This window comes from Amblyomma mixtum, chromosome 2 (assembly GCF_055824585.1).
Source record: "Amblyomma mixtum isolate Tamu chromosome 2, ASM5582458v1, whole genome shotgun sequence".
In the NCBI taxonomy this organism is placed as follows: Eukaryota; Metazoa; Arthropoda; class Arachnida; order Ixodida; family Ixodidae; genus Amblyomma; species Amblyomma mixtum.
Genome location: NC_143013.1, coordinates 249275717 through 249347565, shown reverse-complemented (window position 1 = coordinate 249347565; position 71849 = coordinate 249275717). Strand labels below are relative to the sequence as shown.

The window sequence follows — 71849 nt, the reverse complement described above, 5'->3', positions numbered from 1 at the left end:
CACAACACAAAACGCCCGAAAACTACATAAATAACACAAAACCCCTAACAAATTTACAACACTACGCAAGTCGCTACCCCGCGAACATTCCGCCTGACCCGCTCCTTAACCCTATCGGTCCGGCGTGGCCCTGAACAAAGAGGGCCTGCCACGAGTCTGGCTGCACGTCCCGAAATCGGCAGAGAAATCGTCCACAAGGTGTTAATTAAGGCCGCACGTTGGGCGCCATTATTTGTGGGCAATTCCTCTGCGCGGGGACGCACAGGCAGTCACTCGAGGCAGGACTTCGTACAAACGTTTATTCTCACATGGCAGGGGGGCCGGTCGTCGTCGTGGCAGCTGGGTCAGGTGGTCCTTTTGGCAGGGCTGGTCCAGGAGCAAGAGAGCGCGAGCCTGCCCGGTCTCGCCTTATAAAGGCTTTCTCCTCGCCTCTCTCCCCCCGCCCCACCACTCGGGAAGAAGGGGTCCGAGAGTACCCGCGGTGAACGGCGCGAGATTTGAGTGGCCCGCGAGCAGACCCTACAGCCTGAATGCCGTCTTCGTGTTATTGTTCCTGAAAACGGCACTTGGCAGAACACGGTTTCCTTGTACTTGAAGAACCATCTGAAAATGCTTGAAGTGGAAGACTCATTTCTCATTAAAAGTTCCTTTGAAGTTATAGATTTCCTTAAAGTTGAGAAGTGTCGTGGATTACAGGCTTTCTCCATAGATATTAAGTATCTTTATTATTCAATTCCGCAAGACAAATTACTTCAGTCCGCCGAAGACTGCACAGATCACCAAGGAGGCATTGCTTTCCAGAAAGCTTCGGGCATATCAGCAGCAGGCTTCCTTGAATTATTGTCTTTCTACCTCTCCTCTACGTTTTGCACATGGGAAGAACATATTTACTTACAAAAATCAGGAATTCCTATATGTTCATGCATCGCGCCAATGCTCGGCGACATTTTTCTCGCGTCTATAGACAGGACTTTAGCCTCCACTCTGCCTTCCTCTTCCGTTATGAGGACGTTTCGTTACGTTGATGATTACCTGGTTTTGATATATAGTCAGAGCCCGTCTTTGCACTCAGGCGTACAGGAAGTTTTGCAGGATTTTACTTCGACCATCTCCTCTCTAATTTTGACACATGAGTTGCCTAAAGATAACTGTATCCGTTTTCTGGATATCAAGCTGCAATTCCAGGCGGACCACACCTGTTGGACCTACGAACCAGGCAATAAGAAACCTGTGGTTCCATATCACTCCACACATTCCAAAGTGGTCAAGCGAGCCATAGCCAGCCTGTGTTTTTCTTTTTCCCAACGTCCTCAAAAAATCCTGTCCGCACAGCATGAATGCTAGCTTTGAAAAGCAATATCTTCAGTTGTCAGAAGCACGTTACCCTTCACACCTCCTAACATCAGTTGGCTAGAAGTTACAAAAGCGAACAAAAATTCAAGGTAATAAAATTAGCCTGGCCCAGCAACGAGAAAAGAGCAAACAAAAAGTAGCCGTTATCCTGTATTGACGCACTCTCTCTCATAATCTTAAAAAGATTATGAATCGTGCAAAAGTGAAGGTGGTCTTCTCCGCTCCTAAAAAGCTGTCCAAGATATGCACCCGTGTCAACCCTGCAACCAAAAAAGCCCGAACTTGCAAAACTAAACATCAAAAACAGTTTGTTCCATGTGAAAAAGAAGTCATCTACTCCATTCCATTGAAATGCGGCCAAAAGTACATAGGGCAGACTGGCAGAAGCCTGAATGACCAGTTGCGCGAGCACAATAATGATACGAAAACGGGTTCAAAAGGACACCTCACCGCATATTGCAAAACATGCAGCGCATCGCACCGAGAATCGGAAAATGTGAGGTTGAATTAGAGCACTGCATCATCTTAGCCCAGGACGCAGAAAAACTCGCCAGGGAATTGATTGCGGCGTTTCACATAGCATCTAATAGAGACACGTGTGTCAGTGCGCCATCAGTGCTTTTTTCTGACAAGGAATTTTTGAAAATCACAAATGTTTTTTGAAAAATTGTAACCCTACGAGATTTGCAGCTCAAAAAAATTTCTTGCTTCCCCAAGATTTTACTAATTATGGAAAACGTCATTCTCATTTTGCACGCATTTCCCTGCGGAATAATTCACCTCTGGGTTTAAAATCGCCTATGTATTTGTGTATGTTTACATCGAATTTAAAAGTCTTCTTTTGCAGCAAAATGTGGAGTGAACTGCTTCTATTCACTTCAGAAAATTCTTGTCCTTAATTATGTGCTAGAAATTTCTATTTTGTTTTTTTTTTGTGGTTTGACAACTGTATTCTTGTATTCTCAATTGTTTCTTTATATGTCTTTTCACAACTCTGCATTTTGTACAATATTATTTATAGTGGGTTATTATTCTTGCTTTCCTTGTCAGTGTGTTTTTCGCTCTACTAATATATTTCATTCTCACTATATAAATATTACTTATTTAAATTACCACTGTTATTGCTCCTAATTGTACCTGTCTGTGATGCTGCTTGCTTTTTATTCCAGTTAGTATTAATCTACCGGGGGTCCCGAGACAGTCGCTTGACTTTGGGACCCTCGCCTGTATACTGAATTTATGTAACCAATATGTACGTTTTCTTATCTTATATATATACATATATATATATATATATATATATATATATATATATATATAAGAATTGATGTATCTTTCTGCCAATATGTGAAACCTTTGACGACAAGTATGCTTTGATTATTTCACTTTCTCTCCTTTCGTGTCTTTCGCACTATATTCAGGTTTATTGCGCGCCCACATTATATAAGGTGGTGTTTCTGCAATAACATCCTAGTTTTGAGTCCGCGCCTGTTAGTACGTCTCTTGCTCTGGTCTGTGTCTTTTTCGCGTTGTTTTAGAATGAACAACTGCCAACTCAGCCCAGCTGCTACCTTAGCTTCTTACTCGCTAAAGCGCTGCAAACTGCAAACCATACCACAACTGCGCAATGCTCAGCCTTTTACTGGAGCGGCGATTACTGTTCGAAATATATTGTCCTAGCAATGACAACTCAACTTTCAAGCCCTGTTTCGACAGCTAAAACACGTTTCCGTGCAGACACTCCTGACAAGGCGCGTTCGTTGGCAAAGCCCGCTGCGTTCGAGGTAGACGTGAACTTGTCCTTGAAGAAGTCAAGGACGCAATACACTCTAGACAAGGAAAGACGTTTCTACTACGGCTTGTCATGAATTTCTACAAAAGGAACTACAACGTGGCTGGCGGTAGTGACGGATGGAATTTCTACGCATATTTCGCGCACAACTACAATTAAAGCCGCCGCGCCGCACTGAGATGAACCAGCGTGTACTCTGCGTTCTAGCTGACCAAGACGCGGGACCGTGGCACGTTTGGCTATGCGTTCCGCAACGTGAAATGCGTCATCTTAAAAGTCAACATTGCCTGCCGAAATATTCGACGGTGTCGGCAAACGTGTCCAAGCCGCAACCAGCAACTACGTGGCGCCGTCTAGCGGCATAGATCTTGTGCTGTGAGCTGCGCCATTTACGAGCTCGGTTTCGGCAGTACTTAGCACTGCGAGAGGCCGAAGCGAAAGCAATGAGTAAAAGAGGCGAAAAACCAAATTTGCGAGCAGCTTAATAGGGAGAAAGGAATGCGGGGCACAACCGGACGTATTCTTTGCATGATCGCCGGGCAATTTTTTTTAAAATTCAACACTCGTCACCTCAGCAAGTTGACATTTCATTCATTGTTTTGAAATTTATCGAGCTTTCTCTAATCTGCAGCTGCAAAGTTTCGTTTGGTTTAACTTCCAAAAGCGACTCAGGCTATGAGGGACGCCGAAGGGCTCCGGAAGTTTGACCACAACTCTAGAATTCCGCCTCCAACAAAATTTAGCCATCGCGGCTGGGATCAAACCAGCGTTGGTTGGTGGGTAAACATTTATTAAAACAGTCAAGGAGCCGAAGGCCCAGATCTAGGTGTCTGCCAAGACTCCTTGGAATCTGGCAGCCTCTAGAGCGACACCGATGAGCGCTCGTTGGTCGTCCAGGGTCGAGCGGCGTAGACGAGCCTCCCAGGAATGTTGTGTGGGTGTTTGCATGTGTTGTGGACAAATCATGACCATATGCGGGAGGTCTGCTGGAATATTGCAGTGTTTACACATCGGAATATACTGTTCAGGAAATATATTATGGAATCTTTTGGAATTGGGGAAAGTGTCCGTCTGGAGTTGGCACCATATGACGGCCCCTGTCTTTGTAAGTGCTTGGTGCGGACCTGGATAGAGTTGGCGAGAAAGACGATAGTGTTGGAGCAGGTCGCGTGAAGCGGTTATGGTGTCCTTCCTGACCAAGGCGGGCATGCTGGGAGCGGGATGATAAGCTGCTCTGAAAGTGAACCTTCGAGCTAGCTCATGTGCTCCCTCATTGCCCTTTAGACCCATATGGGCTGGAGCCCACATCAGACGGGTCAGGGGTGGTATTCTCCCGGTGTCGCCTTTTGCGACATGTCGCATTCGCTCTTCGCTGATTGGCTCTAGCCGCGGTGACGGCGGCGTGACGACACGGACCCGCCTTCCTGCTACGTCATCGTGCCGTCGCCCCAATTTACTACGCTTAGTCGAACAACGGAATGCGCAGAAGCGATTCGCGCGGGCGACGGGCTACCGTTAGCGTACGAACGCAATCGGCAGTTGCGGCTTTTGTGCCCTTGGCGTGAAAACATGGCGACGTCCTTTCAAGCGAGAGCCGCCCGCTTCAGCCAATTCAGCAGTCCTTGCGATTCCGGTCGGCATGTTTACCGGCAACTACTGGTGTTGTTACTTTTCGCTATGACGTACCTTGCTTCGACGATAAAGTTTAAGCTGCAATTCAGCCTAGTTTTTTAGAAACGCTCTGGATTCTGGAGCGCGCAAGCCTAATGGGACCTCCAGCTACACTGCTACCGTCTGCAACTGCCCGAAACGCAGCCGACACCTAGCACAACCGTCCGGAACGAAAGAAAAATAGATTTGGAGCTTTTTCGCGGTGTTTTATAGACTTAAATGAAGTAAAGCGAGTTTATATTAAATTTGCAAATGTTTTTTTGAACATTAGGCGTCATGTGATGGCAAATATTCTTGCTATGAAAGATACGAAACTACTGCTGCTACTGAATCAGCAGTGGTAAATTGTCGCTTCTCGGAGTGATTGAATGCACCGCAGACGAAAGTGTCGGCGGCTTTTTCCGTTTCTTCGAGCATCTGTAAGCACTTTTTTAGGCCCCGCCCATATGCGACATGTCGCAAAAGGCGACACCGGCAGAATACCACCCCAGGTGTTTAGGAGGATTTGATATGAGTACGCGAAACGCTTCGACTGAAATACGGGCATGAGTAAACTTAATAATGGCGCGCTGTGAGTCACTTATGACTACTTTCGCTTTAGAAGTGGAGAGCGCGAGAGAAATAGCTACGTCCTTTGCTGTTGTGATATGTGAAGTGCGTACGGAGCAGGAGGCATGAAGTGTCATGTTCTCATCTGTTGCAGCAGTCCGAGCAGAATGGTCGGCCGCGTCTGTGTAAAGTTCGTCACGTAGCCAGCATATCGCTGCTGGAATAACGCGGCCCGAGCTTCTCAGCGATTTTGATGATGAGTGGGATGCATGTTGCGGGGGAGAGGGAGAGTCTTGGTGTTGGCCCTGATGGCAGATTTACCGCCGAGGATGGAGGACGGACGGGAGCGATGCGATGTTGTTCGAGGATTCGAACCCGCGTCTTTGGGAGCTACAAAGTGCGTCTGATGATCCGGCAGACACACAGCACGGCCAGTTGTGGTGTCTACTACAGGGAATTAATCCACCCCCCCGCCACGGTGGCTCAGTGGTTATGGCGCTCGGCTGCTGACCCGAAAGACACGGGTTCGATCCCGGGCGCGGCGGTCGAATTTCGCTGGCGGCAAATTTCTATAAGTCCGTGTACTCTGATATTGTCACTGCACGTTGAAGAACACCAGTTGGTCGAAATTTCCAGAGTCCTTAACTACGGCGTCTCTCATAGCCTGAGTCGCTTTGGGAAGTTAAGCCCCCATAAATCTCTCAACCCCCCCCCCCCCCCCCACCCCCACATAGAAAAAAGAAAGAGAGCACATTGGTTCTGCTAGCTATACCAAGCAGTCTTCAGTGGGTATAGCCTGCTACACGGTGGCGCCTGCCGCCACTGGCAGAACCGGACGCATTCCGGCAAAGGGGTCCTTTGTGTACGTCCAGTGCCGGCAACCTAGCCACCACCGCTGAGCTCCAAGGTCACAGCGCCCACTGCTGCTGCCACGTCCGCGAACGCACCGAATACCCCGCCAGCCCTTTCAAACGCTCACGTGCGCTGCTCATACAAGATTACGTGCTCCGATTCACGCGCACGCGGCCACGTGCACTAAAACGTTATCCATTTCGAAGAAGAAGGCGAAAACAGAATGTGGATGATTTTGCCAGTCCTTCGTCCGTGTGGCATGTTTTGCCTAATTTTGGCTCTGGTACTTCCGTTTCTCCTCTGGACCTTCGTTTATCGTCCACAAGATAAGGCGCCATACAGCAACAGCACATCGCCGTACAGCAACAGCACATTTGTATTTGATACGCCCGGCTGCAAAGTTCCGAACTATGGCCCATTCCACTGGATGACACTTCCCTTCTACCAAAACAACTCCAAGCACGACAGCTATTGCCGCATGGAGGACACGGTCGTCCACTTCAGCGGGTACAACGTACCGGTGCTCGACGAAGCGCTCTTGGCAAGCATGTATAAGTTGAAGCCCGAAGACATTGTGTGTTTCTACGCCGAAGTGCTGAGGGACGAAAGCGCTCCCTTTCCCGACGACACAAGCATTCTGGGGCCTCAGCACCGCGTCGCTTTCGGCGAGCCACTAACCGAGGCCGAGTACATCTCCCTATGGTGCAATAAGACGTCTTCCGGCGGCCACCCCTTTTTAAGCATGAAATGCTTTTAGACACCGTTGTCGGCAGTATGGTGACGTCACGCCGAGACCTAGAGCCATCATCCGGGCACTGAAATCCACTCATCCGGGCACTGAATTCCCGTCATCCGGGCACTGAAATCCACTCATCCGGGCACTGAAATCCACTCATCCGGGCACTGAAATCCACTCATCCGGGCACTGAATTCCAGTCATCCGGCCTCTGAAACGAGAACATCCGGGCACCGTACGAGACTTAACGAGATTTAACGAGACTCTCTAAGCCCTCCTACGCGACCGGCATGCAAGCACCGGTTGGTCTCCAAACGAGACAAAAAATAACTGCTGCCAGTGCCTTCTCAATGTTTATCAAGATATCAGTGGAGCTGTGGGTTTGATAATGCACGGAATTATAATTTCCGATTTCTAATAAGGCTTGCAAAAAGCACATAAATGCCACGTTACACTTCGTTGTCATACGTGATCCGGGGGAGAAGCGCTGCGTTCAAAGGGCAAGGCATCGCGCCGAACGGGTGGTGGCGTTCCTCCCTTCCTTTACGGTGCGGTTCGGGTGTCCACCGAGATGGCAGAGAATTACTGCGCCATTTCCTTTCCTCAAAAAACCTTGCGTTCAAATGGCAAGGCATCGCGCTGAACGGGTGGTGGCGTTCCTCCCTTTCTGTACGGTGCGGTTCGGGTATCCACCGAGATGACATTAGGCCCGTAAACATTTCATGCTTACTCTACTCTCGTTTACGGGAGAGGCAGAGATTTTTTGACGAAAGGAAACGGCGCAGCAATTCTCTGCCATCTCGGTGGACACCCGAACCGCACTGTAAAGGAAGGGAGGAACGCCACCACCCGTTCGGCGCGATGCCTTGCCCTTTGAACGCAGCGCTTCTCCCCCGGATCACGTATGACAACGAAGAGTAACGTGGCATTTATTTGCTTTTTGCACGCGTTATTTTAAGCATGAAATGCTTTTAGCTCCCGTTGTCGGCAGTGTGGTGACGTCACGCCGAGACCGAGAGCCATCATCCGGGCACTGAAATCCACTCAACCGGGCACTGAATTCCAGTCATCCGGGCACTGAAATCCAGTCATCCAGGCACTGAATTCCAGTCATCCGGGCACTGAAATCCACTCATCCGGGCACTGAAACGAGAACATCCGGGCACCGTACGAGACTTCACGAGATTTAACGAGACACTCTAAGCCCTCCTACGCGACCGGCATGCAAGCGCCGGTTGGTCTCCAAATGAGACAAAAAATAACTGCTGCCAGTGCCTTCTCAATGTTTATCAAGATATCAGTGGAGGTTTGGGTTTGATAATGCACGGAATTATAATTTCCGATTTCTAATAACGCGTGCAAAAAGCACATAAATGCCACGTTACACTTCGTTGTCATACGTGATCCGGGGGAGAAGCGCTGCGCTCAAAGGGCAAGGCATCGCGCCGAACGGGTGGTGGCGTTCCTCCCTTCCTTTACGGTGCGGTTCGGGTGTCCACCGAGATGGCAGAGAATTACTGCGCCATTTCCTTTCCTCAAAAAACCTTGCGTTCAAATGGCAAGGCATTGCGCCGAACGGGTGGTGGCGTTCCTCCCTTCCTTTACGGTGCGGTTCGGGTGTCCATCGAGATGGCAGAGAATTACTGCGCCATTTCCTTTCCTCAAAAAACCTTGCGTTCAAATGGCAAGGCATTGCGCCGAACGGGTGGTGGCGTTCCTCCCTTCCTTTACGGTGCGGTTCGGGTGTCCACCGAGATGGCAGAGAATTACTGCGCCATTTCCTTTCCTCAAAAAACCTTGCGTTCAAATGGCAAGGCATTGCGCCGAACGGGTGGTGGCGTTCCTCCCTTCCTGTTCGGCGCGGTTCAGGTGTCCGCCGAGATATGTGAGATAGATACTGTGCCATTTCCTTTCCTCAAAAACCAATTGAATTTCCCAATTGAGTTAATGGTTGATTGCAAGAGTTCGCTCACCGTTGTTAGCGCTCACGCTCGCAATGAAGGCAGTGGCTCTTTAGACTCAGCCGAAAGAAGCGACCCGAACTTGATTTTGAGAGGTGGTATTCAATGGAATGTTTGGAATATACTAAGGTGGGGTTGCGGGGCTGCTGTTATAAAAAAAAAAAGGCATGTTGGCGAATTGCTCCTGCGTGCTTTTTTTTTCATATTGGGCGATTGCGAGGGCGGTAGTGGTGGTGGTGAAACTTTATTTCCAGCGGATGTAGAGGAGCGACACGAGGTCGCCCCCACGCTTAAACGGTGGCCGCTATCCCTTGGGCAGCGGCGGCGTCTTCAGCCAGCTGGAGGAGCTTGATCTGTGTCCCCGGGGCGGGGCTGAGCAATAGAGCCTCCCAGTGAGCAGAGTCGGTAATGAACTGACTCGCGGGTAGGGACTGAGGGCAGTTCCAGATCATATGATTCAGATCGGCTTTGCTATCACAACTTTGTCTGAGTAGAATCCTTCCGAATAGAAGCTACATAATTTTGGGGATTTGGATAGGTGTTAGTTTGAAGTTTCCGCCAGGCTTTGGCCTGTTGCTTGGAGAGCGTTTTATCTGCTGGGGGGAATCTGAGTCTTGCAAGCCTGTAGTGCTGCAGGATTTCTCTCTAAGAAAATAACCTGTCCTTGCGGAGTATAGGGTGGGTGGGCTGCACGACCCAGCTCGGCGGGACAGTTCTCGAGCTAGGTTATGAGCTGCCTCATTACCAGCAAGGGAGGCATGAGCAGGAGTGGCCTTGAAATCCGGGTAATACGCTGAGGGTGTCCTTTGCGCGTGTTGTTTGCGGATTTTCCGGGTGAGCGCGCTTTGCCACTTTCAGTGCGTCATTGATACTTGTCTTTTTTGTAACCTTGATTATAGTGCCTAGAATATTCTAGGCACTATACCTTGATGTATGACTGGCCGCCATCTTGCTGTTTGCCGACTAGTAAGGGGTCGGGACCTCGTCAAGCTCTCCGAGCTTATTGTCCCGGGCTCCTCCTTCTCAAAGGAAATAAAGGTGATTGATTGATTGATTGATTGATTGATTGATTGATTGATTGATTGATTGATTGATTGATTGATTGATTGATTGATTGATTGATTGATTGATTGATTGATTGATTGATTGATTGATTGATTGATTGATTGATTGATTGATTGATTCTTGACCACGCACTGGCTGCTTGTGTCTGATAGTCGGGGCCTTAACTGCTTTAGACTCCCTTGCGCCACCGCCTCACTTCACATGGGCCCGCTTGCAGGAAGTAGATTAGGCTAGTTCGCAGCCTTTTCTCATTCGCAGTCTAAAATTTCCCGCAGTTTTATGGAAAGGAAGAACGCATAACTGTACCCTTCTTTAGGAGGACACCGCCAGCAAGCCTCTAGAAAAAAATTCAGAGGGCACTTTGGCTCTCTAAAGTGTTGCAAGGGGAAAGCGTTTCCTGGCGCACTGTTTGTTTTTATTTACTTTTTATTTTTCATTTTTTTATTTTTTATTTTGCTCCTTTCCTTATTTTGTTGTGTTTTAATTTTAGTTTCATATCTTATTTTTGTTCTTTATTTTTGTTTGTTTTCTTAATTCTTATTTTTACTTTTCTTGACTTTATTCGTTTTATTTTATTTATGAAACCCATGCATTCACTAGATGCGCCTTTATTCGTGCTCAAACCTTGAGCCTTCGTGGGGAGTGGTAGCGTCTCCGCTTCAAATTCCAAAGGCCTTGGTTCGATTCCCAACCTCGGCGCGGTTTCTTTTTAAGCAGTGACGCCGAAAAGCGGACAAATCTGCCGACGCGTCTGCTAAAGACAGTGTGAGGCATTAAAGGCTTTGGCCTTAAAATTGGCAATGGCTTAGCTAAGGTTAAGCCTGGATATCTCGAAGCGAAAAGCTGCGGCGATGCTCGTGGCTTAGCTTAAGGTTATACTTACGGATACACTTAGGGCTTTACCCTAAGTGTATCCGTAAGTATAACCTTAAGCTAAGCCACGTAAAGCACCCCGCCGCGGTGGCTCAGTGGTTACGGCACTCGGCTGCTGACCCGAAAGACGCGGGTTCGATCCCGGCCGCGGCGGCTGAATTTCTTGAAGGCGAAATTCTAGAGGCCCGTGTGCTGTGCGATGTCAGTGCACGTTAAAGAACCCCAGGTGGTCGAAATTTCTGGAGCCCTTCACTACGGCGTCTCTCATAGCCTCAGTCGCTTTGGGACGTTAAACCCCAATAAACCAACCAACCAACTTAGGGTAAAGCTTTGTGGCTTTTCCAAAACGTATTGTCTTAGCAATACAAAGTTTGTACGGAGGCGGAGGAGGAGAGCGCGTGTAGTGAATACGATACTGTCTCAGAAGGTTGCTCAGGGTAGTCAATGGTACAGGGGAAATGACCTCCTGCGCTTCAGTGGGAGTGTCGGGGATAGCGGAGGCCGAAGAGATTGCCGTCGCGCTGGCGGTAGCCGAAGGCTATAGAAGAGGCCGCTCCCTGAACATTCTAACGGACTCGAAAGAAACATGCAAGAGTTATACGAAGGGCAACATTAGCGGCATCGCCCTTAGGATCATCGGCGAGGCGGCAGCTTCCGCTGGAAAAACGCCTATACAGCATATCATCTGGGTGCCAGCTCACGCAGGCGTAGCAGGAAACGAAAGGGCGGACAGCCTGGCTCGAGGGCTCACTTACCGAGCAGGCTTATCGGACGCCCCGGAGTTACGGCTACTCGCGTGCGAGGGAGGCTACGCAGAGACCCTACAACTTTATAGGGGAACTAGATTGAGGTATCCACCACCACACAGAGCACTGACTAGGGAAGAGGCTGTAGGATGGCGTAGGCTACAGACGAACACTTTTCCTAACCTGTACATATACAGCAAAATGTCACCAACGCAATTCAGATCAGACTGTCCCTGGTGCGGCGGTACACCTACACTCTATCACATTACCTGGGAGTGCGAAAGAAACATAGCATTCCACAATTATCAAACACCGAGTGAGGAGCAATGGGAGAGCTGTCTCTCCAGCAGCGAGCTCGAGGTCCAGAGGGCCTTGGTACAGCACGCTGTTGAAGCGGCACGACTCAGTGGAGCCCTGGACTGAGGGCCCACCCTTGCTCGAAGACTCACGTCGCCAGCGCCCAAGCAGGACGACCAAGAAGTCTTCATCTCCGCGAATCTCTTGAAAGAGCAATAAAAGTTTTCTCTCTCTCTCTCTCTCTCAGGAGACATGTACGGTGGTGTGCATTCCTTTAGGGTGTACCCCGAGATATGAAAGCCAGACATTTGCTTTTCTTAAAAGCACTTTTCATTTCATTTTCCTTAAGGCACTTACGGCGCGGATCGGGTATCAACCGAGATATGAGAGAGAGAGGCGTCGTTCCCTTTCCTTAAAACCAATTTTCATTTTCTTTCCCTTACGGCGCCGTTCGGGCGTCCACCGAGATATGTGTGTTTCCTGGCGCACTATTTATGATTTATTTTTTTTTATTTCTGATATTTTATTTCTGTCATGTCTTTTTTTTGTGTCAGGGGTGGCGGCGGCGATGGCGGCCACTTGCGCCATGCGTGACGTCACTCGGTTTCACGCATACGCAGAACAGAGACAGGCGTCGTTTCCTTTCCTTAAAACCAATTTTCTTTTTGCATCCCTCACGGCGCAGTTCGGGCGTAATACGCAATGCTTTTGAGGTTGTCTTCATCGGGAAGCCATGCTCATACTGAGCAGTCCCTTTCCTGAAAACTAGCCAGCGGCTCTCTTGCCGTTACTTTCCCGTTTACTCAACAGAGTAAAAATTGGCGGGTGCTTGGCTTTGGTTAAGCCTGGTAGGTTGCGAAAGCAAAAGCGCAGCGCCTCCCCTGAATTCCTTTGTAAATAAAGTTTTTTTCTCTCTCTCCCCTTTCCCTACTTAGCGGACCGATACCCGAACACGAGGAGATCCGGGTACTGGGGCTTTTCATTCATCATAGGCGCAAGATAGACACTACCCTAAACAAGCGACGTAAGGTGGGGGACCAGGTGGGTCGGATGCTCCGCCGGATATCCAATAAAAGGGGGGGACTACGATGCAAAGATGCCCTGCGGCTGACCAATGCATTCGTAACCAGCCGGATTTTATATTCGGCTCCCTACCTCCACCTACGCAAATGCGATGAGAATGCCTTAGAAGTAGTTGGTTGGTAACAACTTTATTCATAGTCCTGCAGAGCTTTCGCCGACGGGGCCTTAGGTCTCCCACGTAGTTCTCCGCAAGATTTATGAGAGAGCGCTCGACCTCCCCATAACGACGTCCAATAAGCGTCTCCTCGGTCTGGGGATGACCAACACCTTTGGGGAGTTACGAGAAGCTCATCTTAACAATCAATACTTGCGCCTGAGCAAAACACCTCCGGTAAGCCGCCTTCTGACCAGAGAGGACTGGGAGGCGGCCCTGCTCGGCTGTCAGGACCTGAAGACCCAAAAGGCCTTGGTTCACCGGACGCGGGCGGCGTTGCTTGCCAATGGGGCCCCGGAATAGGGGCTCCACCTAGTATTGTTAGGGGAAAGGGCCAATAGGGCCTACCCCAATCACCTCTCTGTAAATATTTATTGCGTTATAAATGTTTTTCACCACCACCCGCTTACACATATCCTAGGCAACACACAGAAGAACGGGTCCGCACCCCTGAAGCCTGGCGCTTTCCACTCCAGGTCCGACCCCTTCCGAAGAACATGACTGCAGACACCCATGATGAAGCTATTTCTCAACAATATGGCCATAAGCCAGATGTCTTCTATGTGGATGCGGCCGGCCGACACCATGGGGGTTGGTACACGGCGGCCGTCATCCACCAAAACACTACAGTTCAGGGCCTTACTTCCCGTGTCCCAAACATCACATTTGCGGAAGAGATCGCCATTGCAGTGGCCGCCGCAGATCCAGAGTTCCGAGTCATTATCACGGACACCAGGGGCGCCTGCCGCAATATTGAGCAAGGGTATATCCCAGACCCTGCTTTAAAAATTCTCCACGCATGCGAATACACAGGGTTTCCGACCCATCGTACTATCGTGTGGGCTCCGGCTCATGCGGGTCTTGAGGGGAACGAGGCCGCCGACGCTGCCGCCCGCCCGCTTACTCACCGGGGATCGCCTCATCCGCATCCTGATCCGGAATTCAATTTGAATCCAGCCATCTCCTTTAAAGAGATCACCTCTATTTATCAAAACTTTGATGATCTCTGTCCCCCTCCCTGTAAAGACCTCACCAAGGTGGAGGAGCGCTGGCTTCTCCGCCTCTATACCAATACTGTACTGTGCCCGGCAGTACTTAAGCACTTCTTCTTTCTCGGGTGCGAGCCCACACTGTGAGGTGGAGTTTTCGGACACCTACCACATGGTGTGGGCATGCCCTTCCAAACCTGCCAACCCACCCCACTCGAGACGACTGGGAAGCTGTCCTGCGCGGCTGCTCCGAACTCCATGCCCAACAGGCATTGGTAGCTAGAGCCCGGGCCGCTGCGGAAGCTGCAGGGATCCCGGACTAGGGATCCTTCCTAGTGTTCGTAAGGGGCGGGCCCTTCCGGCTCGCCCCATCGACCTCTCACTGTAAATATAAATAAAAGTTTTCCTCCTCCTCCTCCACCTGAAGGAACGCAGTGCGCCGCGTCCACAGGTCACGCGTGGCTACCGGCCGTCGCTGCGCGACCACTCAAAGCGTCTTCGGTAATTTTTTTTATTTTGTGTTTTTGATGATGTTGCGACTGAGAGAACGAAAAAATTACGAGGAACTTTAGCGGCTAAAGTGCTGAAAGGCGAAAGCCTGAGTGCTGCATTCTGCTACGCGATTGTTCACTTCACATTTTGTTGGTGCATTAATTAACTGCCAATTAATGACGCTTAAGCTTCGCCTTTAGGAGTGGAACGCGACAGCGTGTTGTAGCGCTGCCACGGAGTTCAAGGAACGCCACCAGCCGTTCGGCGCAATGCGTTGCACTTTGAACGCAACGTTCTTTGAGGAAAGTAAATGGCGCAGTAATTCTCTCTCATCTCGGTGGACACCTGAGCCGCACTGTACAGGAAGGGAGGAAGTGGAGTGAAAGAAGAAAGAGGGGCCGTAATGAAGAAAATGAAAATTGTATTTGAGGAAAGGAAATTACGCATTAACTGTCTCGCATATCTCAGTAGACACTAGTCGAAAATTGTATTTGACGAAAGAAAGTTGCGCAGTAACTGTCTCACATATTTCGGTGGACACCCGTCAAAATTCGCGCGTGGTGACATCACGACAATTTGGACCAATCTGAAACGCGGACAAATACGCCTTGCTCGTCAGTAAATTGTTTTTTGAGGAAAGGAAATGTATCTGTCTCGCATATCTCGGTGCACACCTGAACCTCGCCGTAACGGGAAGGGAGGAAGATGGGAGTGAACGAAGACACCGTATTCACTAGACGCACCTTTGTTCATTCCAAACCATCGAGCTGGCATAGCGAAGTGGTAGCGTGCTCGACTCGCACTCCGGAGACCGGGGTTCGATTCCCAAGCTCGGCCAATTTCTTACTGGGTTTTATTTATTTATCTGCTCTGACTAGAAAGGTTAATTGGACAAATTGGTTAAGTAAGCAATTAACTAAACTCAAACTTACTTAGAGAATCACTGTACGATCCCTTTAATTTATTGCATGGTTAGTAGTCAAAGTACAATTGGCCCCGTTTGAAATTCGCGCACTGTGACGTTACGACCGTTTCGACCAACTAAAAAACGTGACATTTCTTGTCGACAGCTCCTGCTTACAACGATGAGGCATTAAAGGCTTCCGCCTTAAAACATAATCTACAGCTGGTATGACGTCACAGTGGCAATAGCGCCACAGGTGCGCGGCGCGGTGTAACTGCAGCCGGGCTATCTGTAGGAGCGAGTTGGTCGCCCATATTCACTCCGCTAAAGGTCAAACGTAACTGCCACTGGCTCACGGGATGGCTTGAAAGTGCGAGTAGTAGTGCTTTCGCAATAAAAGTATACGCGCGCCATTCTCCTCCATCGAAATGCGGCCGCCGCGGTCAGGTTTTATCCCGGGTTTTCCAGTTCAGTAGCCGAGCGCCTTAACCACTGAGCCACCGCGGCAGGCGGAGCCCCAATAGTAGTATGTTCCTTCCATAGAGCGGCGGGCTTCCAAAGCCTCAGGGCTTTCCTCAACGGCTCGCCTCTTGCGCGGTGGGGACAGACATGCGTTTACGTTGGCAACGTTGTAGCAGACACGCGGAACTGAAGGAATGGGCTGCTGGCGTCCACGGGATTCATTGGCGTTCGCAGTTACGAAGTTGCTTGCGGGGAAAAGATAGGCGCATGACTAGGTTTCGGGGTCAGTGGACGCCTCAATCGCGCCTTCAAGTACGTGGTGGTGGTCCACCTGTAAAACTGCTTTCGCACATTCCGTGCTTATCAATGCTAAACAGCCTGCCTTTTCGCTCAAGGGACATCTGTCGGAGCGCACGTTGTGTAACCTCGCGCATTCACGGTTTCTGTGTCCGCACATTTTGTATTTCCGCGCATGCGCGATTTGTAGCGGAGTGCGGGCCAGTACCTAAAGTGTCGGACGGCATCATTCACGGAGTAGTCGCTTCAGCAGCTGCAGCAGTAAAAATGTACATTTGTACAGCCGCCCACAGACAACACAGATGACGGAACGCATGGCCTGGACTGCCGTCAGCGCCACGAAACGATAGCCATCGGGTTCGAGATAATGCACTCGGTATGTTTACGGTGGCTGACGATAGCTGGTGAGAACCGCGGCAGATTAGCGCGCAATTTCTGGTTCATGCGATAACAAAACTGCAAAGCGTGTTTCGGGGGGGCGTGGAGGCCGCTGCGGCGAGAAAAATGCGCAGGAACGCCACCGCGACGAACGCGCTGTCCACGCGGCGATCAGGCAGAAGCGAAAAAATTAGCAGAGGCTTAGTTTGGTTAAGCGTATAGTGGATTGCGAAAGCAAGCACCCAGATCAAGAGATGTTGAACGCATTCGCCTTGCTGCATAATATTCACGCCGTTTAGCTAAACGTTGTTCTCTCTCTTCATCCGTTTCTTCCGCACGCCGCTGCTTCTTAGCTGCAGGACATCGTTGCAGCTTCACCTTATACACATCATCCGGCATATCGTGGAGGAGTCGCTGGGACAACTGCGACGAGCCGAGTTGGGGGGCCGCTTTTCAACAGCTGGCATGACGTCACGTAGAGCGAGCGCCTCCCCCACGGCAGCGGCGCGTGGAGGATTCGCTGGGACGATCGCGACGAGCCGAGTTGGGGGTGGTGGTGGTGGTGAAACTTTATTTCAAGCGGATGTATTTTTCCAGCGGATGTAGAGGAGCGACACGAAGTCGCCCCCCGCTTAAACGGCGGCTGCTATCCCTTGGGCAGCGGCGGCGTCTTCAGCCAGCTGGAGGAGCTTGATCTGTGTTCCCGGGTCGGGGCTGAGCAATAGAGCCTCGCATTGAGCAGAGTCTGTAATGAACTGACTCGCGCGTAGGGACTGAGGAATGTTCCAGATCATATGATTTAGATCGGCTTTGCTATCACAATTTTTGCATTTGGCTGAGTAGAGTCCTTCCGAATAGAAGCTACACAATTGGGGATTTGGATAGGTGTTAGTTTGAAGTTTACGCCAGGCTTTGACCTATTGCTTGGAGAGCGTTTTATCTGTTGGGGGAATCTGAGTATTGCAAGCCTGTAGTGCTGCAGGATTTCTCTGTAAGAAAATAACCTGTCCTTGCCGGAGTATATGGTGGGTGGGCTGCACGACCCAGCTCGGCGGGACATTTCTCGAGCTAGGTTATGAGCCGCCTCATTACCAGCAAGGGAGGCATGAGCAGGCGACCATATTAAGCGAATGCGCCGCGTGGGCTGATAATGTAGCAGAATCCGTGCTGCTTGTGAGGAGATTCTTCCAAACGTGTAGTTACATATCGCCAATTTTGAGTCGCTTACAATGGTTTCTGGCGAGGATCCCGCAATGGCTAGAGCAATGGCTGTTTCTTCTCCAACATGTGTGTGCTTAGTGCGTATAGTGCCCCCAGTTATGAGAGTACCACATTCTGTGGTCACCACAGCTACCATCTTGTCAGCCGAAGAATCTGCTGCATCTACATATACCGCAGAGGTATCATTCTTAAAGCTTTTGCCTAATGATTTCACTCTCCCAGCACGACGTTCAGCGTGGAAATCTTGGTGCATGTTCCGAGGTAGTGGAGGAATGACCAGAAGCTGGCGTATATGTTTGGGAAGGTCACGTGTTGGTCCGCCTTGTGGTTCGTATGTTATGCCTAGTGTGGACAGAATGTGTCTGCCAGTTGGTGTGGCCGATAGTCGTTCGTACTGCGAGACGGTTACCGCTTCAATAATCTCACTTAGGGTGTTATGAAGACCGAGACCTAACACTTTCTCAGTCGCTGTGTGCATGGGTAGCCCAACTGCCTGTGTGACGCATTTTCTGATTATGGCCTCCACTTTCTCTTTTTCAGCTTACTTGAGATGTCGGTAAGGGCATATGTAAGCTATGCTGCTGATCACAAAGGCTTTTACTAAACGGAGGGTATTGCTTTCCTTCAAGCCAGAGGGGCGGTTACTAATTCGGCGAATGAGTCGCATAATTTGCTGCGAGGTTCCCTGAAGCTTCTGAATTACGTCACCATTGAAGCCATGTTGTTGTAGAATTAGGCCTAAGATTTTAATTTTGGGTACTCGAGGAACGGGGGCTCCACGAATACTGAGTTCGATGGCCGGTGGGGGTTGCGCAGGGGATCTGATTTTGCGAAATATGAGAAATTCAGAATTTGCTGGAGAGCACCGCAGCCCCCTGGGGTATACATAGTTCCCCACAATATCGATGGCACGCTGGAGTCTCTCCTCGATTTCGGCATCAATTCCCTCGGCGGTCCACAAGGTGATATCGTCAGCATAGAGGCTGTGGTGGAGTAGCGGGTTCTGCGCTAATTGGCGTGGAAGTTTCAGCATTGCAACGTTGAAGAGAAAGGGTGACAGGACCGATCCCTGCGGGGTGCCCTTGTTGCCGAGGGGGAAGTCATGTGATTGGAGACCTCCTACTTGAAAATGCGTCTTTCTATCTGATAGAAAGTCGCGGATATAGCTGAAGGTGCGGGCTCCCACCCCGAGTTCATGAAGGTTCTCTAAGATCGCATCATGTCTGACATTGTCAAAGGCCTTTTCCAGGTCGAGTCCAATAATTATTCTGGTGTCCCGCGTTTTTACCTCAATAATCTCATGTTTGAGCTGAAGCATTACATCCTGCGTGGAAAGTTTTGCTCGAAATCCAATAATGGGGGGGGGGGGGGGGGTTACAGCTCGTTCTCCTCCATAAACCGGTTTAGGCGGGTATGAACTACGTGCTCCATGAGCTTACCTACACAAGATGTGAGCGAAATTGGCCTGAGGTTCTCAAGGCTGAGTGCCTTCCCTTGTTTTGGAATTAGAATGACCTCTGCCGTTTTCCATTTTTGTGGGATTGAGCCCTCCGACCAGCATTTCTGCATATACTCGGTTAGTGACTGTAGCAACTCTTCATCCAAGTTGCTGACGATCTTGTTGGATACTGCATCTGGGCCAGAGGCGGATTTGCAGTTTAGCCTGGCAATCTCTTCCCTAACCTCATCCACAGTAATGGGGGAGTCGAGCTGCGTGTTTTCCGGGCCAGCATAATCTGGGAAAGCTTGGATAGAAGCATTGCTAATATATGTGTCTAAGTTCAAGGAAAAGGTCCTCTGGTGTTCCTGCGTATGCATGCACCAGCTTTTGCAGGTTCTGCCTCTGAGTGGTTCTGCTACCTGTAGGGTCAAGTAGATGACGGAGCAAGTTCCAAGTCTTAGAAACTCCCATATTGCGATCCATGTGGTTGCATATGTCCTCCCAGTTTTGCTGATTAAGTTTAGCTGCATGATCCTCGATCTCCTTGTTTAGCCTAGCTATTCTTATGCGCAGACTGCGGTTCCACCGCTCTCGTTTGAGTCGGTTTTCGAGTCCTCTCTTTGCCTCCCATAGGTGAAGAAGGCGGCTATCCGATATCTCCAGATGGTCAGCCTGCTCTAACGTACGGGTGGCTGCCTTCGCATCTTTATAAATATCCTGTGCCCAGACATCTATGTGTAGCATTTCGGAGGTATCAGCTTCTCAGGCGGCTCTTTTAGCGCGGAACGTGTCCCAATCGACAAGGGTGGGGACTCGAGCGCTACGACGTTTGGGGCCAGTTGAGGCCACTAGTTCCAATATGTAGTGATCGCTGCAAAAATTTTCTTGAGTGTTTATCCATGTTGCAGTGCCCGAATTTTTAGCGAAAGTCAGATCGGGAGACGTATCCCTCGAAACACTGTTACCGCAGCGGGTGAGGACTACTGGGTCTGTAAGAGTCAACCCACACTGTTGTGCGGTGAGCCACAATTTTCGACCTTTAATGTCCTCCTGTGCGTACCCCCAAGCTGGGTGTTGGGCATTAAAGTCTCCCGTGAAAATGACAGGGTGATTGCCTGCAAGTTTCAGGGTAGCCTGAAAGAGCGGGCCAAAGCTTGCTTTCCGTAACTTTCGGCTGCTATAGACATTCAACACAGACTGTGGTTGGGTTTCCTAGGCGGAATTAATTCAACTAGCACGTGTGTGACATTTGTGACTGGGGTATCGTGCTGGACAACCGTAATATTTCGTTTGACAAGAGTCGTGACTCCAAGCGTTTCACCCCCCCGATGAAAAAGATTGATATCCAGCTAACCTGCTATTGGTTTGTGTCTCTTGTAGTGCGATTAAGTCCGGTCCGTCCCTATTGTGGAGGAATAGTTGGAGTACAGCTCGTTTGCGGCTAAATCCTCGGCAGTTCCACTGCCAGATAGTGTAGTTTGGTTGTGGCGCCATATTGATGCTAGTCTCATAACGCTTCAAAAGAAGCGGATTTGCAAATTTTGAGGTGAAGGAGCCTGCTCTCTGCTTCCTGCTGCCAGCTGCCTAAGTTAAGTAATTCCTGCCGGTGTCTGCATAATTCTTCCATGATGGAAGTCATTGTAAGCTGCATTTTAATTAGGGTGTTGTTAGTCTACGTTTGGGCTTCTTCAATTTTTTGAATGCGGTCGACTAGTTTTTGGTCTTCGGAGAGGGAACCGCCTGCTTTTCGTTTGGGCGGGGGTGCCCGCGTTGATTCAACAGGTACGTACGCTCCAGCAGAGGTAGAGGGGGTAGGGTTATTGGCACCACCGGTCGTAGGCGGTGACCGGTCTGCATTTGTTGCTGTTTTAGAGAGGCATTTTCTTTCTTTATGTCCTCGACCTCACGAAGTAATTTCCCTACCAGCACCTTCTGGTCTGCTAGCTCAGAGGGGTTGGAGTTAGATATATGGGAGGCTTTATCTGCCCAACCCACCTTTTGCGTGCCGACGGCGTCCTGGTTCAAACCGGGTTTCCGTGGCTGGTTTGAAGGAGTCCTGGATTTGAAGACGGACCGGCCTCTCTGTTCCAGTCGTGGAAAGGAGCTGGATCGATGTCTGTAGTTCGTCCTCCCCCTGCTTTTTTGAGCGGCTGCGTCGCTCATTAGACTCGGCGTCTCTTCGCTATGCTGGGTCAGAAGTTGGTGTTCCTGTTCCCAGCGGCGTTTGCTGACAATCTATGGAGTGCGGTAGATCTCGCGGCATTTGTTGCTGCCCAGTTCATGGCCCTTACCGCATAAGGCACACTTAGGCTCGCAGGTATGTGCCTCGGGAGGGTTGGCCATGCCGCATCCGCGGCAACGAGTGTTTTTCGGGTCCGGGCAAACGTCTTTGCGATGTCCGAGTTGTCCGCACAAAGAACACACTTCGTATTTTTTTTTTTGTAGAGGCAGGAGCGAATCATGGCACCACCGAAGCTGATCCAACGAGGAACTCGCTCACCATTGAAGAGAATGAGGACCGTCTGCGACTGCTCACCCATGCGCCGGACTCTACACACTGGAGGATTTCTGGGATGCTGAAGGTTCGCTAGGATGACAGAGTCCGATAGATGTTTGGGAACGCCTTGGATCACTCCTTTACCACTGCCGTCCGGCGTGGCGACATACGAGGTGATGGCGAACTTGTTCTCACCGTAGGTGAGCTCCTGGATGCTTAAGTAGCGTTCCACTCGTGCTGGGGAATGGGTGGCCACCAGTATGGTGTGTTGCTTGAAGCTGAGTAGCATGCAGTCTTCAGAAGATTCCGCCAAGGTGAGGCCCGCGGCGTCACGAATGAGTTCAAAGATGCCGAATGCCGAGTTGGCCACAGCTCTCGAGTATACGGAGGCCGCCCGAAGGCCGAAGTATCACCTTGGTTAGGCCCTTGGGTAGGCGAGGTAGGTTCGACGCCACCGATTGTCGAGCAAATCGACGGCCGAGCTTTTTCGCAGAGGAGTCGGCAGCGCGCCGCATGCTGCCCTGTCCCTGGGCGCGATCGGTTCCATTGTGTGCCGCGGGGTCATTCCTGTGGCGTTCGTTACCGGATTGTTTCGATTCACTGACGGTGAACCAACCGTATCGGTGCGAAACTTCTTCGGGGGCTATATCAGTCCCCTCCACGGTGACTTCCATGTCCAATGTAGGGCGAAAATCCCACTCAGAAAATGCGGCACAGCCCCGTCAGAGCGGAGTCGCTAGGCCTGGCTTAGGCCTAGCGGGCCGTGCGTACCGGCGAGAGCCGAAACGCAGAAAAGTCCGCAGAAACAGGCAAAAAGGGACTTGCCGATGCGTCCGACGGCGTTATCCGAGCTTCAAAGACGAAATCCAGGCGAGAGCGGTGTTGACCGTAGCTGAATTCAGCGGTGGGCATGGGTGAAGCGAGGAGCGTTCGCGCGAGCGTCCGATCCACGCCACGTCCAGCCGGAATCTCCCGAGTTGGGGGGCCGCAATTCCACAGCTGGCATGACGTCACGTACAGCGAGCGACATGGAGGATTCGCTGGGACGATCGCGACGAGCCGAGTTGGGGCCCCGCTTTTCCATAGCTGGTATGACGTCAGACATAGGTCACGCTAAAGGTGAATGGTGGATTCTCCGGGACGACGGCCAAGAACGGAAACCTTGAGCAGTATTGCTCTCGCAATAAAAGCAGTCAAAGCGGTACTGCGCACTAGCTATCGTCAGTCGCCGTAAACGTGCCGAGTGTATTATCTCGTACGGATGACTATTGCTTCGGGGCGCTGAAGGCAGTCCAGGCCATGCGTTCCATAATTCGTGTTAAGTTTGTTGGGGGCTGTATTATAAATTGAGACCGAATGGTTCCTTAAATATTCCGGTTATCCATGAGTTTTCACGCACCTGCAGGGTGAGGGAAAACAGATTAGAGAATCTTTTTATCCTATCATCTGGTTAAACACGAGATGGGAAGAGACGAATCGCGGAAAAGATGGCTCATAAATGGCATTCTCTGTCGAGGTCGGGTGCAGATACAATCATGAATTGCTTCGCAGTACCTGCGTAGCAAACTGACTGAACCTCGTTGCTAGGCAAGATGTCGTAACGGCCAAACAAACAGAAAGAGAGAGAGGGAAAACTTTATTTTCAGGAATACGTTGGTGATGTTCTTGAGTTCTTCAGCCGCTTCAGGTGGCCGGCAGTTCAAGTCTGTCGGCGACCTCCTGCGCTCTTGCCTTGGCCCTGGACTGAGCGTCCGGGTCCGGGCTAGCGAGAACAGCTTCCCATTTCTCAAGCGTGCGAGATGTGACCATATCTGCCAGAGGCGGATCCTCCGTGAGGTCCCAGATTATGAGGTCTATGGTAGCAGGCTCGCCGCACAGCTGCCAGTACGGATTTACCAAATCGGGAAAGTTATTCGAATAGGCCCACGGGTTTGGCTGCGACAGGCCCTCGACTTCATCCAGGCAAAACATTCATTAACCTCAGGACACTCCGAGGTGTGGCGGTATATCCATTTCCTGTGGTTAACTGTTTCCCTTTTTATCCTGATATGCAGTAGTCACTTCGACGGACTGGCCCACCTCATGTCCGTGTACGAGAAGAAACAGTTCCTGACGCTGTTCCTTGAGGAACAACCGCGCATGGGATTGTTTCAGTACCAGTCCACGCCGGGTTCAAGAAGGCACCTGCGGATTACTATCCCCCCGACACCTTCTTCAACTGGAGGACAGCAACATGCTCCATTATTAGGTTAGTTTGGCTCTATGATACTAATGCTTTTTCTTGCGTGGCACGGCTAAGCCTGCAAGCTACTGCATCAAAGGTACCATCGGGGGCAGAAGTAACAGACCACCCCCCCCCCCCTCCTCCAAGTTCCGACCCGTGCTACTCTGCATAGGGGCGCCATCTGACAAAGCTCTTCTGGTCTCGAAACGAGCCCGCTGCTCCGGTCTGGACGCTAGAACTTGCTGGTAAATGGGGTTTTAACGTCATAAAGATGGTTTGGTTTGGTTTATGGGGTTTAACGTCCCAAAGCGACTAATGCTATGAGAGACGCCGTAGTGGAGGGCTCCGGAAATTTCAACCACCTGGGGTTCTTTAACGTGCACTGACATCGCACAGTACACGGGCCTCTAGAATTTCTCCTCCAAAGAAATTCAACCACCGCGGCCGGGATCGAACCCGCGTCTTTTAACGTCATAAAGATACTCATGCTATGAGGACAGCCGTAGTCAAGGCCTCTGGAAATTTCGAACCACCTGGGGTTTTTAACGCGCACTTACCTCGCACAGTACACGGGTATCTATAATTTCGCCTGTTTTCTCAGGTGGCGCGCCTACGCAGTGTGGCACGGGCCGGAACTTGGAGTGGGGGTATCTGTTATAGAAGAAGAGCGAGTTGGGTGATTTGATACCGGTTCATTATGAAACAACAGCGCAAAAAAGACGGGGACAACAGTGAAGACGACAAAAGGAACGCTGATTCTCAACTAACGTTATTTTACTTGAAATGCAATTTATGCGCATGAGCGCCTGGAAAAAATTGCGCATAAGGAAAAGGAAGAAATAGTGTAGTCACAGATAAGCAACAACATATGCAATCCACTGAGCCCTCAGCTTGTGTCCAGAAATGCGAGCTCTTTTTCTGTTCCCGAAGGCACGTGTTCACCCATCGTCCAGTCTCCTCTACGTAAATGGCTGCGCATGATAAACTCATATGATAAACTACGCCTTCATTGCACGCAATGAACTGCTTCTCATGGCGTATGGTACAACCCTTGCGTGCACCTCGGTTCGGGGCTTCCAGCCTATGATGCACCTTTGGACATATGCGGGCCAGTTTCAAGAGAGCGGACAAAAATGCATTAACTTGATAGCGCTTCGCCACATTCTTGCTGATGCACTTGCCTCGGTTTTTTACGATATGGTATAATTCCATAGCTTCTCGCGTGGTCGTATTCCTGTGTTCATTGCTGTGTAGAAAAAGGGGGAGCACCCGCTGCATGTGAGACAGCGCTTGACAATGGGGGCAATATGGGTGGTTACTTTCAAAATGTTTGTTATGTTCCCGAAGGCACGTGTTCACCCATCGTCCAGTCTCCTCTACGTAAATGGCTGCGCATGATAAACTCATATGATAAACTACGCCTTCATTGCACGTAATGAACTGCTTCTCATGGCGTATGGTACAACCCTTGCGTGCACCTCGGTTCGGGGCTTCCAGCCTATGATGCACCTTTGGACATATGCGGGCCAGTTTCAAGAGAGCGGACAAAAATGCATGAACTTGATAGCGCTTCGCCACATTCTTGCTGATGCACTTGCCTCGGTTTTTTACGATATGGTATGATTCCATAGCTTCTCGCGTGGTCGTATTCCTGTGTTCATTGCTGTGTAGAAAAAGGGGGAGCACCCGCTGCATGTGAGACAGCGCTTGACAATGGGGGCAATATGGGTGGTTACTTTCAAAATGTTTGTTATGTTCCCGAAGGCACGTGTTCACCCATCGTCCAGTCTCCTCTACGTAAATGGCTGCGCATGATAAACTCATATGATAAACTACGCCTTCATTGCACGCAATGAACTGCTTCTCATGGCGTATGGTACAACCCTTGCGTGCACCTCGGTTCGGGGCTTCCAGCCTATGATGCACCTTTGGACATATGCGGGCCAGTTTCAAGAGAGCGGACAAAAATGCATGAACTTGATAGCGCTTCGCCACATTCTTCAACCCATGCAAGAGGCGATGTACTATCGCGCTCAATATGACTTGCAACACACGAGCGTGTGGCCGCAGTGCTTTATGGACACATGGCGGTGCCAATAAGCGGAGTGCCTGAAAACAAAGTGGAAAGGATTCTGCTCTTCCACCAGTCAGCCGCATACTCCGTGCCGTCTAGCCTACGCAATCTGAGATCAATTGCGACATGCGCCTTACATTGCCACGCAAATGTTGCCGCGCTAACATTGGGGATGCGATAACGCTGTGCTCCTCTCCAGACTAGACGCCAGAGGGGAGAAGGGTCACTGCTTGAACATCAAATTCCTTTCCCTTTTGTTTGCCAGCGCGTCGCTTGCCGGCCCCACCATGCTTTTGGTAAGCGCTCCGGCCACGCTTACCGGCGTTGCAAGCCATATTGAGCGCGATAGTCCATAGGGATTGGCGGCCAACGTATTTCTTTTATCCCAGTCGCATTGGTGGTTGGTGTGGGAAAATATGGTCCTTATTCCTTTCGCTAGCTCACCCGGGCAAAAAGCTGAGGCAAGTGCATCAGCAAGGCTACAATAGTTCTTAGAGATAGAGCTCGCACTCTGGACACAAGCTGAGGGCTCAGTGGATTGTAAGTTGTTTCTTATCTGTGACTATATTATTTCTTCCTTTTCCTTACGCGCAAATTTTTCCGGACGCTTATGCGTATAAATTTCATTTCAAGTCCAATAAAGTCAGTTGAGAATCAGCGCTCGTTTTGTCGTCTTCAATGTTGTCTCCGTCTTCTTCGCGCTGTTGTTTCATAATGGGTTTGTTACTTTGGACCCTGATGGTACATATAAGCAAGTACTCCTATGCCGCTACATCAATTTACAGCCCACTTAAACACTCGTACATGGAGTCTCCTGGTGGCACTTATGTGGATGATCAAGTTATTAGTTTGCGGGCATGTTGTTATATTCTAAAACTTCCCCCGTACCATTCCTATAAATTAGACAATGAAAGCACTTCAGGATTATCCCCGGTTTAGATGGGCTATGGATCTTGAAGTGCGTCGCAGTTTGATTAACTTAAAGGTTATACATGTCATCTGTATAGATTCAGGGCCATATTCCTGGCTAATGCTTTAAAAACACTCCTCCAAACCATCGTAAGGCTGCCAGACAATACTTTTGGAAACTCGCAACAGCTGCTCTTGTGATCCCGGCTGGTTTCCAGCGGTAAAATAATAACTTGATGTAGTGGCAGTTGAGGCTGCAGAATATAAGAGTTGTCCCGGCGAAATTCTAGAGGCCCGTGTGCTGTGCGATGTCAGTCCACGTTAAAGAACCCCAGGTGGTCGAAATTTCCGGAGCCCTCCACTACGGCGTTCCTCATAGCCTGAGTCCCTTTGAGACGTCAAACCCCATAAACCAATAAAGCAGTTGTTCCGGAGCCGGCGACTTACGCTATAGATTTCTCTTAATTCATACCTGATTCAGAAATCGGATTAAGACACGCCATAGCATGAAAGCGTATAACCCTACCAACAAAATAGGACTGGCAGAGCTATCGAATTTTGTTTCTAAGTGCAAGGTAGCCGGCATAAGGAAGTTTAACATGGAGAAAATCGACCATGCTCTAAAGAACGGAGGTAGCCTAAAAGCAGTGGAGAGAAAACTAGGCATAGGTAAAAACCAGATGCATGTGCTAAGAGAGAAAGAGGGAAATCAACACAAATCTAAACAATAGCGAATATAATCAGAACATTAATGAGAGAGTCAGTAGAGCACAGCAATGGGACGCCCCGCAAGTAACGAAAGAGGAAGTAAAAAAGCCTTAAGGGCATCCAAAGGGGGAAAGCAGCTGGCGAGGATCAGGTAACAGCAGATCTCGTGAAGGACGGAGGGGAGATTGTGCTAGAAAAACTAGCCACCCTGTATAAGCAATGCCTTATGATCTCGAGCCTACCAGAAGCATTGAAGAACGGTAACATTATCTTATATCATAAGAAAGGAGACGTCAAGTACTTGAAAAATTACAGACCGATCCGCTTATTGTCTGTTGCCTACAAGGTATTTTCTAAGGTAATCGCATATAGAATCAGGACAACCTTAGACTTCAATCTGCCAAATGATCAGGTAGGATTTTGTAAAGGATACTTGACAATAGACAATATTTACAGTGTCAATCAGCTGATCGAGAAATGCGCGGAATGCAACCATCCCCTATATATAGCGTTCATTGATTGGGAGAAAGGATTTGCCTGACCCCTATACAACTTTCATTGATTGGAGGAAAGCATTTGACTCAGTTGAAACCTAAGCAGTCATACAGGCATTGCGGAATCAGGGTGTAGAAGAAAGAGCCTTATGAGAAAATAATGGCAGATGTCTATAAAACTGCACAGCTTACCATATACCATCATAAAGTCAGCAATAAAATGCCAATGAGGGTGGCATGAAGGAACACCAGATCTCGCCAATGCTATTCACCGCCTGTTTACAGGAGGTGTTCCGAGGCCTCGATTGGGAACAGTTCGGGGTAAGACTTAATGGAGAATACCTAAGTAACTTGCGATTCGCTGATCACATTGCCTTGCTAAGTCACCCAGGAGCTGAGCTGCAAAGCGTGATCAATGAATTAGACACTCTGAACATAAGGATGGGTCCTAAAGTTAACATGCAGAAGACCAGAGTAACGTTCAACTGTCTCCTAAGAGAACACCGGTTCACAATTGGTAGCGAGGTGCTGGAACCGGTAAGGAAATGCGTGTACTTAGGGCAGGTATTGGCTGCTGATCCAGATCATGAGAGGAAAATAACTTTAAGAATAAGAATGGGGAGATGCGCATATGGCACGTTCACTCAGATCATGAATGGCAGTTTACCAATATCGCTCAAGAGAAAAGTATATAACAGCTGTATCTGACCGGTTGAGGCTAGCGAAGGGGGTTGAGCTTAAGTTAAGGACAACGCAGCGAGATATGGAAGGAAAAATGATCGGTGTAAAGTTATGAGACCGCAAGCGGGCAGACTGTGTGAGGGAACAAACGCGAATTAATGACACCCTAGTCGAAATCAAGAGGAATAAATGGGCTCGGGTATGGCATGTAAGGTGGAAGCAGGATAATCACTTTTCCTTAATTGTAACAGAGTAGATTCTAAGAAAAGGGAGGAGGAGGAGGAAAACATTTATTTCTATTTACAGTGAGAGGTCGATGGGGGAGCCGGAAGGCCCCGCCCTTACAAACACTAGGAGGGATCCCTAGTCCGGGATCCCTGTAGCTTCCGCAGCGGCCGGGGCTCTAGCTACCAATGCCTGTTGGGCATGGCGTTCGGAGCAGCCGCGCAGGGCAGCTTCCCAGTCCTCTCGAGTGGGGTGGAGGTGGGGTGAGTAGGCAGGATTGGAAGGGCATGCCCACACCATGTGGGAGGTGTCCGAAAACTCCTCCTCACAGTGTGGGCACGCGCCCGAGAAAGAATTGAAGTGCTTAAGTACTGCCGGGCACAGTACAGTATTGGTATAGAGGTGGAGAAGCCAGCGCTCCCCCACCATGGTGAGGTCTTTACAGGGAGGGGGATAGAGACCATGAATGTTTTGATAAAGAGAGGTGATCTCTTTAAAGGTGATGGCCGGATTGACATTGGATTCCGGATCAGGCTGTGGATGAGGCGACGCCCGGTGAGTAAGCGCGCGGGCGGCAGCGTCGGCTGCTAGTTCTCCTCAAGACCCGCATGAGCCGGAGCCCACAGGATGGTACTATGGGTCGGAAACCCTGTGTATTCGCATTCGTGGAGAATTTTGGAAGCACGGTCTGGAATATACCCTTGCTCAATATTGCGACAGGCGCCCCTGGAGTCCGTGATAATGACTCGGGACGCTAGATCTGCGGCGGCCAGTGCAATGGCGATCTCTTCCGCAAATGTAATGTTTGGGGCATGGAAAATAAGGCCCTGAACTGTAGTGTTTTGGTGGATGACGGCCGCCGTGTACCAACCCCCATGGTGTCGGCCGGCCGCATCCACATAGAAGACACCTGGCTTATGGCCATATGGTTGAGAAATAGCCTCCGCCCGCGCGAGACGGCGATCATCATGGGTGTCTGCAGTCATGTTCTTCGGAAGGGGTCGCACCTGGAGTGCAAAGCGTCAGGCTTCAGGGATGCGGTCCCGTTATTCTGTCTGTGTTGCGTAGGACTTGTGTAAGCGGGTCAGAAGGCGGCTCCCCGCAGGTGTTTTGCTCAGGCGCAAGTATTGATTGTTAAATGAGCTTCTCGTAACTTCCCAAAGGTGTTGGTCATCCCCAGACCGAGGAGACGCTTGTGGGACGTCGTTATGGGGAGGTCGAGCGCTCTCTTACAAATCTTACGGAGTACTACTTCTAAGGCATTCTCATCGCATTTGCGTAGGTGGAGGTAGGGAGCCGAATATAAAATCCGGCTGGTTACGAATGCATTGGCCAGCCGCAGGGCATCTTTGCATCGTATTCCTCGCCTTTTATTGGATATCCGGCGGAGCATCCGACCCACCTGGTCCCCCACCTTAGTGTAGCTTGTTTAGGGTAGTGTCTATCTTGCGCCTATGATGAATGAAAAGCCCCAGTACCCGGATCTCCTCGTGTTCGGGTATCGGTCCGCTAAGTAGGGAAAGGGTAATTTTGGTTGTGCACTTTGAGTTGGGGCGTGTGTGCACAAATTCCGATTTGCTCGGGGAGCATTCAAGACCACAGCGACGAGCGTATTCGTCCACAATAGCTGCCACATGTTGCAGGTTGGTCTCGATGTCTCCAACCGATTGTTGTGTTGCCCAGAGGGTGATGTCGTCCGCATACAGAGCGTGCTGCACACCGGCGACCTCTGCCAACTGGGTAGGGAGCTTCATCATGGCCAGATTAAATAGTAATGGCGAGAGGACAGCTCCTTGTGGGGTCCCTCGTGTGCCAAGTGTGTATAGGCCATATTCTGTGTCTTGTAGCCGGATAAAGGATTGGCGATCTGTAAGCAATTGTTTGATAAAATTGAAAGTATTGCGCCCGTAGTGTTTGCGACAAGTGGAATAGGATGATCTCGTGGGTCACATTGTCGGAAGCCCCCCGCAGGTCAAGTGCGACGACTACTTTATCATTGCTGGGGTGCTCGACGGGGTCAAGAATCTCCTTGTGAAGTTGCAACAGGACATCTTGTGCGGACCTGTGTGGGCGGAAACCGTACATGGTGCCTGCGAAAATGTTTTGCTGTTCCAGGAAAGCCGACAATCTGTCGCGGACCATAGTCTCCATCAAATTCCCCACACACGAAGTGAGGGAGATGGGCCGGAGGTTGTCGGTGTTAATGGCTTTACCTGGCTTGGGAATGAAAGTTACTAGTGCCGTTTTCTAATCTATGGGGAGTGGTGTTGAAAGATAGTGTTGAAATAATCAAGGAGAGTTTCGTTGGCGGGATCTGGGAGGTTGGCAATAAGCTTTACCGTCATCTTCTCCCGGCCCGGTAATGTATATCGCTTCATTTTAGCCAGGGCCGCTTTTAGGTCATGGAGCTAGAACGGTTGATCCAAATCCGTGTTCTCGGAACCTGCATACAAGTACGCCTGACCCCGGGGATCCTGGTGTATGCTCAAATATTTGTCGCGGAGCGCATCGGCCAGTTTGGCCGTGTCTCCAGTGAAGTTATTATAGCCCTTTGAAACTGTTCTTGTGACTCAGTACGGGTTTGTGCCGGAAGAGGCGCCACGTACTCCGACTCGACATTTGCCGAGGTGCAGTGTTGCATCGGTGCACCCAATTGAAGTCGGCGAGTTGGGCCGCGTAGTGTGCCGCCTGTTGGGTGATTTCCGCGATGCGAATTTTGAGTTTCCGATTGTGTTTATGACGACGCCAGCGGCGGACTAGGCTGTGTCGTGCCTCCCAGAGGTGGAGGAGGTGGCTATCCACCGCCGGGCTCGCCTCTGAGAGTTGAACATTTTGGTCGAATGATTTGTGTGATACTAGGTGTTGGGACCACATTGAGTATCCTTGATCCATTATCGATTGAGGATTAGTGTAGCTGCTCCTAAATTTGGTCCAGTCGGGTATCACGTATCGCGTGTAACGGAGTTACCTATGCGAGTGGGTTGCGCGGGATCCGTGTGAAGAGTGAGCCGTGTGGAAACAAGCTCCGCCAATTTGCGTCCACGTTTCTCTTCACGTGTGTACCCCTATAAGGGGCTATGAGCATTAACGTCCCCAACGATTGTGAGGGGATACCGATTCGCGACCTTCAAAGCCCGGCTGAAGATATCTGAGAATGTAACATTTGGTAGCTTTGGGGGACAGTAAATGTTGAGTATGTGCAATGGGGGCTCCTGTTTACGTACCGGAAGGATAGTCACCATTGCATAGGAGAAATTAGCGCTAAGATCCAGGTCAACCTGGGTGGCCGTGTAATATTTATGTACGCAGAGGCAACTCTGCGCATCCTGCTGGTACACCGTGTAATTGGCAAGGTGGCGCCATTTCCTGGATCCTGAAGGGCCACCACAGCAGGTAATTCTGGGAAAGTTGTAAGTAAAAGGCGTAGATCGGCTCGCTTTGTGCGTGCCTTGAATCCGCGGCAGTTGCACTGTACAGTTTGAATAGAGATCGAATTGCTTCGCGGAGGCTTCCTATTTCCAGGGGCGCCCGCTATGATCAAGGGTAGAGTTGTGAGTTTGGAGAGAGGAGGCTTGAGAGCCAGTGGCTCCAAAGAGAGGAGCGTTCTCTATACTAGGGATGGCACAGGGGACCTCTTCTTCTTCTCTGGCGATCCGACGCCTCGACCCTTTGAGCTGCCGGCCTGCGAAGGTTTTGAGCGGCCCAGCGCGCTTGAGAGCGCGGGTGAGTTGAGCGAACTGAGCGGTTATGAGATTTGGGATAGATGCCGCAAGGTGCCTAATTTTGTTGAGTGCCGCCGTAAGTGTGGGATTCATTTGCGTCTCCAATGCGGATATTATGTTGTTAACATGAGTTTCGAGCGCACTCACTCTCGTCTCGAGTGCCGAGAGGGCATGCGCAGCCTGTCCTGAAGGGGTTTCATCGCTTTCCATTCCTTCTGTTGCAGGTGGGGCAGAGGTGTGGTTGGGGGAATTTTGGCGTAGCAGGGGCGCCAGAAAAGTTAGGTGGGGCGGATGAGATTAAGAAGCTTGCGGAGATACGATGGCTGAAGACCGCAAAAGGCAGGGTTATTGGTGAGGCTTGGGAGAGGCCTTCGCCCTGCAATGGCCGTATTCAGGCTGATGATGATAATGATGATGATGATGATGCATCTAATATACAGGATTAGTAGCTCGACTTCAGGCACCTTGAAATTCCCGTGGTGCGCTCACAGTTGCAGTGCAAATGAGTTTTATCCTTGTATGGATGTTTGCCATCCTAGAGTATCCGTCCCGATGCCTCTGTACTCAAAAATTTCTGCCGCGGAGCGCGAGGGCACGAAGTCAAAGACCTGGTGGCCAAAGTACACCCTAGTGCTGTGCGTTATCAGTGCAGGTCAAATGTCAGGTGGTTGAAATTACTACGCGGCTCTCCACTACAACACCCCTCTTTCACTGCCCTCATTTCACTTCCCCCACAGTCTTATCCTACACGCCGTAGTTCATGTGCCTACCACTGATCTCCACTAGGTGGCTGGATGCCGCATTCCCGCTTTCCGAGACGAGCGCGAGTGAAGCCACCGGAAGTTGGACGGCTTGTCCCGGAAGTCGGGTGTCTGCTGGGTATTTCAATGCAAAAAGTCGCATCTTTCACCCTTTAGTTCTCAGTTTTTTGCGCTGTTCTCGTGTAATTTCTGCTGTTGTACGAAAGGAACAAGCAAGCTGAACGCGAGAAATGTGATCATTGTGTGCAGAACCCTGTAATTTCAGAGAAACAGAAGAAAACAGTAATGCATACCTCACCCTGCCGCGGCAAAGGAGTACGTGAATTAAACATTATGTTCTTGTCTGGTTCTTGTCTTCCCAGCGTGAAGGAGAAGTAGTGGAATGACGATGAGGCTAGGTCATCTTAAAACCGAATTTTCGTCCCGGAAAGAAAAGGCACAGCGCGAGAGCAACGACTGACAACAAAGACGAATGCTGCAGTGCGCGTGAGAAGCGCTGTTAGAAGTCAACTGCACCAAGCACCACGAATAAAAGCCCATTCAAGCTTAGCTTGCTTCAATACGAAACAGTACATGACACGCTCCGTTGAAAAAGCAGTACCATACCTTTTGAAGGCGCTAATGTGAACCAACCGAACACCGTCGACACCTCACAAGATAGTAGGTTAGCCCTAGCTCCGGTTCCGTCTAAACATAATTCGATAAAATGGTCGCTGCAAATTAAGCTGCCTGGTGAATATTTCCACCTATTCTTTCTTATATTTATCCCCCATTGATAGCATAACTTGGGCTAGAGCGTGGGAACAAGCATCACAGTAAAGAGCAGAGTTGACGAAGCTAGGCAAACGAGACGACACCGAGCCGAGTAGACGAGGCTCCATACTTGCTGCGTGTAGCGACGTCCTGTCGTCAGCTAGTGTCGTCCCATTGAGATTCAATGGACCCTTATTTTTGAAACGTCTTTCCCGAAGACTTCGCTGGTCTGCTCGCTCAGTTGACGGCGCAACAGGTAGGCATTGTCATCATGTAAAAATACGAGAACGACGAAAGGGCGAAGTGCTAAGTAGGAAAACAAAACTGGAACTGAAAAACCATGCTGAGGTCCGAATTCATGCACTTCCAAAGGCTGACTTCCGGAACAAGGCTACTTACTTCCGGTGGCTTCACTTTCGGGCGCCCGATTCGGCATCCAGTACCCCTAGTGGAGATCAGTGGTGCCTACTGAGAAGCGACAGTGCTACGTGCCGTTGTTTTCCTCACAACCAGTTTTATTTTCCTCTACAAGTGACTTAAGCCGTTCTGCGCCTCGTGCCAGTTTCATAATATTTCCTGCGTGCGATATTTCCAGGTACATCGGGCAGCTTCTATCGTTCAGGGACCAGAAGATTTTCGCCTACATCTGGTTTATGCACCTGACACACGACCACATAAACACATTGGGCTACATGGACCAACCGCTGGAGGCCATGTTGAAAAGCATGCACTCTTGCGGCGCCTTCAACGACACCGCGCTTCTACTGTTCGCCGACCACGGACTACGAATCGGCTCGAGCCGAAAGACTGAGGTGGGTCGCCAGGAAGACAACATGCCAGCTGCTTATTGGCACTGCCTCGCCACTTCCTGCGACAATATCCCGATGCTGCGGTCAACCTTGAGGTGAATCAGCGGCGCCTCGTAACAGCGTACGACTTGCACGCGACCCTTCTGGCTCTGGCCGAACTGCCACGCTTCAAGCCGGCGGTGACCGCTCGCGGCCTGAGCCTGTTCGGAAGGATTCCGCCCGAACGCACCTGCGCCGATGCCTACGTGCCTCACGAGTTTTGTTCGTGTGCAAACCACTACGTGGTGTCTAGGCAGCATCCCGCAGCTGCCCACCAGCTCTCCCTAGATGTGGTGGCCTACATTAACAAGATTGCGAATGCGAAGTTCCCCGGAAAATGCGACTGGTGGAACCTTATGCGTGTGGAAGACGCGGCTTTTTCTAAGCCACTTAACGACACTAGTGGTGATGGTGGACAGCTGCTCTTCCGGCGCACGCTAATGACCTCACCGGAGGCCGTCTTTGAGGTCAGTGGCTTCGCGAAACCAAGTCGAGCGGCCAACTCCTGGCGGAATGTGCGAGTCACGTCGATCGAAAGGTTGGACGCGTTCAAGAACCAGACAATGTGCCTGAGCCGTCACGATTACCAAAAACTTTGCAGGTGTAGCTCGGTAAGGTTTTGAGTCGCTTGAATTTTTTTAGATATGGACTGGGGAGAACTGGTATTTCTTACACCGGCCATATTTCTGATTTGTGACTTCATATCGTGTTTTCCAAGTCATATTCTCTTGTGTTATTTTCGCGATACTGTTTTTTGTTATTGTACTTCTGCGTACGCACACCGAAATCGAATAAAACAAAAATATGCACAATCTGAGACTCCAGTGACTATCTGCAGCGACAGCAAGTCGACTAGATAGGACGAGAACATTGAACTTTCGTGTGGATTTGACAGAAGACTTAAGTTCTGCTGAGTAAAGATGTCTTAATTTACTCAGATACTAGGTCGAGAAAAAGAGGTTATGTGCTTAATAGGATTAGCCGCGATCGAGAAAAAAATTGTATATAAAGCCAATTTTTCTCAGAGGAAGCGGCAGCTAGCCACAAAACTACTGTCAAAACCACTATGGTTGGCCAGCTCATCTTTCTTCTGAGAGACAGATTCATTCTCACATGCTTCGCTCAAGCGCTTCAATGCAGCTGAGGCGGCCATCAGGCTCCAGGAGAGCTGGTGCTCATTAGAAAACCGATATTACACCCGCTGGAACTGGGGATCAAAATTCACAGCTGTCGCATAGGCGGCAGATGCTCAAACCGCTACGCTGGCGCGGCTGCAGTTCAGAGCGATTGATGAAACGGAGAGTTTTGTTTCATAGATTTTCTAGAAGCGCGAAAATACTCTCTCTTCAGTTTGGACCTCTGGCTTCTGAGTAATACAGTTGGGTACTGTGATGCGCTTCCTCATAGTCCAAGGTTCGACGGAACATCGTCTGGTTAGGGTGAGGCATTATTTACAGAAGGAAATTGGGTCACTGACTAAGTGAAAAGTCAAGTGACCCAATTTCCATCTGTAAATAATGCGCTCCCTCTTCCGTGGACTTCAGCATCGGGACAGCCTGCCAAAGAGGAGCTTGTCCAGCGCTCCCGTCATAGACTGGCAAGCAAGCAATGCCAAGTAGGTGAGTAGAAATCTCCACATCACAACCGCTAAGAGCCGAGTTACATGGAAAGAGATGTTAACAGCCTCATTCACTGGGGCCAGGAGAGCAGACTCAGTATGATGCAAAATTTCACTCAGTGAGGTTTCAAAAACAACATGACATCAAAACTGAGCCGATACAAGGATGTGGCGTTCTTGTGTTCGCTTGATTATTCCTAAGCAATGCTGCAGAACACTGGGTTCGCTATTGCTAGGTATGCCAAAGCATACGAGTCTATTTCTGTTCTAATAACTAACAGCAACCAGACGTCAAAGTGTCCTCCTCTCCAAAGGCAGGTTTATATAGCGTCAAACAGAGCTCTGTGACCAAGGTGGACCTGCATATGCAAATGGCGAGAGCCCTCGCTAAAAACAGATGCATGAAGCCACAATGTGAGAGGCCAATATTTTGAATTTTTATTTATTTAAGCATACTGTAAGCCTAATTAGGCTCTTACTGGAGTAGGCAAAATAACAGGACAATTACACAAAATAACACCTTTTCCAGTATAACATACACAAGATACAAAACATCCGCACTGCAGTAGGATAGACCATAGCAAATAGTCTGATAACAAATATACAGTGCGTTAAGAGACTCTCAAAGGACATGCGCATTGCCATACACGTTCATTTCGATGCAACTAAAATACGGGAAAGAAGAACGACAAAACAACGAAGAGATACATTCAGGTCAGCATGATAGTCAAAAGGCCAAGTACAAAAAAAATATTATTAAACTGAACACTCGCGGTGAATAACTCCAGACATCATAGAAGTTATTTTTTTATTGTGAATTCTCTTTTTCAAACAATGACTCTACGTTTTCCGAAAATATATCAAGAGATATCGGTGATCTTTCCGCAGGTGTGTGGGCTTCTGCCTCCGTTACAGGTTTGAATCATTTTTTGCGTGCGTCGATCATCCTCAACGATGGCGTAGCCTTCTGGTAGGCTTCAGTCATGTCTCGTGTCGTCCAGTTGGAATGCGAGTTGGAGTACGGGTCCTCCTGAGGCGTCCCTTGCGTTAGGCCCCCCTCCGGTGTGTCGGTGGTATAAATTCCGGGCGTGGCGTCCTGGGTTTCATGTCGGGAAGTTCGTGGACTCCCTCCGTTCTCGTGGACAGCGAGCACGACCCGCTGTGGGGACAAATGAGTCCTCGTAAAGGTCCTTTGGGTGTTCACGAAAGCCTGAGGTAGGAATTTAGGGCGCTATGAAGGGTAATTGGGAAAATAAAGCCGGTAGTTCACTGCACCCATGTGAAGCGCGTCCGCTCCGCTCAGCTCCTGAGGCTTGGTCCACGTTCATGAGGGGTTTTATTTAGTACCTATTGTCTGAGACAATGAACACTTACAGATGTAAGTGTTGCACTGCCCACTGCGGTGGCGCAGTGTTTAGGTCGCTCGGCTACTTATTCGGTGTACCCGGGTAAGAACTCGGCCGCGTTTCGTTGCAGGCGGAAAGCAAAAGGCACCCTTGTGCCGTGCAATGTCAGTGCACATTAAAGATCTCTAGTTGGTCCAAATTATTCCTGAGCCCTCCACTGAGGCATAGGTGTTTCTCTTTCTGCTTTCACTGCCACCAACCTCCATTCCCTATCGGTGCGGTTCAGGTGTCCATCAAGAAGTTAGTCTGTACTGTTACTGCACCATTCCCTTTCCTCAAAAATCAGCACTACAACGTTGTTAAGTTGTTTGTTTCATATATTTGGGGTAAATGACTCAAATAAAGGGAAGGTATTCTCAATCGGTATCTAAAGGACAATGCGCAACTAATTTTATTTTGCTTTTTCTCCTTTTGACATGATTCCTTCGATATTTTAAAATGCCGATCACCGTGTGGTATTCGTCTACTGCCGCTGAATAATTTAGAAAAGAACTTGTTCTCCCATGCTGTTTCAGTTTCATCAGCCGATGATGATGATGATGATAACAACTTTATTTTCCGCCAGATAAGGCAGCCCCCTACTCCCCGTCCCCGGCACGCAGGCCTCTGTGACGGGGTCCAGGATCTCCGCGATTAGAAGCAGGCGAAGAGGTCTTGATTCCTCGCGGCTTCTTCCGCCAGGCGGATGGCTTGTTGCTGTGAAGCAGGGGCCTCACTCCGCAGCAGGGCTTCCCAGGATTCTCTACAATTTATGTTTTCGTTAGCCCCTGGGGAGCTAGCACATTCCCAGATTATGTGGTCTAGGGTAACTCTCGCCCCATAGTGCTTGTACTTATCGTTTTCTTTATCTCTATGAACATGATATGCCCAGACCGGGTTTACGAAGTTCCCAGCTTGGAGGCGTCGCCATGCGATTGCCTCCCTATTGTTTAGACTTTTATCCGGTGGTGCCACCAGTCTCCTTTGTAACCTATAGTTTTCAACAATCTCCGTATAATTTTGCAGACGCTCGTCCATGTTCCGGCAGTCGGGCGGCTCCACAGCTACCCGGAAGTAGAGAGCTCGGGCTAACTCATGGGCCGCGTCGTTGCCAGGAATGGACGCTTGTGCGGGAGTCCAAATTAGGCTAACTTTTCTGTTTAGCCGTCTACTGGCCAGAATCCTTGCCGTTTCCGGCGAGATCCTACCCTTTCCAAAATTATAGATGGCCGTTTTGCTATCGCTAATTATAAAATTGGCTTCCGTTCCAACGCAAGCGAGCGCTATCGCAACTTCTTCAGCTGTTTCCACGTTGTGGCTTCTAACGGTGGCTGCCGATACGGGGTCACCGCGGCCGTCGACCACTGAGGCGATCGCCGCACCCGACTTGCCACTTTCTGCGTCTACGTACGCAACGGACTTCCTGTCCATCGGATCGAAGCGTCAGATAAGTGCTTCTGCTCTCTTCTCCCTCCTTTCAGTATTGGATATGGGATGCATGTTACGAGGGAGTGGGGGAATGATTACAATTTCTCGGCAGTCCTGCGGAATGCTCGATTTGACTCGTAGTCCCCTATCTGTTTGCAGGCCTACCACTTCAAGGATGGCTCTGCCTGTGGTTGTTCGGATTAATCTTTCGAGGTGTGAAATTCTGACAGCCTCCGCTATTTCGTCCCAGGTATTGTGCACTCCAATGGAGAGCAGCTTCTCTGTGGAGGTGCTAATCGGTAAGCCCAGGGCCCTCTTTATGCACCGTCGAATGAGCGAGTCTGCCAGGCGTCCAGATCCTTCATCAGCCGAACGATGGCAGTACGTGTAATTGAAGTTTAGGTCACATGAAGCGCGGAAAAACTGCGATACAAACGCTGATACGTTGTTCTGACTCACTACTGCGCATAAACCAGCCTGCTTCAAAGGCTAGAATTACAACAAACGACGCATTAGCAGTTATATTGCTGCTTTTTTCGTGCCTCACGTAACCAAAATCCAACAACAGGTTACAGCCATTGTTCTGTTGATGAAACTTAATAGCTTTAAGAAGAAATTCAAATATAAATTATTTATTAGCTGCAAGCGAATACCACGAGGTCCTCCATGTATACCAATGTCAAAAGCATCGTTTGAAAGAAGACAACACGCCAGCAAAAATTTGGTGTTTATAGTCCTTTATCGTGTCAGAGCAGTGCTAACAATTTGGTTCAAACCATACGCAAACATGTAAGAGGGGAGGAGTAATAACTCAAGACGTCATATAAACCTATCGTACAATGCTTTAGAATTGGCGCTAGTACACTACAGAAATGTCAATTAGGTTTCTTCTCAGACACCAGACATCATTCAATTGTGTTGTCGCACATAATGGGTGCCATTTTCGCCCTGTCCAGCGCAGACAGGTTCCGATGAGTAAACCTAGGTGCTAGACCATCTCACTTTGTCAAGAAAAAAAAAGTATGCGGGATTGCAAAAAAAGTGGCGCTGAACCGTGTCCCGAACCGGTTCAGAACGGTTCCTTTGAATCGTTTCGGTTCGGGTTCAGTTCCAAGATGGCGAAAAAAACATGGGTTCGGTTAGGCTCCCGTTCCGGGTAAAAATTCGGGTTCGGTTCGGGCTTCGGGTTCAGGTTCGGTTCCGGTTCGACAGCCAGGGCCAAAGGCGTCTTTTGTGTACGTCCAGTGCCGGCACCCTAGCCACCATCACTGAGCTCCTAGATCACAGCGCCCCCAGCTGCTGCCACGTCCGCGAACGCACCGAATACCCCGCCAGCCCTTTCAAACGCTCACGTGCGCTGCTCGTACACGATTACGTGCTCCGATTCACGCGAACGCGGCCACGTGCACTACCACGTTATCCATTTCGAAGAAGACGGCGAAAACAGAATGCGGATGATTATGCCAGTCTTTCGACCCTGCAGCATGTTTTTCCTAATTTTGTCCCTGCTACTTCCGTTTCTCCTCTGGACCTTCATTTATCCTTCACAAGACGAGGCGCCGTCCAGCAACAGATCATTTATATTTGAAACGCCCGGCTGCATGGTTCCGAACTATGACCCCTTCCACCCGATTACACTTCCTTTCTACCAAAGCACCTCCGAGAACGACAGCTATTGCCGCACGGACACCACGGTCGTCCACTTCAGCGGGTACAACGTTCCGGTGCTCGACGAAGCGCTCTTGGCAAGCAGGTATAAGTTGAAGCCCGAAGACATTGCCTGTTTCTACGCCGAAGTGCTGAGGAATGAAAGCGCTCCCTTTCCCGACGACACAAGCATTCTGGGGCCTCAGCACCGTGTCGCTTTCGGCGAGCCACTAACCGAGGCCGAGTACATCTCCCTATGGTGCAATAAGAGATCTTTCCGCGGCCGCGCCTTCTTTTCACAATACTTCCTGATACCGAAGAGGAAAAAGAAGAGTACAGGCAGGCCAATTGGGAACGACAAGCATATACAGGCATATACAGCTGCGGTGAGGTTTCGCAGTTACACAATATTTCAGGAATTTTCAGCCTCGGCGCTTACTTCATCCCCCGAATACAAGCATCTTCTGCACCCTTGGAGCAGCAAAGACTGGAGTTCGCGCAGACTGGAGGTCTCTTTCACGCGTTTGCGATGCCGAGTTCCTCTGCTAAATTTCTACCTTCACAGATCTGGTCTGGCGGTTTCTCCACTGTGCTCATTTTGTGCCGAGCCTGAGACAGTGGATCACTTCCTGCTGTTCTGCCGCCGATTCTCTTCTTTGAGGAGGCGCCTATTAGAAATTCCGTTTCATCAGCTGGGTCTGCCTGTGTCCACTGAGGTTGTTCTTTCCTTTGGCGCTACTTCGCTTGGACGAAGCAACAGGAGTGCGCGCTGTGCAGTTCAAAAATTTCTTTTAGAAACACAGCGACTCCCATGCTAATTATTTTTTTACTTTTTTTAATTTATTTATTTATTTATTTATTTTTCCCCCTTTTTGTTTTCATTTTTCTGATTATCAATCTCTTAATTTATTAATATTTTTTTTTTATTTTTTCTGCCTCTCTTTCAGTCAATACAAAATTGAACCATTCCAGATGTTGCATTCAAATCTGCACATTATGCCGTCCTCCCATCTTCGATCTCCCAGCTAACAGGACCCCTTTCGTTGCGTCGTCCAATCTGTCAGCCTATACCCTATTAATTCTCCTTTTCCTCTCAAGCTCCTAATCATTCCAACAGTTCACCGCCTGTGTCTTGGCCACTCCCCCGTAGTGGGTATGTGCCATTCTACTCGAGGCCAACCAACCAACCGACAAGCGGCTGAATGTGGTCATTGTCGGCTTGGACGCCACCTCGAGGCTCAACACCATTCGCCAGCTGCCCAGGACGAGACGTTTCCTGACTCAGACGCTGAAAGCCTATGAGTTCCGGGGATACAACAAGGTCGGACTCAACTCATTCCCCAACTTGATACCGTTTATGACGGGCAAGTCGGGCCCCGCCATCAGGGAATCCGTTGGAAACAGGTACGGTAATAGAAGATACTCTTTTGTTGCACAATATTTTCTCCGATTTAAAAAAATTGCCGACGATTACGTCTCTTCCTGATTGGAAATTTGAGCGCATCTCATCAGCTATTTGAGCTTTTCGATAGATTCAGTAAATAATTCCAGCAACTCTTGTATGTAATAACGTATAATTACAGACAACTTGTTATTTTTCACTTATATTCCTTCCTCAAGAAACACTCCACTAACAGCTCTTGTCATGAAGGAAGCTTAACGGTCGGAGAAATAGATGAACATATGCTCTACTTGCTGCACCAATGCCCGGTTCTCAAAGACGAGGTCTCAGCAAGTATTTCGCGAAGTTGTCAGAGCCATGGGAGGCGTTACGAGCGAAAGGAACGGGTTGTTCCCCCACATAAGTGCTAAGAAGTTTCAATTTCATTGCGGAAGCAATACTACTCGCACTTTCAAGCCTTCGCGTGACCCGGCCGCAGATACGTTTGACCTTTACCGGACTGAATATGGGCGACCAACTCGCTCCTTCAGATAGCCCGGCTGCAGTTACGCCGCGCCGTGCACCTGTGGCGCTACTGCCGCTGTGACGTCACGCCATCTGTAGATTGTTTTATTTCTCTCAATCGCAACAACATCGAAAACAAAATATACAAAAAATTACCAAAGACGCTTTCAGTCGTCGCGCAGCGGCGGCCGGTAGCCACGCGTGACCTGTAGACGCGGCGCACTGCGTTCCAAGACGCTTTCAGTCATCGCGTAGCGGCGGTCGGTAGCCACGCGTGATCTGCAGAAGCGGCGCACTGCGTTCCTTCAGTTGGAGGCTGGTTGGTTTACGGGGTTTAACATCGCAAAGTGACTAAGGCTATGAGAGACGCCGTAGTGGCGGGCTCCGGAATATTCGGCCACCTGGGGTTCTTCAACGTGCACTGACATCGCACAGTACACGGCCCTCTAGAATTTCTCCTCCAAAGAAATTCAACCGCTCTGGCCTGGATCGAACCCGCGTCTTTCGGGTCAGCAGCCGAGCACCCTAAACACTGTGAGCCACCGCGATGGAACATGCGCAGGCGCTTTTGCTTTCGCAACCTACCAGGCTTAACCAAAGCTAAGCCCCCGCCAATTTTTTCTTTATAGCTGCAGTAAAGTCCTCGCCCGCCTTACCACCCTGGCAGGTGGCAGTTAAAGGTTGATCGCAAGAGTTCGCTCACCGTTGTCAGCGCTAACGCATACAAACCAAATCTCTCTCTATTACCCCACGTACCAATAAGCGCGATTCAGGCACCCATGCCAGTTATAGGCCCTTCCTTTCCTTAAAATGATCTCAGTGTAAAATGTTTTCAACGCCAACGCCAAGGAACGCCGACGGCCTACGGCTTCGGTGCCGCGTTTCTGCCACAACGTTGTCAATGCCTGAAGCCCACATCTCTCTATCATCGCCTCGCGCACCTATTAGCACGATTTAGGCGTACACTGATCCAGGGAGGCAGTTATGCGCACTTGCTTTTCTGAAAGTCATCGCAGTGTGAAACGTTTTCAATGCTAACGTCAATGAATGCCGACGGCCTATGGCTTCAGTGCCGCGTTTCTGCCACAACCTTGTTAATGCCAAGGCATGCAGCGCACATCTGTCACTACCGCTAGCCACGTAGCTTAAAGCACGATTGAGCTGTCCACTGTTTTAAGGCGAAAGCCTTTAATGCCTCATACTGTCTTTACCAGCCGTGTATGACTGGTTAGCCAATAGTCATGGTTAGTCATGACTGGTTAGCCATGACTAACCATGACTGGTGACTGATTAGTCAGGACTGGTTAGTCATTAAGCAGTCATGACTAGTTAGTCATTATCCAGTCATGAGCACTTATGACTAGTTAATGACTGGTTAGTCATGACTAATCATGACTGGTTTGTCATGGCTGGTTAGTATTGACTAGCCAATCATTAACCAATCATGACTAGTTAGCAATAACCAATCATCACTAGTAAGTCATGGGTCATGACTAATTAGTCATGAATTGGGATCCAAATAGTCATGGCTAGCCAAACCATGGTGCCCTATAGCCGCCTAGTGTGTGCCAACGGCCGTGCGCTCGAAGTTGCATGATAAGGCTTTCGCCTCGCGCACTTTTAGATCGGTAAAGTGGCGCCTGAATTCTTTAAGAGGACAGTTATGCGCCCTCCCTCTGCTTTCCTAGTTCCCGCTCCACTGGTTTCGCAGTTTAAAGCGCGTTTAAGGTGTCCACTGCTGGTTACGAGGGACAACGGCGACGGCGACGCCGCGGAACAGAAACGGGCGCCAAAGTACTGACCTCTTTTTCTTTCTTCTGTTACTCCACCTTCCTCCCTTCCCTTACGGCGCGGTTCAGGTGTCCACCGAAGTATATGAGACAGATACTACGCCATTTCCTTTTGGCAAAAACATATTTGGCAATTTATGGCAAAGAGCTGCGCTGTAAAATTCCCGGGCTACGAACATATCGCATTTCTGCTCGCAATGAAGGCAGGAGCTCTGCCCTGACGTTAATTATACACCTTTTCTTACATCAGGTGCAGCGCTGCCAAAGCTAGCGCTCCTTTTTGCGCAACCTGCATCCGCGACACAAAATAGTGCGTTGCTTGTGGTGAGCGAAAAATAACAAATGATTTGCCGGCAAGCTTCGTGGATAATACATCTGTCATCAGCGTGACAAAAAACGTTATTATTGCGAGCGAATCGATCGAGATCTCTGATTCTATATTTTGCGTTTGTCGTATTTTTCCATTTCGCGTTTGCGCTGTCTCCGCAACCCTGGCCGCCGTGTTTACTCTTTCCGTCCGGCTCCCTGTCACTTTTGTGAAAGTGGTGTCCTGCTCAGCGGCCCCCGCTACCTGTCCTGTACGCTTTTCTCGAAGGTTAGTGCATCCAAGCTGTCAAGGCACGCCAAGCAAGTAGTTGCAAATGTGTACTCTCGTTCCGGGATCTGCTTTCCGGAGAAGTCTGTTCGGGAAGTGCTGAGTGCTGTGAGCGAGGATACCGGTGTGTCTCCCTATACCGTTGCCAAAATCAAGGAGGAGCGTCTGTGTGTGGGTCTTTGGCGTCTCCGAAGAAAACACCTCGCGTCGTGAAGATTTCAAGCTCGCGAAAAGTCAAGAATGACAGCTTCACAGTCCATGCCATTCGTCTGAAAGTGCACAGTGTGTACGCGAAGAGGGAAGTCCCAACACTGAACTGTGTGTTAAAGGCTGTCAGTGAGGACGACGACCTGCCGAACTTCATGGAAATGACGTTGTGGAGGTTGATGATGGACATCGGATTCATGTTTGAAAAAGAAACCTTGCGCTGATCGAGCGAAGTGACATCATTGCCTGGCATCGCAGGTGCCTGCGGGCGATCAAGGAATTCCGAGAACAGGGCAGGTACGAGTCGGTCCTTGCTTATTTTCTTCACATAGAGCTTGACATTAGCGTTGCAACCTCGTAGTCGTAACAGTGAGGGCTGCTTCAGAATGACACATTTAAAAGAAATCGTCTTAACCACGTTCCTCTTGCGGACCTTTTGCGTAGAGGTGACGTTTCACGGCCAGTTTTGCTCTACATTTGGGTGGGGCACGTGTCTGCATGGGTCATATTTAGTCGCTAAATCCCAATTTGTGCGGCAAGCAAAAACAACAAAACTGCCAAAAATGCCGTAGCACCGCAATGTGTACTGCCATCTCGCCGTCACCGTAGGAACGAATAAACAGCCGCCGTAAGCTGCCCGTTTCTCCAGTGGTGCGAGTTACTGACGCTACTGCTGCGAACGTTGGCAATTATTGTTCGCAGTCGCCACAAGTGAACAGATTTCATCGGGACCCTTAAACAAATTTTGTTGGGTCCCTGAAATTGTCTGTTTGTATTTCATGTTTTATGCTAAATAAATACTTACTTTCTTAAAAAAAAAAAATGTTGCCGAATTAGTCAAGTACCCCATGCAAACACACAGTGAATATAAACTGGCTACCAAATGGCGCCCGGGGCGCGAAATATAAGCCCGAACAAGGGAGCAATAAAGCCGAGATAATTCTTTTTCTCGATTGTCTTTGAGCGGCTGTTTGTGAGACAGTGGCCAGTAGTGTGTTTGTTGCAGTGCGTTGCGTACTTGCATGGTGCAGTGTGTTTCTTTACTTATAAGCATTAACTCGTGCACTCGGTTGTTTCGCATTTACGGGTGCATCATCTATCTAGATGAAGCATGGGTCAAAGCAGGGCACACAAACGAATACGTCTGGCAGGACAAGACTGTGAAGTGATCTCAGGATGCCTTCTTTAAAGTTTTAACAACGGGATTGGCTGCGCCTTCGGGCAAAGGGGGCCGTTTGATTCTTGTACATGCTGGGAGCAGTGCAACAAGATTCGTGGAAGATGCTGCTGACTTCTTCAGAGCAAAAAATCGAAACCAGGCTGTCTGCCACTCTGATATGGATGGCAACTACTGTGAGAAGTTGTTCACCGACAAGCTTTGCCAAACATTCTGGCCAATAGCATTGTCGTCATGGACAATGCCCCATATCATACCATGGCTCTTGAAAAAGGACCTACCAAGTCTACACGCAAAGCTGATATTCAGCTTTGGCTCACAAAGAAAGGTGTTCCGTGGTCACAGTACACAGTGAGGGAAGAACTGCTGCAGCTTTCTCAAACGGTAAACACACACAGCGTTGTGTACCGCATCGACACCATGGCGCCTACCCATGGCCACGAAGTGCTTCGTTTACCACCGTATCACTGCGAGTTCAATCCCATTGAACTTGTTTGGAGCGAGGCGAAGGGATACATCGCAAATCGCAACAAATGATTCACTTTGGCTGAAGTGGAAATGCTCCTGCCGGAAGCACTGGCCTCTGTAAGCCAGTAAAACTGGCAAAACTGTTGTGTTCATGTAGAGCAAGTTGGGGCTGAAGCATGGCAACGCGATATAATTGTTGACGCTGAAATTGAACCGGTTGTCTTCAGCATTTCTGACTGGTTCAACTCCTCCTCTGATGAGCCGAGCAAAATTTAAGTGCCATCGAGGAAATTGTTTGACTTCTAATTGATGTGTAATGCACATGCTACCAGCCGCCGCGGTGGCTCAGTGGTTATGGCGCTCGGTTGCTGACCCGAAAGACGTGGGTTCGATCCCGGCCGCGGCGGTCGAATTTCTTTGGGGGAGAAATTCTAGAGGCCCGTGTACTGTGCGATGTCAGTGCACTTTAAAGAACCCCAGATGGTCGAAATTTCCGGAGCCCTCCACTACGGCGTCTCTCATAGCCTTAGTCGCTTTGGGACGTTAAACCCCAAATCTGCAACTCTTGAGGCAGTACTATTTTCTGTCACTGTGTGAATCAACACTATATTCTAAATTTAACACTTAACACGGGAAAACAGGCTATATCGAGGTGGTGTGTGTAAAAATAATTGGACCCATCAGTTTAAATATACTGCTCTTTTGCCGCATATAATAGCCCAGTTATATAGCTCTCTTTTCAACGACAAAGGAAAACGTGGTTTGGTCAAGAACGAAAAACCTTATCAAAAACAAAAGAATATCAGATATGCACAAGAATGTTACACATATACAGTCAGAAAATAGGCAATTAAGAAGTCTAGAATATGTTCTCGGCGCGCCTGTATGATAAACCATATTTCTAAATTAACAGACATCTTGTTTCTGAACTTTGCGATCAGTAAAAAATAATTGCTCTCGCCAAGTCCTTTGGACTACTTTACAGCACACCGCCAAAGTCGGTCCCAGACTCTTTTGGCGAAGACTGGATCTGCCGCTAACCGGTTGCACGGAACAATTCATAGCATGCCAGGTACCTTAAGAGGGACCCACAAAAGAGTGCGTTCCTCGGCAACGGCGAAATCGAAAGTTGCAGACGGCCGCTTGTTAATCGGGCCACGGCGGAGAACTCACCAATGCGCTAATTAAACCCGACGAATGAACGTCATCTTTTCACACAAATCTCTCGCGTGCATCTAAAAAGTATAGTCAAAATGATGCAGAATCTCGAAAACCGTCACTGCTGACCAAAAGCCGGGAAGAGCTCACTAACTACGAATTTCGGACAGCTAACATAAACGCGGTATGCATCAAATGGAAAGATGAATGCAGTTCATTTAAGAACACGGCATAATATTCAAGCGATTCTGAACAAAACGAGATTTCTCATTCAAATCACGCAGAATTCAACTTGCGATGAAAAGCAAATGTGCGAAAAAAAAAGTTTCACCATGCGGGATTTGAACCTACCCACCCCAGTTGCCTGTCAACTATCTGAGCGACGCGATAGACCACACTGCCACAAAAGACAGCGGACTGATGCACCTCTATGTTTTTTTTTTGCGCACTACTTCCGTGGCCTTCCCAGCGTTGCACTTGATGCATGAAACGGGTTTAGAGGCAGTCGAAACAAGCGACCCGAACCTGATTTTTAGAGGTGGCATTCAATGGAATGTTTGGAATTTACTAAGATAGGGTTGCGGCGGTGCTGTTATAAAAAAAAAATGGCTGAGGCTTAGCTAAGGTTAAGCCTAGTCAGATGCGAAGCATATTGATGGCTAGGCTTGGTAATACATGGCTTTCCTTGGTTGAATACTTGGTCATTTTAGCACAACCACTACAAGCCTTCGTCGTGGGGGAAGACAACGGCATGGCTAAAGCGGAACACCGACTAACCCCGAGACGCGCGTTGGGTGAGCGCCTGGATTGCCACGGAAGCCGCGTCCGCCTGCCCGGTGGAGCGAGCGTTTCACCTACACCGAGTGTGAACGCGCGTTCGAAATGCGCGGGAGTGTGACGTCACCATACCACGTGATTCACACGGCGTGCAACCGCAGCGACGGCACAAGTTGGAGCCCCGGCTCTCATCTGTCGTGACGTCATTGTGTCACGTGGTGTGACGTCACCATAGCACGTGGTCTGCACGGCGTGCAACCGCAGCGACGGCACAAGATGGAGCCCCGTCTCTCATCTGTCGTGACGTCATTGTGTCACGTGGTGTGCACGGCGTGTAACCGTCACGAAGGGCTTGGGTTACCTATTGTAATATGCTTCGCATAAAAAAAAGATGCCCAGCCTTAGCTTGGTTAAGCCAAGAATGCGTTGCATATTGCGCGGTCTTTTTGCGCGAGGTATTGCTTGGCGGCCCTCGATTTTCTCAGCAGCTTTTCCACCATGACGTCACGCGCCGGCGAAGCGCCCCTAGCGGGGGGAGCGGGAGTCAGGTGGAGGCTGCGGCCGCGCGCGACCGCGCGAGTTGGGCCCAGCTTTTCCTCCGGCTGTCGTGACGTCCCGTCACATGGTTTGGTGGCTGCCCGGCCGCGCCCAAGGGCTGAACTGAGTGATTGCAATATGCTACACATAAAATGCATGTCGGCGAATTGCTCTTGCGTGAATTGCTCTTGCGTCCTCTTGCGTAGAACCCCTGCTCCTCGAGGAGCCGCCGCTGCGCCTAAAGGCCGATTCACACGTCGGTCCGCGCACTACGTTTTCATGCGTCACCATATTGAGAGGCGCGCTGTCGGTGACGAGTGACCTCAGCTCGCTGTCTCCTCCGACGTTACACACGCGCGCGCGCGGCACTGCTACGTCACGCTGGCCAAAGCGGGATTCTCTATACTCCGACGCCGCTTGACCACCGACGTCTTCGGCGCGCTCCTACGGTGCTGGCGTCGAAACGGAACATGTGCCTATTCTGCGCCGGGCGCGTCGAAGCCGCGAACCCAGAATGCACCGCGCGCGTCGTCTGCACAGCGCGTAGCCCGTATTAACTCTATGGCGTAGCCGCTACTCGCAAGCAGCAGGCCGGACGAATGGATTTCTGCGCATGCGCGCCGCGCGGCTCTGTCTCGCGTCCCATCACGCCGTAGCGATCGCCAGTTGCGCATGCGCAGTAGCGGTTCAAAGCTATAGCGTGCCGGGGCCGCTGCCGCGCGCTCTCCATCGCCTCTCACGCTCGCCTCATTGCTTTCGCAACCCTGCAGGTTTAACCAGAGCTAAGCCACTGCTTAGAATGGGGTGCTTAGAATAAGAATGGGGTGGAGCGCATATGGCAGGTTCTCTCAGATCATGAATGGTAGCTTACGAATATCCCTGAAGAGAAAAGTGTACAACAGGTGTATCTTACCGGTGCTCACCTATGGGGCAGGAACGTGGAGGCTAGCAAAGAGGGATCGGCTTAAGTTAAGAACAACGCAGCGAGCTATGGAAAGGAAAATGATAGGTGTAACGTTAAGACATCGGAAGAGGGCGGAGTGGGTGAGGGAACAAACGATACGAAAACGATACGATACAGAACGCACGGCCAGGACTGCCGTCAGCGCCACGAAGCGGTTGCCATCGGGTTCGAGGTAATGCACTCGGTATGTTTACGGTGGCTGACGATAGCTGATGCGAATTACGGCAGCTTGGCGCGCAATTTCTGGTTCCGGCGGTACGAAAACTGCGAAGCACGATGCGGGGGGGGGGGGGGGGGGGGGCGTGGAGGCCGCCGCGGCGAGAAAAATGCGCAGGAACATCCCCGCGACGAACGCGCTGTCCACGCGGCGATCAGGCAAAAGCGACAAAGCAGTCAAAGCGAGCTGCGCACTAGCTATCGTCAGCCGCCGTAAACGTGCCGGGAGTATTATCTCGCACCGATGGCTATCGCTTCGTGGCGCTGACGGCAGTCCACACCAAACGCTCCTTAATTCGTGTTAATTCTGTGGTGGGCTGTATTCTAAATTGAGACCGTAGGGTTTCTTAAATATTCCTGTTATTCATCAGTTTTCACACACCTGCAGGGTGACAGAAAACCGATGAGAGAATCTACTTATCCTATCATCGAGGGAAACACCAGATGGGAAGAGATGAATCAGGGAAAAGGTCGAGTGCAGATGCAATCATAAAATGCTTCCCAGTACCTGCGTAGCAAAGTGACTGAACCTCGTTGCTAGGCAAAATGTCGCAACGGCCAAACAAACACAGAGAGAGAGAAACCTTTATTGCCAGCAATAGGTTAGTGATGGTCTTGGGTTCATGAGCCGCTCCAGGTGGCTGGCAGTTCAAGTCTGTCGGCGACCTCCTGCGCACTTGCCGTGGCCCTGGACTGAGCGTCCGGGTCCGGGCTAGCGAGAACAGCTTCCCATTTTTCAAGCGGGCCAGATGTGACCATATCTTCCGGATGCGAATCCTCCGCGAGGTCTCGGATTACGTGGTGCGGTCTGAGCTGACAGTAGGAATATACCAAATCGGGAAAGATATTGGAATATGCCCACTGGTTTGGCTGCGACAGGCTCTTGAATTCATCCAGGCAAAATATTCATTAATTCACCTCCGGACACTCCCAGGTATGGCGGTCCTTCCATTTCCTCTTGAGGAAAAACACAGCGCACTCCTAAGACACGGACAAAGAAATGCAAGACGATACAGCACTGTATCGTCTTGCCTTTCTTTGTCCGTGTCTTAGGAGTGCGCTGTGTTTTTCCTCAAGATGAACTACCAACTAGCCCGCTCTTCCACCCTTGCAAGCTTCCATTTCCTGAGGCCAATTATTACCCTTTTTGCCCTGATATGCAGGGGTCACTTCGATGGACTGGCCCACCTGATGTCCGTGTACAACAAGAAACAGTACCTGACGCTGTTCCTTGAGGAAAGACCGGACGAGGGATTGTTCTGGTACCCAGTACACAGCGGGTTCAGGGAGGCACCTGCGGACTACTACCCCAGCGCACTCTTCCTCAAGTGGAAGACACCAACATGCTCTATTATTAGGTTAGTTTGCCTCTATGAGACTAATGCTTTTCCCTGCATGACACAGCTAGGCCTGCAAGCTGCCGTCTCAAAGGTACCATGGGGGCAGAAGTAACAGACGCCCCACCTCTCCAAGTCCCAAACCATGCTACTCTGCGTTGGGTCGCCATTCTTGTGACTTTGGGTACCCCACCGCTGCCACCAATGTTGTGACTTAGGCATCCCACCGCTGCCACCAATGTTGTGACTTTAGGGCATCCCACCGCTGTCACCAATGTTGTCACTTTAGGGCATCCCACCGCTATCACCAATGTTGTGCCATAGAGGTGGTCCCGTAGCGCTCGCCACCCGTTTTGTGGCTGTGCGCTGCCAGCTCTCCTGGCGGTAGCGTAGACTCCGAGTCCGGCGTCGGTGAGATCAAGAAAACGCTTTATACATTATGTACAGGGCATAATATAGTTCAACATCGGCACGGGGGCCGAGAGCTACACAACGCGACTGTTCTCGCACAGCGACGAACAGCGAGACACCAACGCGTCACACCATCCGACTCCACTCGTGAGCAGCACTCGACCACGGTGGGTCGGTCACTCGGTCACTCTCTCACTCCGGTAGTTGTAGCTGCTGCCCAAGCTGCAGCGGTGGGGCTTTTATAGCCTGAGGAACGGCGGTCACTCACAACTGTCCAATCCGAAGGCAGCACTCGACGGCAGTCCGAAAGGACCAACCAGCGACCGCGCCGGCCACCCGCTTCAAATTTTGCCGCGCGCGGTGACGCCCCGGGGAAAGGGAAATCGGCGCCTCGTAGTCTGGCACCCAGCGACGTGTCCAGGCACGCTGCTCGCCGATGCTTCTCCTTGAGACCCCGCTGACTTACGGCGCAGCACTAGGGCTTGTCAAAGGGACGTTCGCAGCAGAAAGTTTGCGGCCTGCAGATTTGGAATCCGGGCGGGTTTCCCGGCATAACAGCACCCCCGCCATCAGATAAGGCGCCGGGAAGACGAGCTGCTTCCACGTGGCTCGGATGCCTGGCGCGCATCTTCTCAGGCTCTTCCAAGTTCCCGTCCTGATAACTTCACGAGCACCAGGTCCCACTCGCAGGCCAGGAGCTGTGTTCACCTCGTTATCGCCAAGGCACCTCGACCAGCTTCGCTGAGGTCGTTCCGATCCCCTTGCTTCTCGCCACTGGTCATGGTTGGTCGTTCTGCAGACTACAAAACCGACCGGCAAAAGGCAACACCCAACACAAGCAAGTGCCCTCTGTCTCCCATCAAACACCAGACGAAGCCATAATTCAAATCAACTTAACTAAATTGATGGACCACTTTTTCTCCCGCTGCAACAAGAGGCATGTGTACGATCTGGTACACAAGGTTCAAACAACCATTTTACAAAGTATCCACACACCAAAATAGCAGGAGAACTTAATAATCAGCAATAATGATGAAAATCAGATTGGTCCCCTTGAAATCATTTGGACCGAAGACACACTACTGAGGAAGCAAATGAGGTCATTCATTTTTGCCCCTTTCTTCCTTCGAACATGATAGTTTGTCCCAAAGCGAGAGAAGGTAAGTAACGAGGAGGTCACTGAAAGAAGCGAGGCCTAGAATGCACGACTTAGAGCATCGGCGTTCGCGTTCAACCTTCCCTTCTTATAGCGGACAACGAGATTGTGCTGCTGGAGGGTCATGCTCCACCTCAGCAAACGACCGCTTTTAGACTAAATGTTACTTAACCAGGCTAGAGGGAAATGGTTCGTTTCCACAACAAACTCAGAACCGGAGACACAACAAGCCAGCTTCTGAACTGCCCACACAAGGAAGGCGCACTCTCTCTCCTCTGCCTCTTCCCTACAACTTAGTTTGCAACTCAAATACAAAATTGGTCGTTCATGATCGCTAGCATCTTCTTGGCATAGCACCGCTCCCATTACGCGATCGCTCGCGTAACATTCAAAGACGAAACCTTTCGGAAAGTCTGGTGCCGTTAGAACCGGCTTATGGCTCGCTCAAGGCTTGTTTCATCATTTGGAACGCATTCTCTTCCTGCGAGTCCCACGTCACCTTAACGGGCTCCGATTGCAAAGCTAACCCGCCGAAACCATGAATCACTCTGCCCATCAGGCTAGAGAAACAATACGGCTCGTTTCTAAGTCCGAAGCTCAAATTTTGGTTTGCCTCCATCTTTCCTTTTACATCTGAGTGAATGACCAAAAAAACAAACACTAAATACAAGAAAGATGTATTCTTAGAATCCACAAACTTCAGCCGCGCCCTGCGCGGTCGGGGTCGGACGGCCGCTCGACCAGCCGACGCTTCACAGAAGCTGAGGGGCTGATTAGTCACGCCTCTCCGCGACATGCGTCCAAAGCCTAGGCAGCGCTTGGAAGGCCGAAAGCGAGAGGGGCGCTTCCTCCTTTCTCGGTCCCACTCATGTCGTTTCCCTTTCTGACTAGCGCGTGCACTGTGGCGCTCTTTTGTGTGGCGACCGCGCACCCTTCTCAGGAGTCCATCACGCCCGTCCCGAATCCTAGGAATTCTTCTGCGGTTCTTCCACAGCGGCGTAGTACGCTTTAGACTAGGCTGCGCCTGGTGAATCGGCTTTCCTTTTACGCGACGCCTGCGAACTCTTGGGCTCCAAGGTGACAACTTCGGGCTCTTACGCACATTGCCGGCCCTCGATCGTACAAGCTTCTTCCGCACTTTTCCCTTTTTAGCGCAACCTTTCACAATGGTTTTTCTTCTACGCCGCCTCTTTTTGGGAACTGCCCTAGCGGATCTGTTGTGCGATTCCCCGGTTATTTCGGTGCCCTCATCCTTCAAGCTACCAGCCTTCTTCTGACCAGCAAAATCTGGTCTTGAAGAATTCATGCACTCCTCCCGAGCAAGACTTTCCTCGCGCAGCCACAAAACCTGCGCTTTTCTAGCAGTGTCAGGCGTCGGTTCAGCTGACGAACCGTTCGGTGCTGTTTCCTTTGAGCACAATAGCTCGTTTTCCGGCAGTCTATCACAAGACGCTGGAGTTTGACCTTCACTAAGCTGATCTTTGTCTCGATGCAGCGCTGAGCAGCATTCCTCGCCTACAATCGAACTCTCAGTTGGCGCTATCGGTGCGCCACTGCCCGTCGCGCACTCAGAGCGACCTGTCTCAATTTCCGCAGAGAACAGCTGCTCGCTCTCCTGTGGTCTACATCTTGGCGCTACGCCTTCATCTTTCAGGATCGCAGCGGTAATCTCTGTAGCATCGCAACTTTACAGCTAACGCTGCGCTCTGGCTTGGCGCTTCAGCGTCACCGTTATGTGACTCACAGCCACGCTCTGGGCCGCAGATTAGAGCCTCAATGTCATTACCCTTGCACACGTGCTCAAATTTCTCGAGGTATCTATCCCTATCCTCGCCGACGACCATGAGCGGCAGTTGGTCGCTTATTCTTGGACCGTTAGATGGAACCGTTGTAGAAGCAAGAATAGGCGTTGGCGAGGTTTCGAGCAGCTCCAGCTCCATCATTCTTACCTCGTGCTCTCTAAGCGCCTGGCGCTCCCGCCTCTCCTCTTCTTCCCTTTTCTCCTCGCGACGTTCCTTTTCCCTCTTTTCCTCCCGCTCGCGCCGTTCAATGACATCAGCCCAGGCCTCTTCGGCTTCCTCAGCCGTCACGTCCTCGGTTCTCATGACCTCAAGGATCGCATTCTTTCTTTTTGCTGGGCCCAAATCAATGCCCAACTCCTCACAAATTTGGAGAAGTTCTTTGACCTTGTAACCCTCCATCGTTCACAGTGGCCTCTTGCTGTTTGCACTTTTAGAAAATACTTGCCGTACACTACTATATCACTACTAGTTAGCCACGCGCAAGCATTTCACACACTGCCTTATTTTCCCCTTCAGCATCCCTTGGTTTTCAAAACACTCTTCCTAGGCTTGAAACACACAAGGTTAACACAATGCTACACCGAATTTCTCTAAGCTACCATAACCTGTGTTAGAGAAAGTCTGGCGTTTGAGCAAAACTTCAGGCACTCACCGCGCCGAGGTTGCTGATGTCGGTCGATCCCATAGCTGCCATCCAATGTTGTGACTTTGGGCACCCCACCGCTGCCACCAATGTTGTGACTTAGGCATCCCACCGCTGCCACCAATGTTGTGACTTTAGGGCATCCCACCGCTATCCCCAATGTTGTGCCATAGAGGTGGTCCCGTAGCGCTCGCCACCCGTTTTGTGGCTGTGCGCTGCCAGCTCTCCTGGCGGTAGCGTAGACTCCCAGTCCGGCGTCGGTGAGATCAAGAAAACGCTTTATACATTATGTACAGGGCATAATATAGTTCAACATCGGCACGGGGGCCGAGAGCTACACAACGCGACTGTTCTCGCACAGCGACGAACAGCGAGACACCAACGCGTCACACCATCCGACTCCACTCGTGAGCAGCACTCGACCACGGTGGGTCGGTCACTCGGTCACTCTCTCACTCCGGTAGTTGTAGCTGCTGCCCAAGCTGCAGCGGTGGGGCTTTTATAGCCTGAGGAACGGCGGTCACTCACAACTGTCCAATCCGAAGGCAGCACTCGACGGCAGTCCGAAAGGACCAACCAGCGACCGCGCCGGCCACCCGCTTCTAATTTTGCCGTGTGCGGTGACGCCCCGTGGAAAGGGAAAGCGGCGCCTCGTAGTCTGGCACCCAGCGACGTGTCCAGGCACGCTGCTCGCCGATGCTTCTCCTTGAGACCCCGCTGACTTACGGCGCAGCACTAGGGCTTGTCAAAGGGACGTTCGCAGCAGAAAGTTTGCGGCCTGCAGATTTGGAATCCGGGCGGGTTTCCCGGCATAACACCATCTGATAAAGCTCGTCTGGTCTCGAACTGAGCCCACTGCTCCGGCCTGGAAACCAGAAGTTGATGGTTTACGGGGGTTTAACGTCATAAAGATACTCATGCTCTGTGGGACGCCGTAGTGAAGGGCTCCAGAAATTTCGACCACCTGGGGTTCTTTAACGTGCACTGACCTCGCATAGTACACGGGTCTCTAGGATTTCGCCTGTTTTGTCAGGTGGCGCGCCCACGCAGTGTGGCACGGGCCGGAACTGTTATAGAAGAAGGGTGAGTTGGGCGAGTTGGTACCGGTTCATTATGAAACAACAGCGCGAAAAAGACGGGCACAACAGTGAAGACGACAAAACGAACGCAGGCTCTCAACTAACTTTATTTGACTTTAAATGCAATTTATGCGCATGAGCATCTAGAAGAAATTGCACATAAGGAAAAGGAATAAATAATATAGTCACAGATAAGAAACAACATATATAATTCACTGAGCCCTCAGCTTGTGCCGAGGCGGCGGAATTTCTTTGGAAGAGAACTTCTAGAGGCCCGTGTACTGAGCGATGTCAGTGCACGTTAAAGATCCCCAGGTAGTCGAATTTTCCGGAGCCCTTCACTACCGCGTTTCAAATAGCCTGGGTCGCTTTTTGACGTTAAACCCGATAAACCAAACCAAACCAAACAATCAACTTGTGTCCAGAAATGCGAGCTCTTTTTCCATAAGAACCATTGTGGCCTTGCTGATGCACTTGACCGGGTATTTTGCGATATCGCATTATTCCATAGCTTCTCGCGTGGTCTTATTGCTGTGTGTATGCAATACTATAGGTGTGTTCAAAAAGGGGGAGCACCCGCTGCACGTGAGACAGTGCTTGACAATGTGGGAATCCGGGTGGTTACTTTCGCCATTTTTGTTGTGTTCCCGAAGGGCCGTGTTCATACATTGTCCAGCCTGGCCTACGTAAATGGCTCCGCATGACAACCTGATCTGATACACTAGGCCTTCATTTGACACAACGAACTGCTTCTCATGGCGTATGGTACGACCCTTGCGAGCACCTCGGTTCGGGGCTTCCAGCTTACGATGCACCTTTGGACACATGCGGGCCAGATTAAAGGGACCGGACAAAAGTACATCAACTTGATACCCCTTCGCCACATTATACAACCCATGCGAGAAGCGATGTACCGTCTTTGTCAAAAGTAACCAGGCTGCGTGGTTTGCTTCTAGCTTGTATGGTGGAGCCCTTGTGGCTTTTCTAAAGATCAAAACGTGTTGGAAGGTAAGAAGACCGCAGTCCTTACCTTTAACGACCTTTTCAACTTCAGGGAAGCTGTAAGGGCTCGGTTGCGAAGCCGAAACCGAAACAAGACCGTCCCAAGTCGAAAGGCAAGACAAGCCGAGCAAGCTGGGAAAGAGAAACCAAGGAGCGCCCCTTGGAACGGCAGTCGTGTCATATAACCTGAAATAAACGGATGTCGTTTGTACTCTCTAAACGAAGTTGTCTATATTTAACGAACGCGACATAATATAAGCTGGTGCCGAAACCCGGGATATACCCCGAGGCCTAACGAAGACGACTACCTGGATGCGACCTACGGCGACGAATAACGAAGAAAAAGCCCATTCGACTCCAAAGCCGCCGCCCAGTGCTACCGAGTGCAGCGACATGGACATACACGAAGCGAAGAGATCAGCTGTCCAATCACAGGTGACTCGACTCATTGCGGAAATTGACTCCTGCATGAAAAGCCGCACGGGCAACGAAAAGGAACTCAGTGTCTTTTTGGCAAGAATGAGCTCTCTGCAGACCCGTCTAAACGAAGCTAACTCCGCTATTGAGACGCTATTGCCAGCGAAAGAAGCGGAACAGGACTATATCGAAACCATCGAGTATGACGACAAGGAAATCCAAGGAAAGAGGCAGCTGAAAGAAGAGCCATCACCAAGCAACAACGCAGGGCGGCAACCGCGACCTGCCAGGTGAAGCTTCCAAAATTAGAGCTCGTAAAGTTTGGCGGGAAAGATGTGTCCTGGCAAGAATTTTGGGAACAGTACGAGCAAATGATTCACAAGAACGATCGGCTAACGACCTTGGACAAGTTGGGGTACTTCAAATCCGTTCTGACTGGCGAAGCAGCAAGAACGATCAAGGGCCTTCCCCCCACATCGCAGTGCTATGGCGACGCCATCTTGCTGCTGAAAAAAATGGCTGAGGCTTAGCTTAGGTTAAGCCTAGTCAGATGCGAAGCATATTGTCGCCGAATTGCATATCGAGCGCGCCGCTTGGCTAGACGTTCTTCACGCTCTTCATCAGTCTCTGTAGCACGCCGCAACTTTTGCTTCTCATTCCAACGAGCAGCCCTGTCTCCAGGAGGCATCTCTATCCCGTGTACGCGTAGCAGAGGCAGGCGCACCCCCTTGTATACCGCCGCTCCAGCATCACGTGTTCACTACAGCGCACCTAGCGGCAGAAGCAGGAAACACATTGGTCGCGACGCCTCGCGCGACGGCGCGAGCTGGGGCCCCGTTTCTCCTATGTCGTTACGTCACGCATCACGTGGTCCTCCTTGGTCGCGACGCCTCGCGCGACGGCGCGAGCTGGGCCCCCGTTTCTCATCTGCTGTGACGTTACGCACCACGTGGTCATCCTTGGTCACGACGCCTCGCGCGACGGCGCGAGTTGGGCCCCCGTTTTTCATCTGCTGTGACGTCACGAATCACGTGGTATGACATGGAGGTCACGAAAGGTCAATGGTAACGACACCGCCGCGCTCGAGGAGCTGGGTTGGGCTATTTTAGTATGCTTCGCATAAAATGCTTCGGCGCTGAGGACGCCATCGTACAAGCGCACATGCGAAAGCTCTTGGACCTTGAACCGGTGCGAAATGCCGAAGACATACGGTCCCTCCGACGGTTGTACGATGTCCTCGTCTCTCGCCTTCGCGGGCTGGAGGCGCCCGGCCAGAAACAGGAGACCTACGGCACGCTCCTCTACCCCGTCGTACAGCGCGCCCTGCCGAAAGAAATATTGCTCTAGTTTCACCGAGCCGTGGCGAGGGAAGAAACCTTCAAAACGTCAACACAGAACACGGAACAAACTGGATCTGCGCTGCGGAGCGACGACGCACCGGGGCAGCCGACAGAAACAGCTACAAAAGGTACTCCGTCTATATTCTCGAAGTTACTTGACTCTCTGAGGATTGAAGTGCAAAGCCCCGAGAATCTGGTTGCACAGCAGTGTACTGGCAAGAAGCACCAGGTGTCAATGCTGAAGACGTTAAACTTAACTGGGAGTTACTAGAAGAGCACTGGAACGAAATTTAAATCATCAGCTGCTGTACTGCAGAAATCAGCAAGAACAGATCATTGTTTTCTATGCAGGGAGAATAACCACGAAACCGCAGCCTGCCATTGTGGCATTTCGTTAGAATAATAGAAGAAAATGCTACGTTTGGGAATACGTTGTTTCCGCTGCATGAAAACAAATCACCGTTCTAACGAATGCAGAAGCAGCATTAAATGCGGTAACTGTGCAGGGCGGCATGCGACAGCAATGTGCGACCCAGAATTTACTCATCCGAAAGTCAAAGCAAATGCAACCGATGTGACAACAGTCCCAGTGAATTTGCGATCTGCAGTGAAAGAAACTCACAAACGAGAAGTATTGCTACAAACGGCAACGGCATTGTGTGCCGGTGATATGAAAGCGGTATACTTAGGTGCTCTCTTTGACGGCGGAAGGCAACGTTCATTCATTACGAAGCGAGCCTCCAAAGAACTCGGGTGTCGAGTTCTTGGAGCAGAAACTTTGAAAGTTGGCGTGTTCGGTGGGCACCAGTCAGAGCGAGACTTAACAGAGGGCTGGTGTCGCTAACCGCACAAAACAGGAAGATTCAACAGATCGAAGTTCTTGAGACGGACATCATATGCGAACAACGAATCCCGATTCCTGAACACAGGACCAAGGAACTACTTGGACCGTTGGCTGCGGCCGACAGGACCTGCGGTAACGAAAGAGGTGACATCGACCTCCTCATCGGAGCAGAGCATTACAGGGAATTTGTGACTGGAAGAAGCAAGCAGCTAGACGGAAAACTCCGAGCAGTCGAGACTGCATTTGGGTGGTGCATTCAAGTACCTGTAGGAATAAACATAATTGACTCACAGAGCATGCAAACCATTCCCTTCGCATATCATTGGCCGAGAGTGAGACCATGAACTGCTTAGAACGTTTCTGGACCCTGGAGTCTATCGGAGTCATGGATAACGACGACTGTGTTGGGCGACAGCTACTCAAATCTTTCGAAGCCAATATCAGGCGTAGTGGATCTCGATACGAGGTAGCCCTTCCCTGGAAGCAAAACATAGATCTTAGTGACAACAAGGAGACTGCGAAAAAACGCCTGTCCCAGCTGACAAACCGTCTTCGAAGAAATCCTGAATTCCTGGAAGCCTACGACGCAGTCATCAGACAGTATTGCATGTAAGACATAGCTGAGACAGTAGCAGAAAAAGAACAGGGAAAACTGATTTACTACATGCCTCATCAGCCAGTGTTCCGAGAAACGAGCAATACCACAAGACTGCGAGTGGTTTTCGATGCTTCTTCGCATGGACCGAAGTTAAAGTCATTGAATCAAAACCTAGAGAGTGGTCCGAATTTGACAGCCAACCTTGTCGCACTGCTACTGAATTTCAGGAGCAGCAGAATCGCCTTGGTGGCAGATATGGAAAAGGCATTCTTAAAAATAGAGATAAGAGCGAACGACAGAGACGCATTGCGCTTTCTGTGGTACCACAGGAAACCAGGTACGAGTGGACCAGCAGGTGAGGTGCAGACTTTGCGAATGAAGCGAGTTCCTTTCAGAATCACAGTGAGTCCTTTCTTGTTGACAGCAACTCTTCAGCATCACTTGAAGAATATGGAAGAAGAGTATCCGGACACAGCATCACTGCTGGCGCATTCCTTATATGTGGATGACCTCTTAACGGGAGCAGAAAATGAAGGGGGAGCCCTGAAGATCTATGAAGAAGCTAGGATCATCTTCAGCGCGGCCTCTATGACACTCCACAAGTGGGCGCCAACAACCAGGCATTGAACGAACGGTTTGCGACGGATGGTTGTCAAGCAAGACAGTTGGGATACCTCCCAGGGGTCCTTAATGTGTTAGGACTAACGTGGAATCACAGCACAGATAATCTCACTTTCACCCCACAGTCTATCGAGCTACCTGAGCCAGGAACAAGTACTAAAAGGTCTGTTCTGAAGACTACACCAAGACTGTATGACCCACTTGGATGGCTAGCTCCATTCACAGTCCGGGCAAAGGCTTTATTCCAAGAGCTGTGGCAAAGAAACGTGAAATGGGATGACATCCTACCAGAGGATCTGGACGCAAAATGGATGCGGTGGTGCGAGGAACTAACCGAACTGAAAAGAATTCAAGTGCAGCGCTGCTACAAAGCAGACACAGTCGAACCTGCCATCAAAACTGTACTGCACGTATTTGCTGACGCCAGCCCAGTGGCATACGGGGCAGTGGCCTACATCTGCGTAACAGATGCGGATGGCATCGCAACTTCGAGCATCCTCATTAGCAAGTCGAGGGTCGCTCCGATCAAGCAACTGACTCTTCCGAGACTCAAATTGATGGCGTGTCTCTTAGCGGCCAGACTGAGTCGATACATCCAGAATAGCCTGAAGGAACCACCACAAGTGACACATTTCTGGACAGACTCGGCTATCGCATTGCATTGGATCACGGGAGAACCTTCGCAATGGAAACAGTTTGTGAGGAATCGCGTGGCTGAAATTCAGCATCTTACCGACACCTCGGCATGGAGACGCTGTCCCGGGTCCGAGAATCCGGCGGATCCCATGAGCAGGGGAGTTACAGCTGATGAGCCTGTTGAGACTTCCACCTGGTGGGAAGGAACGCCCTGGATGAAGGCGACTGAAAACAATTGGCCACACTTCTCTACACAAAGCAACATTCCGACAGTGGACGAAGAAAAGCGAATTGTGGAAGTCCTTCATACAACGAGCTCCACTGAAGTTCCAAAGCTGTTAGACCCAGATCGATACAGCAGTGCGACAAAACTCTTCCCAGTGACAGCTTGGATATTAAGATATGTGAACAAGCTACGACATCTGAGCACTAACAAAGGAACACTGACGGCAGTTGAACTGGATGATGCCGAGAAATACTGGATACGACAAGCTCAGCGAGAAGACCTGGAGAGGGAAATTGAGTGTGCGAAAAAAAGGAGATCGCTTTCCAGCAGACTCGCCCTTGAAGAACACTCCAGTGTTTGTTGACAACGACAGTATTCTCCGTATAAGCGGCAGACTTCAACAGAGTGGCAAGCCGTACAAGGAATGCCATCCAATTGTACTGTCGAGGCGACATCACCTAGCCACATTGCTCGTGCGTCAAGCTCATCACCAAATACTACACGGGGGAGCACGGGATACTTTCGTACAGTTGAGAGAAAAGTACCATGCTGTACGAGCCCGCCAGCTGGTAAAAAGAATCATCAAAGGGTGCATAACCTGCCAACGCTACAATGCACATCCAGCATCGGAAGTTACTGCACCGCTTCCACATGATCGAGTGACCCAGGCTCAACCCTTTGAGGTCACAGGGGTGGACTTTGCAGGGCCACTTCTAGTAAAAGGAGAAAACTCGCTGTACAAGTCCTATATCACGCTGTTCACCTGTGCCGTGACACGGGCAGTTCACTTAGAGCTTGCGAGGGACATGACAGCAGAGTCGTTCTTGATGACCTTCAGACGTTTCATCTCAAGAAGAGGTGTACCCAGAGTCATCTACAGTTACAACGCGCTTTCCTTCAAGAAAGCCAACCGAGATCTTTCATACCTCCGGAACTCTATCCGGAAACCGGAGGTTCTTCACTACTTTGCAAAGACACGAATCGAATGGAAGTTCATAGTAGAGCGTGCTCCATGGTGGGGTGGCTTTTATGAGCGACTCGTCGGATCATCCAAATTTGCGCTGAAGAAAGTTATCGCTGCCAAGTTTCTGTCCTTCGACGAGCTAGCAACGACCTTGGCCGAAATTGAAGCTGGCCTTGAACTCAAGACCACTAACTCACGTATACGACGGACCGGAACAACCGGAACCTCTTTGCCCTTCCTTCTTCTTGACAGGAAGACGCCTCACGTCACTGCCTAGCGTGGGAAAAAACGACGATGACCAAATCAACATATCCCTTCAGAAACTGTGGACCCGACGTCAACACACCACATAAGCTTTCTGTCGTAGGTGGACCAGAGACTACCTTCAGGAACTGCGAAATGTGCAGAGTCAGAACGAACGTCAAGGAAAAGTGATCAAGGAAGGCGACTTGATTCTTCTTCGCGACAGTCTTCAACCACGGCAGCAGTGGAAGACCCCAAGGATTGTTAAATTGTTTCCGGGAAGAGAAGGGAAGGTGCGATCATGCCTTCTGAGACTACCGGGAGGATCAACCCTCAAGAGACCAATCCAACTCGTGTATCCTCTACAGTTAACGCAAAAGGAAAAAATGACTGAAGCCATTTTCGGCGGGGGGGGGGGGGGGGGGGGATGCGTTGCGAAACCGAAACCGAAACAAGACCGCCCCAAGTCGAAAGGCAAGACAAGCCGAGCAAGCTGGGAAAGAGAAACCAAGGAGCGCCCCTTAGGACGGCAGTCGTGTCATGTAACCTGAAATAAACGTATGTCGTTTGTACTCGCTAAAAGAAGTTGTCTATTTTTAACGAACGCGACAGGCTCCACTGTACGGGCTAGATGCAAATCATGCAGCCTGGTTACTTTTGGCAAAGGCTGTACATAAGGAATGGCGGCGAACGTATTACTTTTATCCCTGTCGGGTTGGTGGCTAGTGTGGGAAAACCTGATTCTTATTCCTTTAGGTAGCTCACCCGGGCAAACAACTGGGGCAAGTGCATCAGCAAGGCCACAATAGTTGTTACAGGTAAACAGCTCGCATTCCTGGACACAAGCTGAGGGCTCAATGGATTATACGTTCTTTCTTATCTGTGAATACACTATTTCTTCCTTTTCCTTACGCGCAATTTCTTCCGGATGTTTATACGTATAAATTGCATCTGAAGTCGAATAATGTTGAGAGTCAGCGCTCGGTTTGTCGTCTTTACTGTTGCCCCGTCTTCTTCGCGCTGTTGTTTAATAGTGGATTTGCTACTTTGGCTACCGACGGTGCATATAAGTACTCCTACGCCACTACATAAATTTACTCTCCACTTAAACACTCGTTCGTGGAGTCACCTGGTGGCACTTATTAGTTCGCGGGCATGCTGCTCTATTTTCAAACTTCCCCCGTACAATTCCTCTACGATGAAAACGCTTTAGGATTATCACGGGTTTCGACCGCCTATGGATCTTGAACTGCGTCGCAATTTGATTAACTTAAATGTTATACATTACATGTGTATAGATTCAGGGCCATATTCATGGCTAATTCGTCACAAAACGCTCCTCCAAACCAGCATAAGGCTGCCAGGCAACACTTTTGGAACCTCGCAACAGCTAGCCTTGTGATCCCGGCTGGTTTCCAGCGGTAAAAATAACGATGTGATGACAGTTGAGGTCGCAGAATACAACAGTTATTTGTTTCAGAGCCAGGGACTTACGCTACAGATTTCTCTTAACGGACACCTGATTCAGAAATATGATTAAGAAACGACAAAGTATGAAAGCGTCTAACCCTACCAGCAGAATAGAACTGGCAGAGCTATCTAATTTAATAAATAAGCATAAGATAGCCGCCATAAGGAAGTTTAACATAGAGAAAATCGACCATGATCTAAGGAATTGAGGTAGCCTTAAAGCAGTGAAGAGAAAACTAGGCATAGGTAAAACCAGATGTATGTGCTAAGAGTGAAAGAGGGAAATGTAATTAGCAATATGAATAAGATAGTTAAAGTAGCCGAAGAGTTCAGCACAAATCTATACAGTAGCGAATAAAATCAGAACTTTAATGAGAGTCAGAAGAGCACAGCAATGGGACGTACCGCAAGAAGGAGGAAGTATAGAAAGCCTTACGAGCATCTAAAGAGGAAAGCAGCTGACGAGGATCAGGTTATAGCAGATATCTTGAAGGACGGAAGAGAGATTCTGCTGGAAAAACTAGCCACCCTGTATACGCAATGCCTTATGAACTCGAGCCTACCAGAAGCATGGAAGAACGCTAACATTATCTTATATCATAAGAAAGAAGACGTCAAGGACTTGAAAAATTACAGACCGATCAGCTTACTGTCTGTTGCCTACAAGGTATTTTCTAGGGTAATCGCAAATTGAATCAGGACAACCTTAGATTTTAATCAGCCAAATGATCAGGCGGGTTTTTGTAAAAGATACTCGACAATAGACCATATTTACACTGTCGATCAGCTGATAGAACTGTGCAGAGTTCATCCAACCCCTATATATACCGTTCATTGATAGGGAGAAAGCATTTGACTCAGCTGAAACCTGCGCAGTCATACAGGCATTGCGGATTCAGGGTGTAGAAAAAAAATGTCTTATGTGAAAATATTGGCACATGTCTATAAAACTGCTCAGCTACAATATACCTTTATAAAGTCAGCAATAAAATCCCAGTAAGGAAGGGTGGCATGGAGGGAGGCAAGACCTCGCCAATGCTATTCACCGCCTGTGAGGCCTGGGTTGGGAACAGTTCGTGGTAAGAGTTAATCGAGAATAGCTAAGTAATTTGCGAATCTCTGACCACATTGCATTGCTAACTCACTCAAGGGATGAGCTGCAAAGTATGATCAATGAGTTAGATACTCAGAGCCTAACGCTAGGTCGTAAAATTAACATGCAGACGACGAAAGTAATGTTCAACAGTGTCGCAAGGGAACACCAGTTCACAATATGTAACCAGTTGCTGGAAGTGGTAAGGAAATACGTGTACTTAGGGGAGGTAGTGGCTGCTGATCCGGTTCATGAGAGGTAAATAACTTGAAGAATAAGAATGGGGGGGAGCGCATGCGGCACCTTCTGTCAGATCATGAATGGCAGTTTACCAATACCCCTCAAGAGAAAAGTATATAGCAGCTGCATCTGACCGGTACTAACCTACGGGGCAGAAACGTTGAGACTAGCGAAGAGGGTAGAGCTAAGGTGTAACGTTAAGAGACCGCAAGCGGGCAGAGTGGGTGAGGGAACAAACGCGAATTAATGACAACCTAGTCGAAATCAAGGGGAAGAAATCGGCTTGGGCATGGCATGTAATGGGGAAGCAAGATAGCCACTTGTCCTTAATGGTAACAAAGCAGATTCCACGAGAAGGCAAGCTTAGCAAGGGCGCGAGAAAGTTAGATTGGCGGAGGAGATTAAGAAGTTTACGGAGGTAGTGCCCTCATTTCACTTCCCCCTCAGTCTTATCCTTCATGGCGTAGTTGATGTGCCCACTGAGAAGCGAGACCGCTATGTGCCGTTGCTTTCCTCACAACCAATTTTATTTTCCTCTACAAGTGACTTAAGCCGTTCTGCGCGTCGTGCCAGTTTCCTAATATTTTCCTACCTGTGATATTTCCAGGTACATCGCGCAGCTTCTGTCGTTCAGGGACCAGAAGATTTTCGCCTACCTCTGGTTTTCCTACCTGACACACAACGACTTAAACGAAGTGGGCTACCTGGACCAACCGCTGGAAGCCATGTTGAAAAGCACGCACTCTTGCGGCGCCCTCAACGACACCGCGCTTCTGGTGTTCGCCGACCACGGACTCCGATTCGGGCCGAGCCGAAAGACCGAGATGGGTCGCCAGGAAGACAACATGCCAGCCTGCTTATTGGCGCTGCCTCGCCACTTTCTACGGCAATATCCCGAGGCTGCGGTGAACCTTGAAGTGAATCAGCGGCGCCTCGTAACAGCGTACGACTTGCACGCGACCCTTCTGACTCTGGCCGAACTGCCAAGCTTCAAGCCTGCTGTTACCGCTCGCGGCCTAAGCCTGTTCGGAAGAATTCCGCCCGAACGCACCTGCGCCGATGCCTACGTACCTCACGAGTACTGTCCGTGTACAAACCACTACGTGGTGTCTGGGCAGCACCCCGCAGCTGCCCACCAGCTCTCCCTTGAAGTGGTGGCTTATATTAACAAGCTTGCGAATGCCACGTTCCCCGGCAAATGCTTCTCGTGGAAGCTTATGCGCGTGGAAGACGCGGCTTTTTCTAAGCCACTTAACGACACCAGTGGCGATGGTGGAAGGCTGCTCTTCCGGCTCACCCTAATGACCTCACCGGAGGCCGTCTTTGAGGTCAGTGGCTTCGCGAAACCCGGTCGAGCGGCCAACTCGTGGCCGAAAGTGCGAGTCACGTCGATCGGAAGGTTGGACGCGTTCAGGAACAAGACAAAGTGCCTCCAACAGCACGATTACCAAAAACTTTGCAGGTGTCGCTCGATGGGGTGGTGAGGCGTATTAATTTTTAAAGATATGGACACAGGAAGAACTGGCATTTCTTACACTGGCCATAATTTTGATTTGTGACTTCATTTCCTGTTTTCCTGATGCTGTTCTCTTCTGTTATTTTTGCGATAATGTTTTTGTTGTCCTTCTGCGTACGCACACAGATATCGAATAAAACAAAAATATGAACAATCTGAGACTCCAGTGACTATCTGCAGCGACGGCAAGTCGACTAGTTTGGACGAGAACAGGAAACTTTCCAGTGAATTTGACAGAAGACTTAAGTTCTGCTCAGTAAAGATGTGTTAATTTACTCAGATACCAGGTCGAGTAAAAGAGGTTGTGTGCCTAACAGGATTAGTCGCACTCGAGAAAAAAAAATTTTATGAAGCCCATTTCTCTCAGAGGAAGTGGCAGCTAGCCACAAAACTACTGTCAAAACCACTATGGTTGGCCAGCTCAACTTTCTTCTGAGAGACAAATTCATTCTCACATGCTTCGCTCAAGCGCTTCAACTCAGCTCAGGTGGCCATAAGGCTCCAGGAGAGCTGGTGCTCATTAGAAAACCGATATTATACCCGCTGGAACTGCGGATCAACAGCTCTCGCATAGGGGCAGATGCTCAAACCGCTAGGATGGCGCGGCTGTAGTTCAGAGCGATTGATGAAACGGAGATTTTTGTCTCTTAGACTTTCTAGAAGCACGAAAATGCACTGTCTTCAGTTTGGACCTCTGCCTTCTCAGTAATTCCATTGGGTGCTGTGGTGCTGTCCCTCATAGTCCAAGGTTCGACGCAACACCGCCTGGTCAGGGTGAAGCATTAATTACAGATGTAAATTCGGTCACTGACAAAGTCAAAAGTCAAGTGACCCGATTTCCATCTGCAAATAATGCGCTCCCTCTTCCGTGGACTTCCTCATCGGGACAGCCTGCCAAAGAGGAGCTTGCGCAGCGCTCCCGTCATTGCCTCGCAAGCAAGCAATGCCAAGTAGGTGAGTAGAAATCTCCACAACACAACCGCGAAGAACCGAGTTACGTGGAACGAGATGTTAACAGTCTCTTCACTGTGGCCAAGAGCGCGGAATCAGTATGACACGAAATATCACTCAAATGATTCAAACACAACATGACATCCAAACTCGGCCGATACGAGAATGTAACGGTCATGTATTCGCTTGATTATACCTAAGCAATACTGGAGAACACTAGGTTCGCTGTTTCTAGTTATGCCAAACCATACGAGTCTTTTTCTGTTCTAATAACAGAAGGCAACCGAACATCAAACTTTCCTCCTCTCCAAAGGCAGGTTTATATAGCGCCAAACAGAGCACCATGAGCAATGCGCACCCGCACTTGCCAATGGCGAGAACCCTCGCTGAAAGATGTATGAAGGCACAAGTTGAGAGGCCAATATTAAGTGTCAGTTGTTAGAAGCCAGGAAGCGCCTATCGCTTAAGGCTGTCAACGTCGCTGAACAACTTTTTAAGAATATCAGTAACCAACAGCATCGATTTGCCGCAGCCATTAATATTCCAAGGCATCCCTTCATATCCGCATCCTAGCAGTTAACATATTTTCGTTTCTATCGGCACATCCACGGATAGAAACAGTGTCTTAATGTTGTTGTTGTTGTTGTCCTCTACCGATGAAACACACTCAAGTTTAGCCTTCATCTTTATTCATGTACTGCAAAGAGCCATTATGAAAATCACCTTTCTTTTTCGTAATAAAATCAAAGCCGTACGGCACCATGGTATTATTTTGGCCGTTAGGGCGTTTTTTGGGCGCTTCATGCCGCATAAGAAATGTCAATTGTCGTAAATATCGAATACCTAGGATGCGTGCCATCTTCAATGTATTTGGCGCGCAAGTGATTTATCGTTAGCAGCTTACGCTCTGTAGGGTATTAGTGATCACTATAGTGACATTTACCGCGTGAAATATATAGACCGGAATAAGCGCTCTCTAGAGGCGTCCAGGAGCAGCTGGATGAAGAAGACGTGGATCAGGTAGACGCTGTATGTAAGCTTGCTCAGGGGGACAAAGGCATTCAAGCATGCTGACTGATCCTGCGGAAAAGTCACTCGGATGCTGTATGCCCTCCTACAAATTTGGCAACTGCTTGAAACAGCAACAGCAGCAAAACTTCGTTATCTAACAAACTGGACCCATGTGTAGTTTGTGCAAGCTACCAATCATTTTCCTGGAGCAAGAGCATACAGTACGAAAAGCGAACTACAAGCCAGAGAACCTGCTTAGGAGAAGGTTATCATTGACTTGCACTGTCCTGATCATCCTTTTATGTGATGCACTTTATTTATTTATTTCGTTCAATCGTTATCCCTACCCAGTCTGAGGAAACCGCAGAACCGTGTCCAAATTACAGCAAAGAGTTTTGTCATTTTGTCGTAACGAAGGATTTTTTAATTAGACCTGTAGTTTTTTTGCAGTACTTGTTTTTCTCTACCTCTGGAGCACTTTTTTGTTGCCGCTAGACAAAATTATGTTGTTGCTCCGGAAATGCCTGTTTTTACTGCACGTTCCTCACCAAAATTACTACATTTCAAGTCTGTTCTAACAACAAAAGTATAGTTTTTTTTTTTTTGCGTGTGGCTTGGTACCAGTTTGGTACATAATATAAGATTTAGTAAGTACGAACCTGCCGAGAGTGACATTGCACTGACAGGCAACATTCTGCGTCTATGCAGCAGTATCTGAAATCCTTAGGTAAAGGGGAGTGCAAGAGAAAATTTTAACGAGCTCATAAGCAACTATACAGATCTGGAAACGGAGCCTGTGGCTTCGCCTGTATTAACAGCGCAAGTCTTGCACACGAATGGGATCCACTGGCTTTATATTTTCTTTCTTTGTATAAAATATAGAGATGCAGGCGCCCATGGTGATCCTGTGAAATATCTGTTGCCTTTTGCTTCGGTAATGCGGTCGAAAATTGAGAGAGGCTCTTCAATGAACAGTTTAGAAAGTAAGAGAAAGGTACAGCAAATTAAAAGATCAAAAATAAATATATTACTGCACTGGGTGAGTGTGCATCAGTGGAGAATGTAAGCAGGGGTGGGGGGGAGGGGCAAGGGGTTACAAGAAGGATTTATTGTTTGTCAATCAGTTCAATGTTCTCCAGATAGAAGAGTAAAAGGTGCAGCACA

At 49.8% G+C, this 71849-nt stretch overlaps 1 protein-coding gene and 1 pseudogene across 1 annotated transcript; both read left to right on the top strand.

Moving 5' to 3' along the window:
* Positions 1–33169: 33169 nt before the first annotated feature.
* On the top strand, positions 33170–35844 carry LOC149363438 (uncharacterized; annotated as a pseudogene).
* A 5400-nt stretch (positions 35845–41244) lies between these two features.
* LOC149363437 (uncharacterized) lies at positions 41245–68877 on the top strand. The gene is made up of 4 exons (XM_089568547.1): positions 41245–41637; positions 42471–42694; positions 52249–52443; positions 67815–68877. Exons 1-4 carry the CDS (start codon positions 41245–41247, stop codon positions 68689–68691), a joined length of 1689 nt encoding a protein of 562 aa, XP_089424673.1. The 3' UTR covers positions 68692–68877.
* The last annotated feature ends 2972 nt before the right edge of the window (positions 68878–71849 follow it).

Excerpts from the sequence above, each read along its gene's own strand:
- LOC149363437 (XM_089568547.1), top strand. The coding sequence starts at position 41,245 with ATGGTTCCGAACTATGACCCCTTCCACCCGATTACACTTCCTTTCTAC. Across the intron at positions 42,695-52,248 it reads AGGGAATCCGTTGGAAACAG|GGGTCACTTCGATGGACTGG; the intron begins GTACGGTAATAG and ends CCTGATATGCAG. Across the intron at positions 52,444-67,814 it reads CCAACATGCTCTATTATTAG|GTACATCGCGCAGCTTCTGT; the intron begins GTTAGTTTGCCT and ends TGATATTTCCAG.